The sequence below is a fragment of the Tachypleus tridentatus genome, chromosome 3, assembly GCF_004210375.1.
Source record: "Tachypleus tridentatus isolate NWPU-2018 chromosome 3, ASM421037v1, whole genome shotgun sequence".
NCBI lineage: Eukaryota > Metazoa > Arthropoda > Merostomata > Xiphosura > Limulidae > Tachypleus > Tachypleus tridentatus.
This window is the reverse complement of record NC_134827.1, coordinates 92,740,832-92,812,920: the sequence shown is the minus strand read 5'-3', so window position 1 is coordinate 92,812,920 and position 72,089 is coordinate 92,740,832. Positions and strand designations below refer to the sequence as shown.

The following is a 72,089-nucleotide window of genomic DNA, read 5'->3' as shown; positions in this document are numbered from 1 at the left end:
GTAGTATTTTTTACTGTGATCTAACTGATTTGGAAATACACTCGTATTTCTCTGTAGCGATGCGTGCTATATAATCCACTATTTGTACCATTTAGTTTGGAAATATACTCAGTGTCCTCTGTAGTGATGTCTATTTTATAATCTTCTATTTGTACTTATTAATATGGAAATATACTGAGGGTTCTCTGTAATGATGTCTACCTTATAGTTTAATTTGTAACTAAATCTAATTTACACTTTATGAAATGGAAGTACCTTCAAATTTCCAGCAGAAATGTTTACTGTATAATCTAATGTAATCTGAACATTAAAGACTGTACATGTACTATAATTTTCAGTAGTGGTGTTTAAGTGCTGCTAATTTTTAATCTAATTAATCTATGTTCTAAAGTTCATTAAACAGGATGCACAGGGATACTTTACATTCCAACACAATTAATTAAACATTAGACAGAATGTTCAAGGATACTTTACACTCCAAAGCATTTAATTAAACATGAAACAGGATGTGCAAAATAATTTACACTCCAACACAATTAATTACACATTAAACAGAATGTTCAGAGATACTTTACACTCCAACACAATTAATTAAACACTAGACAGAATGTTCAGAGATACTTTGCACTCCAACACAATTAATTAAACACTAGACAGAATGTTCAGAGATACTTTGCACTCCAACACAATTAATTAAACAATACAGTTTTCCGAAGCTTGTTCTCTTCTAAATCTTAATAGCTTTTATTTTAAAACCACAAGAATGGCTTCTTTTATTTTTATATTTACATACTTACTAGGTTGGAATACACGAAATCACTGAAAGGATTCTATCACGCTAGCGTATAATTCATGTCTTCATTTTCTTCGTTTTAAGTGTAACACCATACGTTACTAGACTGTAAACTTGGAAATCGTTTGTTCTGAGCTTTATATAGTTAGGTAGCGAGGAAAGACCTAATTTGCAGAAATGACCCTGTGATTTTATACTAATAGTTTACTAGTAAACAACTTCTAACTAGTAAATAAAGAAATATCACTGTTGTAATATAAGCTAAAATCATCAACCGAAGATATATTTGTGTTAAAATAGGTGGAACTTAATATTTCCAAACATGTTTGTGTTGTTAATCATGAACCACGCTGGTAGTTCATAATAGGGATGGCACGGTTGTCTTTTCATTATTGTAATTATTGTTCCGCTAATTAGAAGAAATAAATGGACAAATATTACAGTCAAACCTGGACAGTATTACTAAATGTATCATTTCAGATTGCATAGGGTACTTGGTAAGTTATTTCCATACTTTTTATTTGTTTATTTTTTGAATTTCGCGCAAAGCTGCACGAAGGCTATCTGCGCTAGTCTTCCCTAATTTAGCAGTGTAAGACTAGAGGGAAGGTAGCTAGCCATAACCACCCACCACCAGCTATTGGGCTACTCTTTTACCAACGAAGAGTGGGATTTACCGTCACATGGCTGAAAGGGCAAGCATGTTTGGTATGACAGAGATTCAAACCCACGACCCTCAGATTACGAGTCGAACTCCTTAAGTACCTGGTCATCCCGTGCCTTATATTTTTTATAAGAAAGGATAACCACAATTCAAATGTAAATAATGCTACCATTACCCCTTGAAATTAGCTTTCTCACAGAAATATAATGTTTTCTTGAAAATCTTGAGTACTGGGTAAATTACCAGCCAATAATAGACGAACATTAGATGACTGTAACATGTTGATACTCCATGCGTTGTACTCTTTACAATCATTGTCTTTGGGGAATCAACCAATTTATGAAGCGAGGAAATAGAAAACAACAACAACACAGAATATTAAAATTTATTACTCATGTTCATAGAACAATTACCTTAAAATACACGAAGATTTATTTAAAAGTATCTTTTAGATATATATGTTTTATTTGAAAAGGATGCTTTCCTAGTGGTAAAATGTGGACGGGTTTAGTAGGAGCCAGGCATGGCCAAGTGGGTTAAGGCGTGCGGCTCGTAATCCGAGGGTCGCGGGTTCGCATCCCCGTCGCGCCAAATATGCTCGTCCTTTTAGCGGGGAGAGCGATAATGTTACGATTAATCCCACTATTCGTTGTTAAAAGTCCAAGAGTTGACGGTGGGTGGTGATGACTAGCTGTCTTCCCTCTAGTCTTACACTGCTAAATTAGGGACGGCTAGCGCAGATAGCCCTCGAGTAGCTTTGTGCGAAATTCAAAAATAAACAAACAATCAATTTTGTGAACAAATATAATAAATTTAATACACATCGATATTCAATGAACTTCTGAATTAAAATTAAAATTTTCGGCTGTTTGAAATCGTAATACGTAACATAATAAATCGGAGACTCGACCCGGATAAATTATAATACGTAAGAACGTATAGGAATGCATTTATATAACTTAAAAAACTAATATAGCTATCTATATATATGGCTTTACTACATAAAATATATATATAAATTTTATACGTGTAAAACTCATACGGTTACAAACTCCAATCCCTGTACCATTCTAGTATAGTTCACAAGTTCCACCAATTCAGTGTTTACAGACTCCCATATAGCTACAGGATATAAATATACTAACTACATATATTTTACAAACATATACCTAACATGTGGTATGTTGATTATCATGCGTCATAGTGATACGTATAGTGTTATTATCAATGATACCAGAAGCAACAACCATCAGATCTGCATGAAGCTAATACAAGAGTTGTCATTGTTTCTCGACAGAGCATCATCTGTCAAATACGTATTTTATTAAACTAAACGGTTTAAAATAAGACAGTGTTTTTATTTTACACATTTATTTCCATGACAGACATAAAAATTTGAGAAACAAGATTATTAAAACCGTTATTTTAAACAGGGAATAGGGTTCATTGAGAATAAAGAAACAAGACAATTAGTTTATTCTAAAAATACAGTCATAAAAAATGTAAACAATCAAAATTGCGATTCGAGTAAAAAATTAATAGAAAAGTGGGAATTTGAAAACCTGCAAATAGGAATTGTAAACAAAGTCAACATATAAAGCTGGAGATACTATAGACATCATTTACTCAAACTATTTTGTTTGTTTGTTTTGGAATTTCGCACAAAGTTACTCGAGGGCTATCTGTGCTAGCCGTCCCTAATTTAGCAGTGTAAGACTAGAGGGAAGGCAGCTAGTTATCACCACCCACCGCCAACTCTTGGGCTACTCTTTTACCAACAAATAGTGGGATTGACCGTCACTTTATATCGCCCCATGACTGCTAGTCATCACCACCCACCGCCAACTTTTGGGCTACTCTTTTACCAACGAAAAGTGGGATTGACCTTCACATTATAACACCCCCACGGGTGGGAGGGCGAGCATGTTTGGCGCGACGCGGGCGCGAACCCGCGACCCTCGGATTACGAGTACTCAAACTACAAATCCTTATTTTGAATCCACTGTAAATAATTCTAGCTAACTGCCTGGAATCTAAATAAGGATTTGTCACAAATAACTAAAGAAACTGCTGCACCATTTCGAATAGCAATATTATATTAGAGGTAGCCATATGGTTAACATGGAAATTAAAACCTCTTTTCAGTAATGGAATGTTGAATTAGAAACGAGACAGATGTTGTTTTTTACTTACAGAACCTTTGTGGTTTTACAAAGTCATTAGCGTTATACGGTTTACATATATGTGGCAGAAAATACCAGTGCCCTTAGTCAGAGCGTGTGCGTCTGTTTGTGTACTATATTAACCAGGTATGACAAATGAGCTCGGGGTCAGAGATCAGTTTCCACTGCCTTCAGACACGGAGTTTTTCCCCAGCAGGTCTGTATGCGTTTATTAAAGGGATAAACCATTGAAAGGCAAGCAATTGATAGCCAGCCTAAGCGCGGGACATCCCATCCGCCCCACGTGCAGTTGTTACCTAAGTTCCTCGTATACTTTTTCTCGCGTCTAGAACATTTGTGCACGTGACCTACTCGCGAGCAGCTTCTCCGTTCTGCTGAAACTGATGTGGCGATGACTAAGAATATACTCAGCGTCTTCCTTTGTTCTCGAGCAGTAGGCCTCAGAGGAGGATGACTCAAACCCAGCGAAAACGAGAAAATAAAATCCGTTGTAGTCATCAGTCAGGCTAAACATTTTGGGAAATCCTATAAGTCATTGGTCAGGGAAGATGGTTAGGCCGATCATGTGAGCTGTCGTGCCAAAACCCATCTTTATTTTAGATATTTAAATGACACAAGAAATGCGTCTGTAACACGTCTCAGGACGCATAATGTTTATTTTTAATTATTGTTTATCATATTTCACTCACAGCAAAAACTGTTAACTCAACTGTCTCGAAATATCACTTGCTTCACGCTCTGTTCATTTACAGAAAACACAAAACAAGAACAGATTAATAAAAGATCTCTAATAAAATATTTTGATCCCCATGAACTGTCAACACTGTTTTTATAGTTCCCTAGCATACACCACACCATATTACCTTTCAATGAAAATATTACTTTGTACCGATGTAAATGTAAATCTTAATATATTCTAACTACACAGTTTTAACGTGAAATTTAACTGCATTCTTAACAAGAATATATGAAATACAAAACTGAAGAAAGTTTAAAATAAATTATACAGAATACAAAAATTAACCACTAGGAATATTGCAATACATATGTAATATGATACAGTAGAGACCACAAAATGCATTGATACAGGTATAAATTTTATAAACTGTAAACATGTTTACTGATTAAATACATTCACTAATATCAAAAACAACAGTTTTAATGTTGTAAACAACGTTCAAGTAAGACAGTTGGCGAGTTACAGTGTTACGATCTGATGTCAGAATCGTTCAGTTTTCAAGTTCGCTTTTCGCACAAGGTAGCTCTCCTATCTAGTTGTTAATATATTAAAACAACGCTTACCTTGAGAACCATTAATGACACACGTCCAAACTAAGTAGTGTTGTCTTTGCTGTTACGCTAAACCTAGGAGATAAGCTTTCCCACAGCAGGTGGACGCCAGTAAATGTACTGAGTCACGTGACTCCTTGATAATCAATGACTTGCACGGAGAGAAGAGCTTTATCTGTTTTCTAAAGAAAATTAAGCTTTACAATCCCACACTAAACTTTATCTCAACCTTTCCGAACTCGTCCCATTAATGGCTCCCGTTTAAGAAAAAGGTGTTGTTTCATAGGAATACACAATCTTACTAAGGTGACTTAGGAAACCAATTTTCTGATTGTTTAAATCTTTTATATCTAGGTTAGTTGTCAGGATTATTCCCAAAAGGCCCTGCATGGCCAGGTGGGTTAAGGCATGCGACTCCTAATCTGAGGGTCGCGAGTTTGCATCCCCGTCGCGCCAACCATGCTCGCCCTTTCAGCCGTGAAGACATTATAATGTACGCTCAATCCCACTATTTGTTGGTAAAAGAGTAGCCCAAGAGTTGGCGGTGGGTGGTGATGACTAGCTGCCTTTCCTCTAGTCTTACACTGCAAAATTAGGGAAGGCTATCGCGGATAGCCTACAAGTAGCTTTGCGCGAATTTAGAAAAAAAAGACAAAAAAAACCTAAAATTTGTTATTTAGGTAATTTAGGGTTGATAAATGACTTGGTCTATCCGCACAAAACTTAACGATTTCTACTTTACAAATGCGTTCGTGGTGCTACATTTTAGTAATAGCCCATAATTTTATGATGCCTTCAAATTAATAGTGGTTTATGAAATATAGTGAGCACAATGATTATGCTTGTTTGTTTGTTTTGGAATTTCGCACAAAGCTACTCGAGGACTATCTGTGCTAGCCGTCCCTAATTTAGCAGTGTAAGACTAGAGGGAAGGCATCTAGTCATCACCACTCACCGCCAACTTTTGGGCTACTCTTTTGCCAACAAATAATGGGATTGACCGTGACATTATAGCGCCTCCACAGATGAAAGGGCGAGCATGTTTGGTGTGACAGGGATTCGAAGCAGCGAACCTCGGATTAGAAGTCAAGTGCCTTAACACGCTTGGCCATGCCGGGCCCAATGATTATGCAACATACTAAAATATAAACTGCACGAAGGTTCTAACACATTTTATCACAGATAGTCATATACGTATTTTAAAATTTTGTTTTATTGTTTCACCTATTGAAAAATTAGGTAGTATAATAATGTCGGCCTTACACAAATCTTATAAATTCAATAAATAATATTTTTAAAGATATACCTTTGGCCAAGTCGTTTACCACCTCAAACGAACTATGCCAACATACGAGTATCTAAAAGTTTGAATGGTTAAGTAAAAAGGGTTTAAACAGAACATTTAAATTCGAACACCAGGTTAAAAGTGGATAAGGGTCATCTACCTTTACTGACAGTGTAATGGTGGTATTATAAACTTATAAACATATATCTATATACACAGATATATTTTTACAACTTAGTTTATCACTTGTAAAATAATAATGAAACACTTTTAATATTCATGCTGTTACAAAGCCGGCATTAAGTAATTATAAATATACTAAATGTGAAATATTTTACGCAGTCTAAAAATCGGAACTCCATTAATCAAAGTTTGTTTGAAATGGCTACGTTCTATAAAAATATATAAGATGTGAAATGTTTTTGTAGTTGTAACGGATACACTATTATATATTTATTTTAATATTGATGTTTGTTAAAGTTAAATACATATATCTAGGAGTGTATGTAACATATATATTGTTAAATATGGATTGCGAAAGTCCCGCCTGTCCTTTAAATTTGTGGAAGATTCTCGATCGTAAGAATCGTCAATCTATATACCTAAGTAAATACCAATATTGCGGGACCAACTGAACTTTTTAAACCGTCACCTTAAAGTTTAAAAAATTGCAACACGTGGAAAGACAATTTAACAATATCGTTTTTCTGTTATAGTCAGTATATTAAAAAGCTCGGAAACTATAATTGTGACAGTCGCTTATTAATCGGAAAACTACCAATATTTCATCAGGAACATTTGTAAATTTCAAACATTAGATATTATCGTCAGCGAAAAACTTACGTGTGCTTTGTGAAGGAACTGTATGTAAACATAGAATTAATTCGCTCTCCGTAAAAGATTCAATTCTAGATCACATATTTTTGTTTGTTTTGAATTTTCGCGCAAAGCTACCTGAGGGCCATTTGTGATAGCCATTCCTAATTTAGCAGTGTAAAACTAGAGGGAAGGCAGCTGCTCATCACCATCCACCCCCAAATCTTGGACTATTTTACTAACGAATAATGGGATTGACTGTCACATTGCAACTCCCACATGGCTGAAAGAGCGAACATGTTTGGAGTGACGATTATTCGGACCTGCGACCCTCATATTACAAGTCGAGCGTCCTTACCACCAGACCATGCCAGGTCTCCAGATCAGCAAGAATAAGCAGTAAGTTGTAAGTTTCTATAATTTTCCATTTACAAAATATATTTGTATTAAGAAATAAAATTGTATGTGTCAACCTTGTTGATAAATATCTTAAATTTGAAACACATTGACATTCAATTAACTTCTAAATGAAAATTTCTGGCAATTTGAAATCGTGACATGTAACGTTCGAGGTGAACTATAATCGCAACATGGTCTAAAAACCGAAAGTAAAAGACAAAACTTTTGGTCACTTGAACCCCATTAATTAAAATTTGCTTAAAATGGCTACTTTTATGTAAGTGAATATTGGCTAGGTCTGCATATTGAGACAATGGTACTCTAATATACCTTGAAACACGACTAATAACATTTCTCATTTTATTCAACAAGCATGGCTACATATGAAATATTCATTGACCTATTAACATATTATGAAATATGTTAACTCTGGTTGGGCTTGTGTGTAAAATATTTCAAGACGAACATATTTTATTTGACGATTTTAATCGCAAGGCGATATGGCTTTGATTAGGTAGAAACACATACATGTATATAAGTTTTTATTTAACATTTCTTTTAAAGAAAAAAATGAGAAAATCTGGTATCGATCGTTAATTTCTCGCATACCAAAAAACTGATATTCAAACAAATTTAATTAATACTTCTTAAAAAATTTGTCAAACCTATATACATGGAATGTAGCAAGATTACAAATTTCTATATAAATTACAATCTTGTCCAATAGATGGGCAGCAGAGAAAAGGCTTAGTATTTTATAGCTTGAAATGAGATTGTCCATTACATGCTTTAGATATATATCCAAATACGATAAAAAATATAACACTATGTAACCAAGTTTTTACTTTTTCTTATTCCTGGGCAGAAAGTGTTATTTCCCAATTGCTTATGCCTAAAGTAAATGGAAAAGACCTATTTTTTCTCTTCAAACTTTGCTTTTGTGACCTGGGTATTGAAATTTTCAAATTTACCCATTTTCCAGAGCATTCCATTGTAGATTCAGTGCTGAGTCGCTGATAGAGAATTTTCTCGAACTTACAAGAATTTTCAAGAACTTTTTAGGATGTTGTAGAACTTACGAGAATTTCCAAGAAATCTTTTAGAATTTTCTCGAACTTTCCATAGTAATATATATACAGGAACTCACCACTTCAGTTTAGTTCTAGTTGCCTAAGTGAACGCATAGACCTATCTGATTTTATCACAGATGGCATCAAGAATCTGCAAGCATTCTTCAGATGCATTCTACTATGTATGTGGCCAATTTATCAAGACAAGAGCAAAAAACGTACTCTGTGACAACATCTGATAAAATGTGTGAAGCCTACAAGGCATATTTCGGCATGCCTGTCGGGGATCAAGATAAACCCTGGGCACCTCAGATGACCTGCGATCACTGCAGAAAACCTCTAGAAGGTAAGACGGGCAATTTTCACTTGCTTGAATAGTAAGATTTTGTATTATACAAATTTTAGACCTTTTAAAATTTAAATATCTTTCGGTGCACCTCAAAGATGAATACAACAGCGTCAACACCTTGCTAGAAGCCTTGAAGTATGATAAGTATGGCTGGGAGGTTATCGGAGACTTCAAAATGGTGGCATTCCTGATGGGTCTCAAGGAGGCTTTACCAAGTTTTCCTGTTATCTTTGCTTTTGGGATTGCAGGGACACCACAGCACACTACAACAGGAAGCACTGACCACAACAGATCAAATTTTCTGTGTGAGACACTAGTGGACCTCCAGAAGGTGTTGTTCCCACTACTGCACATAAAATTGGTTCTTATGAAACAATTTGTCACAGCTCTTGATAAGGAGTCTGCAGCTTTCAAGTACCTTCGAGGCTTCTTCCCTAAGCTGTCTGAGGCAAAGGCCAAAGATGGTGTCTTCATTGGACCACTAATAAAGAAGATCCTGGAGTACAAATCTCGAAAAACTACTGTTAAGCTTCGAAAACAGAGACTATAATACAATAGTAGGTGTTTGCAATAATAAAAAAACAATTTATTTATACGACAACAACATAAGGTATAAAAGAATGAAGGAACACAGATATCAAGCAAAATTAAATGTTTCTCTCTCTATTGTGTCATCAGACAGTGATACTTGGGACATATCTCAAGTTGTTATTAGTAGATTACCAGATACTAATACTTAGTGCTTTTTACTGTATCACCATATACTAATATTTCGGACATATCTTTTATTGTTATTAGTGTATCATCAAACATTAACTTTCGCCCAATAGTGACACAGCGCTATGTCCGTAAACTCACAACGTTAGAAACCTGGTTTCGGTACCCGTAGTTTGCAGAGCACAAATAACGAATTATGTAGTTTTTGTGCTTCACTACAAACAAACAATCAACCATTAACACTTATGATAAATTATTTATTGTTTTTATTTTAACACCTGACACTAAAAGCTTTATTAGTATATCACAAGATACGAACACTTAGGACATATCGCTTATTGTTATTACAGATCACCAAATATTAGGAACTGGGATAAACTACTTATTTTTGTTAGTAAATTACAAACAGTTTGGATTACTTATTTTTATTCCAGTCGCGCCAAACATGCTCGCCCTTTCAGCCGTGGGGGCATTATAATGTGACGGTCAATCCCACTATTCGTTGGTAAAAGAGTAGCCCAAGAGTTGGCGGTGGGTGGTGATGACTAGCTGCCTTCCCTCTAGTCTTACACGGCTAAATTAGGAACGGCTAGCACAGATAGCCCTCGAGTAGCTTTGTGCGAAATTCCAAAACAAACAAACAAAAACAAAACTTATTTTTATTACCACATCATAAGATCTTAGCACTTAAGATGCATCACTTATTATTATTTATAATAATGATTATTACAAATAATATCGCAAATAGTGTGATCTACGTACAAATGTTTCACAAACTCACAAATAACATTGAGTCTTCTATCTAATCTAGGACGTTTTTGATAATTTAGAGCTATTGTAGAAACAATTCACTTAACCAGGAGGAAACTAGCTCTGTATTCTTTTTAGATTACACGTCGATTTTTTTCAAAGCTAAAGTTATATAATGTTTTCGAAAAAATACTAATGTCCGATGCCAATCCGCTGAAGTTAAATGGTTGTAACGTTCGAAATTTATAAACGTTCCTGGTCAGATATCTCAAGTTCCCGATTCATAAGTGTTAATAATAGTTATAGCTTTCGAGGTTAACAGTATAACAACTGTAACAAACCAACAATATACACTAACTCTTGGGGAGTGGCGTTAGTTATATATATAGGCATGGGGAGAGTTTCTAGAAATTTCAGCCTGCACAGCAACACTGACGATACACTTGTGTTTACGTACACACGTATATCGCTGATTCTTACTGGCGAGAATCTTTTTACAGTTTTAGTGAATAGGCAGGAATTTCTCAATACAGATTCAACAGTATAAGTTACGTGCATTTCTCAATATAAACTTAAACAAATACTGATATTAGAAAGATATATTGTAGTAATTTTGTCATATCTCCCTCCTTAAAAAATTGAACATTGTCTAAGATTTAACTGAGATATTACGTACATACATTGTGAACAGATATTAAATATAATACACTGTCAAAGAATTACAAAACTTTAATAACCACGAGAGTACATAAAATAATCAATACAAATAACCTTATGATCATAAAATTACATAGCACGTGAAAATGCATCAACACAGATCTTATTAACTCCTTTAATATGAATAATATTCAAATCATATTATTTCCAATTTAACAGCCTTCAGCTCTTGTTCTTCATTTGGTCCAAAAACGTCAACTGGTTTGTATAAGTGTAAATGATGACAGGTTGTTGTGGTGCAGATACATATACAATGAAATGTTCTAAAGCTAACACCAAAACCAATGTTTCATTTTCCACAACAGAATAGTTTTTTTTTTTTGGTGATGATTAAACATTTTAGAAAGCATAATAAATATGATGTTCGATACCTTTCTCGTCTGATTATACTAGAATAGCACCAGCACCAGAATCACTGGTGTCAAAGTCAGTTGCCATCAATACAGGGTAAGTGTATGATAAAGATTTGACCTTTCAAAAATCAGGTTGATATGTTTCAGGCTACTTGAAGTTTTGGTTTTTGTTCAATAGGTTTGTTAATGGTTCAGTGATGCCCAAAATATTTTTTTTTTTTTAACAAAATCTCTTGTAATAATTAGCCATTCCAAAAAATCTTATTAAACGTTTTTATTGGCAGAAATTGGATGATTCACAATACAATCAATTGTGGATTGAAAGTCAGAATTACTCAGTTTGTTATTTTCATAGCAACTGCCATCAATATCGGGAGAACACTCAATGACTAAAATATTTTCGGATGCATCTCAGATGTGGTAGGGCTTCAACATATTAATATGACACAGCTGGGTAGCCTTTCAGTGATCAGGTGTTTTTTAAAACATAGCCTGTATCATTAACGTTCCGCAGGACCTCATAGTGACCATGGTCTGAGTGGATGTCAAATAGTGGGTAACAACATGAAGACCATATCACCAGGACAGAACTTATATTGTTCAGTTTTACGGTCATAAACGTTTTTCATTCTAGCTCAGGATAACTTCAAATTTTCTCGAGCCAATCATGCTTTAGGTTTCTGTATTGAGCCCTAAAAGGGCTTATAATGACGTTTTTTAATTTACTACATTCAGAATATATATTAAAATGCTCTCAAAAGAAACCCCTCTAATAAATGTTTCATTGATACATGTATGCTATCAAAGATCCATACACGTTACATTACGAATGAATTATTTATTAATTTAAACTGGTGGTATTGTTTACGATAAGTTAAACATAGAGACGCTGCTGGGTGAAACTATTTTCAACCATTTTGTTTCGTAGACGATCCGTGTTAATTCAACTTGTATATTACTTGTCCTGTTTTCCTTCCCTTCCTATTTCCATTCTGTAATGTCCCACTGGACACACATGCTCGAAAATGGAATCTGTAAATTCCAACCCTGCACTTCATCATGATAAACAAGAGGTAGAAACAATCGTCATGAAAAATAGGAAGTTAATTAGTCCATCTTTATTGCACTTCAGACATGCTGTAATTACATCTGTGAAAGACCTTTCCACGAACGTACGTTAAAATAGCTGCTTTAAAGAGACCAGTTCGTAGCTGAAAGTGATTAATGGCAATACTGAGTTTAAGTATTGATATATATCAATGTATCAATAATGTTATCAATAACATTAACATTTAGTTATCGTGTTTGTACTATTTAGGAACTTTCATTTCTGGGGAAAACGTTGATTAATTATTAACTTTTCTGGCGTTAATTGCGGAAGACAAAAATACATTACTACTTGTAATGTTTAAATATTGATCTTTGTTTGAAGTAGCTGAAAGACTTAATAACGTGTTACACTTCGTTTTCTGAACAGTTTTGTTGTGAATAAATACACACTAGTCCAACAGTAACAGACAAGATCCACTATTTGATCAGACAAGACTAGTTCAGGAAGTGTCAGTTTATGCCGGGTAAGGAACTGATTAGGCATAATCACTTCTGACTGAGATAATTTGCATCGAAGGTGATATGAAGACATAAATCAATTTCGTGAATTAACTAGCCTATAAAGGATATATTTAGTTGAAGTATTACAGTTTTTCTTTGTTTGTTGAAGTTCGTGCAAAGCTATTCGAGGGCTTTCTGTGCTATCCGTCACTAATTTAGAAGAAATATACTAGAAAGAAGGCGTCTAATAAATACCGCCAATATTTGAGTTACTCTTTTATCAACAATGATTGGAATCTGCTGTCGCATTATGCATGTTGGGAGAAGGGATTCGAATTCACGACCCAAATAAATTGTCTCATTTGTGGGAAGTAATACAAAGCTTTTGAAACAACTTAAAAATTACGTTGGTGAAAACAAGGTGTACAGTTCTACTAGAAGTAACTGTAAACTAATAATGCATTGCACGACTTATCTTTTGTTATGTAGCATATTGTATTGTACTAATAATGAATTAACCCTTCCATTGTAATTACTCAATTGTTGTGATTCTTATATGTGTGTTAAGTATTATAATTTATTTCGTGTAAGTCTCCGATATATTATGTTAAGTATACTGACGTATTACTATTTCAAGTAACTGGAAATTTAAGATTTAATTTTAAGTTAATCAAATGCTAATATCTCACAATTTTCTTTCTTAACACAACCCACCCCCCAGTGGATCAGCGGTATGTCTGCGGACTTACAACACTAGTATCCGGATTTCGATACTCGTGGTGGGCAGAACACGGATAGCCCATTATGTAACTTTGTGCTTAATTCAAAAACAACTTCTTAACACAAATATATTTTAATATACAAAATCAAAAATACAGTTTATAATAACGGTGATTACTAACAGTTATTACAAATGATTATTTACATATAAGAGTTTTACAAACTCAATCAATACTGAGTCTGTAGATAAATATTTTTAGAAATGTTCATGGTGAGCGAATTAATCCTTTGTTTATACACCTGTACACTTCTCTTGACGGCTGGCTAAGCTTGAAGCACCCGTAAGTTTCATTGGCGACAATATATCTAATGTCTTCGTGGAAACAATAGCTTCCGAAGTAATTCACTGAATAGTTTGTAATGTTCCAAACATATAAACGTTCTTGGTCAAATTCTATAGTTTTCCGATTAATAGTCGTTAATCACAATTATAACTTCCGACTGATAATAATTATATTTGTTTATATAGTTCAATGTGAATTTCCAGAACGTTCAACACTGTTTGAAAACAAGCTAGCGATGTCATGAAACGAGTATTGTTGATTTGTACTCTCAATAATTTTTAAAGAGGATACGACAGAGAGAGTGAAAGGCACATATTCAAGTGGAAAATAGTTTCAGAGTAGGAAAACGTGTCACCTGCAGTTTAATAGATTTCATATCCTCTAAGAAAGGTATGTATAATTCCGCCTTTTCAACTACCAACCTCAATAAAGGTTGAACTTTTCACTGATGCATTTAAATTTTCTGAACCAGAGGTCCAAAAATTATTATTCAAAATAAATAAAACATTTTGTGACGTATTATAATTAATCACAGACGTGTCTACAAATAACCGGAAAACCGAATTTAGAAGTTAAGTAAATATCGATATGTATTAAATTTATGATACTTGCCAACAAAATTGATACACACAATTTTCTTTCCTAACACAAACATATTTTAATGTGCAAACAACAATACAATTATAATAACAGTTATTACAAATATTGGTTAATAAAGAAGGGTTTTACAAACTTACAAACTATTCTGAGCCTTCTATTTGGTCTAAAGCTGAATATTTTATCGACAATCAAGGTCCACGACTAGCAAATTAATTTCCAATTGACATTGTCACACATCGCTTAAGCTAGTTACAGGGCCTGGCACGGCCAGGTGGGTTAAGGCGTTCGACTCGTAATCTGAGGTTCGTATCCCCATCGCACCAAACATGCTCGCCCTTTCAGCCGTGGGGGCGTTATTATGTTATGATCAATCCCACTATTTGTTGGTAAAAGAGTAGCTCAAAAGTTGGCGGTGGGTGGTGATAACTAGTGGCCTTCCCACTACTCCTACACTACTAACTTAGGGACGGCTAGCGTAGATAGCCCTCGTGCAGCTTTGTACGAAATAAAAAAGAAAACAAAACAATAAGCTAGTTACCTGTCTTTTCTTGGCTGGCCTCACATCGCTTACAAGCTGGTTTTTTTACAGATGAAGATATTTAATGTCCTCACAGAAATAATTTCTTCCAAAGTTAATTCACTGAAGTTGAACAGTTTAAAATGTTTGATATCTATAAACGTTCCTGGTAAAATATCTGTAGTTTTCGATTAATAAGCGTTAATTACAATTATAGTATACTGACTATAAAGATCTTATATATATTGCGAACCATGGTGTCTGTCCGTTTGAAAATCTACGTCCGCAGGAAAAGCGCAACATTCACTTTTGAATTTCACATTTTTCAAGCAGGATAGTTTACATTAAACTGTTAGTAATTAACCACACTATCATTCACGTTTCAAAGTATGACGTAACGTAACGAATAACAACGTAGATCTACCTTATGTTATTATTGAGGGGTTGTTAGCATGACCGAAATGTTCAACAATTACTTTTCGCGGTTGTTATTATAAGTTGATCAGAGCTTTGTTTCTGAGTGAAACCAAGAACGCATCACAATTAATCTTTTTAAAGTCCATGAAATAATTTAAATAAGTTGATTAACTTAAACATTTTCCGTCACTGAGGACGGTTTTCTTGTTTTTAATCATTTAAAACCGTAATTACTTTTAAGAGACATGTCTCTGATGCTCTCAGATGCTTAAGAGTGCTCGTAAATCATAAATAGTATTGTTGACAATAAATATTGTAAAATTATTGGTGCCAGAAAACAAACGCCTCAATTGTAATCAGTTTGTGAGGAGAAGTCAGCTGCCGTAGCTTCTTGTATGGATGTTTATATTTATGGCAAAAGTACTAAGAACCACCGCTCTCTGTATTTTGAGTCACTGAACAAAGAGAAGATAACCAATCAACAATATCCCACCACAGACTATACACGTTAAAGGGCTGACTGCCTTCTCTATAACGCCCTGGACTGTTTATGTTACTAATATGAACAATATGGAAACTAAAGAGATATCCATTAAGACTGCCGCTAACGTTAAAAGTAACTTTAATATATTTTTTATGGAAACTACTACATTTGGAGGAAAAAAAACAGAAGTAAAAAGTAAAAAGATACGTTTGTGTTTTATATAATTGCATAAAGTTGTTTTATTTGCATCTCACGCGCAGAACGTTCTACCAAACAAAAACTATAATCCACAATAGAGAAAGAATGAAAAACGACCTTCTTGTGAAAGCTATTGGAATGGCAAAAACTAGGATTTTATGATTAAAATCAGGTGACTGATATCATTCACAAAATACTTGGTTAGAAGTTTAATGTTTGTTTGTTTGTAAACACATAGCTACTGAAAACACTATGTGCCTTCCGTTTGGTGATTCCAACTCAAGAGTTTAGCGTTGTCAGTCTGTCAGTTCATCGTTGACCTGTTTCAATCATAAGGTAAAGGGTAATTCGTTATGTTTATAAATGTCTTAGGTAATTTAAAGTGTGAGTTTGACCAGGTGGTTAAAGCACTCGACTCGTATTTCGAGGGTTGTGGGTTCGAATCCCCGTCCCACCAGAGAGGCTCGCCCTTTCAGTCATGGGGGTGTTATGATGTTACGGTCAATTCCACTATTCGTTGGTAAAAGAGTAGCCCAAGAGTTGGCGGTGACTGGTGATGACTAGCTGCCTTCCTTCTAGTTTTACACTGCTAAATTCGGAACGGTTAGCCCAGATAGCCCTCGTGTAGCTTTGGGCGAAATTCAAAACAAACCAAACAAACTTACACTTTGAATCTCATTAAAAAACTTTACTTAGATAAAAAGTGTTGTATATTTGACATAATTCTAACAGTATGCAAAATATAGAATCATGAACACTTAAGAAAGAACACAACGAAAATATTTAATTATAATAGTATATGTAATGTAACAAACAAAAAACTGAAACCATGCTTTTTTCTTTACACATACTATCTTGATTTCTATAATTATAATAAATATTTATATTACATTTAGCCTTCCCCTAGTGGCTCAGCGCTAAAGTCTAACAACTTAAATCGCTAAAATTTCGTGTTTTGATTCCCTGATTAATAGAGCACGGAGAGTTCATTGTGTAATTTACGTTTAACATCAATAAACAAGCAAATTATGTTTACAATTACCACAATAACAAGTTTTTTTCCAAATGTCATTTATTTTTTAAACTATTTTTAATTTTATCTGTATTTGTAATAATATTATATATTATATTTTGGTCTAATACAATCTATTGAGTGTGACATATTTTTATATTTACTATTACAAGTAAGTGGAAAAAGCTATAGAGATTGCGTGTGTAATTTATATAAAGCAATAAAATATATCTTATAGAATACCCTAACTTCTGTAATGCAAACAGATGTGTCTGTATTAATTATTTGCTATCCATTAAAGATATCTATATATCATATTTTCTGAAGTATATTTTCTACAAAGATTTAAACTTTAAAGGGTCCTATTATTCTAAAAATAGAAAAACATTGCATTTATAAATTGCTATTTGTTAAACGAGAACATATTTGGCTTGTTGATAAGTTATTTCTCAAATGATAACTTCTGTTACTCAACTATATTGTAGTTTGTTCACTGAAAATAGGTGAAATGCATCTGTAAACTAGTTTATAAAATAAGTGTGCCCTCGGTACATCTGTAAGTTGACAAGTTGTAAACAAGAACGTCTGTGGCACATCTTTAAATTGTCGTTTTTTTAAAAAACGTGAATGTCGGTGGTATGTGTGTAAGTTGTGTTGTTTTTTTTATAATACACCTGTAAATTATGTTTCTTGTAACGAGGACGTTTATGGAGCATCTGGAAATTGTAGTTGTTTAAACGAGAACGTCCGTGGTACGCAGGTAATGTTATTTTTCGTTTAAATAGCATGTTCTTGGCACGCCTATAAATTGTTTTTTTTTTTTTCCCTTTAACTAGAACGTCTGTGGTAGGTATGTAAATTGTTCTTTTTGTTTTTCTCTTTTAACTAGAACGTCTATGATAGGTATGTAAATTGTTGTTTTTGTTTTTCTTTTTTAACTAGAACGTCTATGATAGGTATGTAAATTGTTGTTTTTGTTTTTCTTTTTTAACTAGAACGTCTATGAGAGGTATGTAAATTGTTGTTTTTGTTTTTCTTTTTTAACTAGAACAACTGTGGTAGGTCTGTAAATTGTTGTTGTTTTTTCCTTCTAACTGGAACGTCTGTGGTAGATCTGTAAATTGTTGTGTTTTTCCTTCTAACTTGAACGTCTGTGGTAGGTCTGTAAATTGTTGATTTTTTTCTTTTAACTAGAACGTCTGTGGTAGGCCTGAAAATTGTTGGTTTTTTTCCCTTCTAACTTGAACGTCTGTGGTAGTTCTGTAAATTGTTGATTTTTTTCCTTCTAACTGGAACGTCTGTGGTAGGTCTGTAAATTGTTGGTTTTTTTTTCCTTCTAACTTGAACGTCTGTGGTAGGTCTGTAAATTGTTGATTTTTTCTTTTAACTAGAACGTCTGTGGTAGGCCTGTAAATTGTTGGTTTTTTTTTCCTTCTAACTAGAACATCTGTGGTAGATCTGTAAATTGTTGTGTTTTCCCTTCTAACTTGAACGTCTGTGGTAGGTCTGTAAATTGTTGGGTTTTTTTTTTCTTTTAACTAGAACGTCTGTGGTAGGCCTGTAAATTGTTGTTGTTTGTTTTAACTAGTATGTCCTTGGTACGTCTGTAAATTGTTTTTATTCTTTTAACTAGAACGTCTGTGATAAGCCTGTAATTTTTTCTGTCAACTAGAACGTCCTTGGTACACCTGTAAATGTTTCTTTATAACTAGAACGTCTGTGTTAGGACTGTAAATCGTTTTTGTTTTAAACAGAACGTCTGTGATAGGCCTGTAAATTATCTTTTAACTAGAACGTCCGTGGTACACCTGTAAATTGTTTTTTTTTTAAACTAGAACGACTGTGGTAGGCCTGTAAATTTTTTAACTAGTATGTCTGTGGTAGGCCTTTAAATTGTCGTTAACTAAGATTATCTATTGATTAGATATTTATATTTCTTTGTTTATTGTGTAAACCATAGCTTGCAAAGTAATAACAATCGAACTACATCGTTAGACTTTTCGTTGTATTACAAGAACAGTCCGTCTGCGTATAGTCCTTTGTGTTATATGATATGCATTTTATATATAACGATTACGTATATATAAAATTAATGAAATCGTATTATTAAAGTTGTTTATTATAGATTCATTAGGTTGTTCTATGTGAGATCACTTAACAGAGCACTGGGTCCGAGGATATCCTAAAATATATGAAGATGAATGACTCATATGCTTGCGATTCCCACTTCTGAAAACGACAAAGACTTCCATTTCATAAAGTCTCTAAGCTACGAATCAGCTCGCTCTGAGAATCTCTGACTCACACGCCAGAAACACGCAGTAAAGACAGACCGTATAAGACGCAAGTGCTGTAGGTACAAAAACCGCACAATGATGGGGAGGGTATTCGATCACGTCCATAATCCTACTTGTTAGAGCAGGAACGATTACGACCCCGTTCTAATTGAGACTTACTTACTATACTGCAGTATTAGAAACCAATCCTTATAACTCCTTACGTATCCAGACTTCAACTTATTATACACTAGCTTGGTTGTTTTTGTAGGCTAGTTAGAATAAGCTTATGCATGCCAAAATAACTACAGTGGAGATCTGTATAGAGTTATAGAATAACTAACTTAACGTCATCAGAGGAAATATTAAACATTATAGGTGTATTATTATTATTATTATATGACCAACAGACATCATCAGATGTAATAAAATACGTGACCAACAATCGTTCTCAGTTGTAATATGACCAACCATAGGCGTCACTGGGCACTATCCTATTTGACAGTACCTCGGATCCCCAATTAGGGTCTTGAAAAATCAGACTAGAAAAAAACACAAACAACATGATTGTTATTATTCCGAAACATTGGAAATTATCTATTCCCGAATATTTTAGGTAATTAATGTCGTCTCTCGGAACAACAGTCTTCTATAACAGAACCAACAATTGTCATCAGGTCGAGTGAATTACTTAATCCAAATATACATTTATATTTACAAGTTATTCAAAACATTAAAGTTAATGATATATTTTGAATATTCTATACGTCGATAATAAAAATGTAAGCTAAAATAGAATACAGTATTGAGCTGATGAATATAAGTGTGGTCTACAAATTCATATACCTGCATTTAAAGTGAACTAACCCTTGTAACCATGGATGTAGTACAAAAACCGTTATTAGATGTAATATAAAGGAAAGTTGTGGCAATATTCATTACCAAATGTTGTACAAAACAAAATATGACCAACAGTGGTCATTAGATATAGTACAGAACATAATTGGCATGCTACTGAAATAGACAGGGCCAATAATCGTCATTTGTTACAGTATATAATACATAATACAAACAACAATCATTATCTCGGCCCGTAATATAAGGGTCGCGGATTCGAATCCCTGTCAGACCACACATGCTCGCCCTTTCAGCAGTAGGGGCGTTAAATGTGACGATTAATCCCATTTTTCGTTGGTAAAAGAGAAACCTTAGAATTGGCGGTGGGTGGTGATGACTAGCTGCCTTCCGTCTAGTCTGACATTGCTAAATTAGGGACAGGTAGCGCAGATAGCCCTCAAGTAACTCGGCGCGAAATTCAAAACAAACCAAACCCACGAGTTGGCGGTGGGTAGTGATGACTAGCTGCCTTCCCTCTAGTCTTACACTGCTAAATTAGGGACGGCTAGCGCAGATATCCTTCGTGTAGCTTTGCGCGAAATTCAAAACAAATAAACAAACCAAAACGCTGTGGTAATGTCATGACAACTGCGTGTATCCAACTTACATTGTGCATTTTTTCATGCACAGAGAAAACCTTCTGTAATATCTGTTTGTTAATAAAAGTTAAGGTAAGCTAAAGAGCTGATAACCACAAAAGTCCTTTGTTTACAAGTTGATAAAATGGATATTTCTCAGATTTATTTGTTTAGTAAAATAGTTATTATTTCAATATTTATAATGATGATCTGTATTACAAACAACTCGTTTGTTTGTTTGTAATTATGTACAAAGCTACACAATAAGCCATCTTGTGCTCTGCCCACCACAGGTATCAAAACCCAGTTTCTAGGGTTGTAAGTCCGCCAACATACCGTTGTGCCACTGGATGCAAACACGATGAATATTTTTTCTTGAAGTGATTCAGCTGTTCTATATAGTTTTTGTTGTATTTTTTACAGATATACAGGTAAGTGTCACAGTTATTAACAGTTAATGCAAAGCGAAATGATCCTTCCAAAATGAAGAGTACTGATTTGCGCCAATTTTGATTAGAACAAACACTAAAAAAAATAGTTTCAAACATTAATGAAAAATTTCATTTCTGGAGAGCAAATTTCAATAAAAAAGTTTGATTTTATTCATCACAGTAACGTTTCTAGTGTTTTCTACCTGTAAAAGTCCTTCTTCACGGGCTTAGAGGATAGCAAACACTTCCACTACAGAGTAAATCAATATATTTAATAAAGCATTAAACATATTAAACATTAAATGTTTATTGATAATTAGCTTTATTGCGAAGGAAAGAAAAATTAAAAACATAAAAAAACAGCTTCATCTCTTTTCACTAATAACTTTAATTTCACTTAAAACGCTTTTTATAAGAGTTTGAGTGTTGAAGAATTTCAGAAATTTGTTTATGTTTTTAGAGTGAGAAATTTCGAATAATACAATCACGTTTTCTAAGCCAAACCAAGAATCGCTTAAGAAAACAATCCATGACGAAAAAACAACAACCAAAAAACGTTTTATCGTCGGGTTTTGAAATCAGATTCTTAGCAGTAAATATTTCAGTCGAGTATTTTGTTAGGAAATGTTAGGAAACTTTATAACACAGATCACAAAATTATTTTCAGAATATTGAAACTAAGGTATATAAGTTTATATACAACATAGAGCATTTTAACGTAATGGATAGCACTGCGTACTGTAATCACGTGAGTTTATATGTGAAATGTATATTTGTTTATAAACGACTGGTAAAGTAAGTCTACACATTTATTCTTTAATTGAAACATTCAGCAAATAGCCTTTAATATAAATCAAAATATTACAATTAATGCATAATTTTTCGTAATGTTTCTTTTTTGAAATGTGTGTATCCAATACATTTAACATCACCTTAAAGAAAAACCTTTCCAACGAATAACTGAAAATTATTATTATTTCAAGTACTACTTAGAATACTCAGACTGACTAAGTATTGGGTCTTTATAATATTAATTAATCTACTTTGTAAATTTTCTCTTTTTGCGACTGTCATACAAAATTTTAAAACATTATCATAGGAGAAAAATAACTCAAGAGGGTACATGTGACAGTTACGTATCGATAAGATATAAAAATCATGTTGTTCCCATTCTATTCTTAACCATTTGTTGTTTTGTGTAGCAACTCGTGTTTTTTGTTTGTAACACTTACTCGTGATTCATTTCTCACCAAATGAGAGTAGATAGGAAACTGGACTAAAAAGTCGAGAATATAACACCTGATTCTGAGCCTGGAGAGTCCAGCCTTGGACTCAGTTGGACATCTGAATGCGATGCAGTAAGAGGACTGGAATACAATGGTGGCTGAGATTTACAGTTGATTTGAACTCACAGAGAACTGAGTGACTATTGGGCTTTGTTCAAGTAACCTGATTCTAAGTGTGAGCAAAATGAAAGTAGTTTTCTGGAACCTCGGATCTACTGCAGAAATTATTCACGTGTTTCACCAGTGCAAAAAGTGAACTGATGTTTCTCTAGAGAGTCATTCATTGTTGCTCAGATAAAGCCAAGCAATGGTACCCTGAGTGACTGTTTGGCATTTATAGAGTAACAGTGTGTTCTGTCGATTACTATGGTAAATGTCTAGCATGTTAGTGCCATGTAACATTATTATAGAAGTTATTGATAAAAAAACAAAACAAACTAGTTTATACATAGAAAGAGTTATTTTTACTATTACAAATACGAAAATAAGAAAACAAATTGGACTCGTTGCATTACAATCATGAGTAAAAATATTATTTAAAATTAAAATATATTCATTGATTTTAATTTTTGCACAATGATATCAACTATCTAATGTTCAATCCATTAAAATAACAATTGGGATAAAACATTTGAGCCTTAATATTTTGAAATTTCTAAGATTGGGAAAGACCCTTCAACTGTTTCTTCACTGGGCAACAAATTAGTCAGCTGTATGATCTAATTATCCTGCTGGCTGAGTCCTTGCGCTTGCTGAGTTGGTAACTACGACAAAGTATTTCCAATATCAACAAAAGCTAGTTTTTAATCTCCTCAGGATTTTATTTCTTGTTAAGTTTTAAAACTATTTTATTTCAATTTCGTTATTTCAAGCAATTTGCATCATAAAGCTATCAGTGATCATTATATAGAAACTCCCATTGGTCAGCAGAAATCCTGAATGCTTATAACACTAAAAACTGAGTTTTGATAGCCGTTGTGGACACAGCATTGTTTGCTTATTCTGTAGCTTTGTACTTTTTAACAACAAAGGTCCTATGATTTGATGAGATTTGCATAAGTTATCATTTTCAAGAATCACTGGAGCTGGTGAATTACATATTTAATCACCGATAGCTTTCAATCTTTCTCATGATTTGCCATGTTATTATGTGTATCCCTAATATTTTTTTCAAACCTAGAATAAACATAAAGGCATATCGGTTACAGGTTTTGAACCACGCGATTTTATTTATTTTTGTATACTAGTCTCGCTCTAACTCCTTACGTGCCACAATTAGGATTATTTTTATTGTAGTTTCTTGCTCGAATTCATCACGAAGGCTTCGCCCATCATTGGTAACTTTATGGTTCGTTATACTAAATCACACTTCTGTCAGAAATCGTCTTTACACTATCGCTGGCATCATTTATTTTTTATGTTAGTGTTTTGAGAATCAAGTAGATTTTTGTATAAATAATATTCCTATCAAAATAGGTGTAGTTTTTTATATCTTGTTATAAAGTATAGTTGTTTATTTAACAGAATAATCCTGTAAAATAGCGTTCTGTTCCTGTTGAAGTTGACCAACAGCACCAACATTCAGAGAATTACTTTATTTTGAATATGCATAATCACAAAGAGCGGGACAACCACATCAGTTATAAAGTCACTTTGGAGTGTAATATATCAGAACCGCATTTTAACACTTGCGTTTTTCAAATGGTATGATAATGCCAATTATTGATCGTTTTTGGAAAGTGTGCATGAAAGTTAACTTTGACACAAAATATTTTTACAGGTGTGTTCAGTGCGGGGATATCTTTTGTACTTATTGTCACGACAAAGAACCGTGAATCGGCATGGAGCACCAGTGTCATTTAAAAAGACAGTTTCATCAACTCATACCTCAGCCGTAGTAAGCAAAATGCATTTTTTTTTTGTAAAATAAGAGTCAGTACCAAAAGCTGTCCTGGTGCCCCAAGCAACAGTAAGCAGTGAAATGAAGGATCTTTGTTTTAGAAAAGCGGCAGAAGTCATGTGCACACAAGTTGTTGTTTTTTCAGGATATATCCCTTCAACTATCACATACCTCAAACATGTTGACAATGAAGTGTATATCCATGCTATTCCATAGAACAAATGAACAGATCAATGAATTTCTTTGCGACTGAACTGTTGAAACAGGCGCTTTGCATACTATCCTTATTAGGGCGAGTAAGAAAGGAAGCGTCGCGTGTTATCTATAATACAGCCTTGCGTCAGATGTTTTGAAACAAATGTTACTCAGCTAAGTCTTGGTCAGGCACACAAACATCAAAAAAGGTATGACCGCATGTGGTGACATGGACAGCAACGACCCGATGAGGCTCCAAAATTCACTTAGTAAAACGTAGTGAACTTTTGTAAGACGATTTTGTATATGTAATGTGCATTCTCTTTGTGACGTCTTCCTACTTTTAATTGTAAAATACGATAGCTACCTTTCTTGGTAAGTTTTCTCTCATCTTTGTATCATGCGGTCTTTGCTTTGATCCTTAAATGCTTTCTCAGACTAATAATTCTGTATTTCATCTACGTTTTCTTGACATGTGCTTCACACTTTTGCCCATAAATTTTTCATTATCTAATAAGTGTACATTTCATGTAACTTGTCTTGTAATATACCTTCCACACTTCTGTCCTTAAATATGTTCTTGTCTAGTGGATTTGTACTTCATCTAAATTTTCTTATAACATTCACTCCTCAAATTAGGTTTGTATAACAAGCTGGTGTTTATCCAGTTTCTCTTACAAAATTCGCCCGGCATGGCCGGGTGGGTTAAGGCGTTCGAGTCGTTATCTGAGGGTCGCGGGTTCGAATACCCGTCGTACCAAACATGCTCGCCCTTTCAGCCGTGGGAGCGTTATAATGTTCAGACAATCCCACTATTTGTTGATAAAAGAGTAGCCCAAGCGTTAGCGGTGGGTGGTGATGACTAGCCGCCTTCCGTCTAGTCTTACACTGCTAAATTAGGGACGGCTAGCGCAGATAGCCCTCGTGTAGCTTTTCGCGAAATTCAGAAACATACACATCCTTATAAAATACACTTCTCACTTGTGTTCCTAAACGTTTCATTATCTGGTAAATTTGTGTTTCTTCCAACATTTCTTACAGTTAACAGTCTTCACTTCTGTCCTTTAATGTTATCCTGTCTGGTAAGTGTATACTTAACTGTTTATTTTATAACGTATACTACTTGTTTCCTTAAATACTTTCTTGTCTTTTTATACCGTATTCACGAAACACTTTTTGTTTGTATCCCCTGGAATTACCGCTTTCCTGAAAACTTAACTATCCTAAAACTCTTGTCGCGTTTTTCTACTGCACTCTGGGAACACGTCACCATATTCACTCCATCACACCGTTACGTTTTTGTATACTTTAGTTTATGAAACTAGTTTCCCTCGTATATTTATGCCATTAATACCTAATTATCTTAACTAATTAAGCATTTGGATTCTAGTATATTGGTTTATGACTGTGTTATTTTATTAACAATCTTTTAAATATCTGTTCCAAATAACTGAATGAAAATTTTCTACTGCTTTTATTTAAGACTGGCAAAATATTTGACTAATATTTTCTTAACATAATAACCGACTAGATTTTCAAGATTTCTGAACTAACAGGTTGTCTTAGTAGAATAACTAATTAGTTTTCTCTTATTTGTTTGTATATTTTAAACTAAGCACAAAGCTATACAATGGTCTATCTGTGCTCTGCCCACCAATAGTATCGAAACCTGGTTTCTGGCGGTGTAAGTCTTCAGACATATCGCCGTGCCACCGGGCACTTCTTTTTAGTATGGGGTGGCATGACCTGGTAATTAGTATGCTTGTCTTGCAACCTGCGGATCGTCAGGTCTAACCTTCTCTCGACCAAATGTTACCAGTGAATAGCGTTGACTAGGAAGCTGCCTTCTCTCTTATTTATCACTTCTAATTTAGAGACGACCGGCGCAGATATCCCTCACCTAGTTTTACGCAGATTTCTACAAATCGAAGAAACTGTCTCTTACAAGAAGATATTAATTTTTCTAAGGAAAATAGTCGATATGCACGTGAGCATACTTGTAACAACTTAAATCACCTATATTGTGACTTCTAAGAACTGGCGTTATCTTTGACAAGTAACAAACAACACGTGCGTGAACTGACTATCTTCTAGACTGTCGATTTATTGAGATTGTAAACACGAAGAGCCTATTTAATTTTCTGTATAAACCTCCTTCTCTCTACCGTCTGTTTATATTTTATACTGAGTTCTTTATAAAAAATGGAATTATGTGTTTAAAATCTCGTGTTAATAAGGCACAAGTCACGCGAAGAAGATAAGACAGGTTCGCCTGATCAATGATGATGTTAATCATAAGACGAATCAAGCTAGACTAGCATCCACAACGAGCTTATAAAACTCATCTACAGCTAATGCAGCTGTGCCCAAGGCCTGACAGCATCATATATCACCCGCCACCTCGCGTGCTGCCGGAACAATGAGGTTTTCTAAGGTGGCTTGGCTGTGTACCCCATTGTTGGGCACGTGCTCCTTCCCTCCCCAGATCTTCTCTCCTCACTTCGCAAACTAGTTGTTATAGGTCGAGGATGAATCATAAGAGGGGCTTCCATCTTGGGCTGACTGGAACACTTAGGACAAAGAAATGACTTACGAGTTGGTGGAGGGCCAGCCTCAATGTATTCCTACTCGGTGAAGCGGAAAGGAAGGACTTTAGCAGTACAGCTACTTCCCCGTGGGACACTAAGTATGAGTCGCTAGGGTCACGTGCCTTCTGTCATTTTCTCCTTCTCCGTTAATTTAGCCCCTGTTCCTTTTTCCAACCTTAGCCTTTTTTTTTTTTCGTTCACTTTTAAAAAAAATTACAAGTGTTTAATTCTCTGCTGCCGGCATTGCTGGTATGTGCTATTTACATTGTTTCCACAGTTACTTGAGAACTGCATAAAATAAATGATATTCAGGCCTAAAAATCTCCTGTTGTTCCAATAAACCTGTCGAAACAGAAGAACTACCAACATTGTTAAAGTTGCTAAGAATTTCAATGGAGTTTTCTTCAAGAAATTTATTGAAGTTTATTTAAACAAAATGTTGGCTAGATTTTATAATGTGCTTAAACATTAACAATTAACACTCATTTCATGACGAAGGAGCTGCACATACTTGTTAATTAAGTACAGAAAGTACTGTCACGGTACTCTAGCTAGTATCATGGTGATGATACACTATCTCTTACATTGGCTAGTATCATAATGTTAATATACAATCAACTGTCACAGTACTGTAGCTAGTATCATGGTGATGACACACTATCTCTTATAAGATGTTCCTGGTTTGATAACTCAGTGGTATTGTGACTCCTTCATTTATGTCTCAGTTTTAATTTAATTGGAGTGAGGCAATAAACATTGCTTAAGATACGAGGGATGAACGGAGATGCGTTTTACAAGGTATAGGTAGAGCAGTATAACAATCAACGAAATCATTTGTGACACATAAGCAGACGAATCAACAAGTAATGACTAGCTGCCTTCCCTCTAGTCTTACACTGCTAAATTAGGGACGGCTAGCGCAGATAGCTCTCGTGTAGCTTTGCGCGAAATTCAAAGACAAACAAACAAAACAAGCTTTACTTTTGGCCCTCACAACCACTTTAGAAATAAACCCTTAACAACTTACTTCGCTAAAAGGTACCAGGAAGAAAAGAATTATGTTGAACGGTGACACATGCAGTAACAACATTTACACGATAGTGAATGGAATACGTAAAATTTCGGAACTTTATGATTTGTTTAAACATTTAACCCTCAAATTACCGACTTCTTTTATGCCTTTCAATATTAGTAGGGTCAAATATTGCGTCATATTGGGTAGATTTATGTTTTGCATGTTACAACAATCGTAATAAGTAATTGACCAAACATTTTGATGAAATCACTCATTTTACATGTGACTGGTATACAGAACCTCAGCACTAATTAACGGAGGTAATTGTACTGTTAACGGCATTTTTGTTGATTTAGTTGAGCCATTCGTATGTTGTTGGGAACATTATAATCAACTGACCATGGACGAGAAACAAGCAAAATTGTTATTAAAGGGTTTAGAAGAAATGTTTTTGAAAATCTGGCAATGAACATATGAATCCAGTTAGATAATTCGAGGATTAAGATTGGATTCAAAATGTTTATTTTTCACTCTAGTAATGACAGTGTAGTCCCCGAGTGATACGAAGCTCAGGTTTGATAATATATAATCACCCACTTTTAACATCCAAAAATATTGTATTTTCTATAAATAATCAAGCCAGTCCACTGAAAAGAAGGCTTTGGAACATGAATTCATGTTTTTATAGTAGCAGAAATAAGATGATTTTATTTTCTATAAATAATCTAGCCAGTCCACTGAAAAGAAGGCTTTGGAACAAAAAAGAATAAACAAGAAAACAGTGAAGTTCAAAGAAGAATAAGAAAGAAAACAGTGAAGTTTAAAAAAATAAGAAAGAAAACAGTGAAGTTTAAAACAATAAGAAAGAAAACTGTGGAGTTCAAAGAAGAATAAGAAAGAAAACAGTGAAGTTCAAAGAAGAATAAGAAAGAAAACAGTGAAGTTTAAAACAATAAGAAAGAAAACTGTGAAGTTCAAAGAAGAATAAGAAAGAAAACAGTGAAGTTTAAAACAATAAGAAAGAAAACTGTGAAGCTCAAAGAAGAATAAGAAAGAAAACAGTGAAGTTCAAAGAAGAATAAGAAAGAAAACAGTGAAGTTCAAAGAAGAATAAGAAAGAGAACAGTGAAGTTCAAAAAAGAATAAGAAAGAAAACAGTGAAGTTCAAAGAAGAATAAGAAAGAAAACAGTGAAGTTCAAAGAAATAAAGTATTCAAGTAACCACGAAACTTACCGCAATAGATAAGATATTTCATTTCAGATTACTGTATTTAATACAATATGCTGGGAGACAAGAAATAATATGTAATTGTCTCATTATGATTTCTTAATATTCAAATACACGTTTCAAAGAGAATTGTGTTAGAAAACATTTAAACATAGTAAGATAAAAATTGTTTGAATCAAATATTTACGTTAACAGAAACAGCTTACTTTGTGCATTTATAAAATCAAGGAAAGCTATTCTATATAAGTTATCTCCTAAACTTCACTATTCCTATATTTATTTATTTATATATAAAATAAAGTAAAATATTCTGTAGGAATGTTCTCCCAAACTTCACTATACTCATATGTATTTGTCTATATATAAAATCAAAGAAAGCTATTGCATATAAACGATCTTTCAAGCCTCAATATTTCTATATGTATTTATAAGACCAAGCAAATCTATTCTGTATGAATAATCTTCCAGGCTTCACTATTCTTATATGTATATATATAGATTATTATATATGAGTGTCTCCCAATCTTCATTATTTATATATGTATTTACCAATATTAAGGAAGAATGTATTTTCTGACTAACCCAACAAGCTTCACTATTATTATGTGTTTATATGCTAAAAAATACTATCGAGTTATTATGGATTAGAAGAAGAATGTTATTGAACTTTAAGTCTATACTTCCACTTGTGAAATAGTCAAATGATTTCATGATAAGTTTGTAGAAATAACCAGTACAGTCAGTTAAACCGTTGTATGACCAAAGATTTATTCCTAAACCACTATATAAACATATAAGATCCAGTAGAAAGCATCGCATCTAACTACTATATAGACTCTCTAAACTACATCAGAAAACATTTCTTTAAGGCTCATTATGTATTTTATTGACTCATCTACCTATGAACTGTCACATCAATTAGTTCACATTATCACCCTCACAGTAAGAAACAATGATATTTGTAGATGGAATATCATAATTTACTGGTGTTCCCACAGAACTTGTTATTTAAATCATTGATTAATTTAATTTTATCTGACAGAAGTAATAGAATGGTTAAGAAAATTCTACAATTATTAACATTATATTTAGAAGCAATTTGTTTAGTTATGACTATCAATGTTATAGACAAGTTCACGACAAAGATATCGGCTCTCTAGTGTAGCTTGTATCTAATTCGAAAGAAGTTTCCATAAATCATCTGTGGTATGTATCTAGCTCAGAAGAAGTTTCTCATAAATCATGTGTAGTTGGTACCTGGTTCTGAACAAGTTTCTATAAATCATGTGTAGTTGCCACCTGGTTCTGAACCAGTTTCTATAAATCATGTGTAGTTGCCACCTGGTTCTGAACAAGTTTCTATAAATCAGCTGTAGTATGTACCTAGTTCAGAAGAGGTTTCTCATAAATCATGTGTAGTTGCTACCTGGTTCTGAACCAGTTTCTATAAATCAGCGCTACTTTATGCGTAGCTCATATCAAAATTTTTAAAATCAGCTGTAACTTTTATCTCTTTCATAACAAGTTTCTGTAAAAAAGCTATTGCTTCTATCTCGTTCACAAAAAGTTTGTATAAATCGGCTCTAGTTTGTAAATAGTTCAAAACACGTTTTTATAAATCAGCCAAAGCTGACACCTAGTTGAATCATTACTATACTCTTATATTTTATCAAATATATCCAAGAGTACTGATGCTTATTAAATCAATCATATAAAATAGCTGTCTTTTATTTGAACAGCAATTCCTAATCGGTATTTACTTTCCCACACTGGTGCCATCTAATATTTAGTATAATATATATATACAAGAATATTGAAACTTAATCTCTTAGTTATACAGAATAGCCTACGTTGATTTATATTACAGTTGGCCAGGTGGGTTAAGGCGTTCGACTCGTGATCTGAGGGTCGCGGATTCGAATACCCGTCGCATCAAACATGCTCGCCCTGTCAGCCGTAGGTGTGTTATAATGTGACCGTCAATCCCACTATTCGTTGGTAAAAGAGTAGGCCAAGAGTTAGCCGTGGTTGGTGATGACTAGTTGCCTTCCATCTAGTCTTATACTGCTAAATTAGGGACGGCTAGCGAAGATAGCCCTTGAGTAGTTTTGCGCGAAATTGAAACGCAAACAAAGATTACAATTAATAACCAATATTTAGCTTCCTCTAGTGTCATCTAATGTTTTTTTACTATCTTCATCGGAACAATGAAGTTCAGTAGATGCATTCTATAGAGTAATTTACTTGCTTTTTATTACAGTTAACAGTACCTGCTAGTCTCATCAGAGGTGATTTTGAGGGTTTGTAACGCTAAAGTTGGGGCTCTATCCCCTCCAAGAACACAAATATTGCCCCTTATTAGTGTGTATATGGGTTATTTTTTTGCTCCGCTTAAAGGTAAACGAATTCCAAAAATGCAACTTTTAAAAACATCAAAAAACCCAAGAAACAAAATCGTCAAAAACATTTAGTAATAGCAAAACATCGTTAAAACTAGTTCAAAATATATATACCTCTCAACATTGCCTTCCCACATGGGATTACTTCGATTACTGCCTCACTTAAAGACAAACGAATTTCAGAAAATGTCAAATTTAAAAACAAAACACCAAGAATGAGCCAAAACTCATAAAAAAAATTTCTCACGGTCCATAAACAGTATTGAAAATGAAAATCTTAAAAAAAAATCGCTTTCCTTGCCTTACCTTTCCACCAGAGACACATTAGTTTCACCCCTTTAAAATGCAACCCAAAAATTGTTACACGATCTCAATTTCATGGAATACATATTTCAGATATTTATATCCAGGGCCTTCAGTTGTCATCAATTAACACAGCTGCAATTCTATCACCGTGTTATTTATTTGTAATTTGGAGGTAGAGGTGCAACACATACGTATTTTTTTTATAAATTATTGTATTTCAAAATATACAGGAAATTGTTCGTATAAACTGGTACTTGTGGGAACTTAATCAATTCTTCATACTTCTTCATAATTCTTCAACTCGTAATCTGAGGGTCCCGGGTTCGAATACCCGTTGCACTAAACATGCTCGTACTTTCAGGCGTGGGGCCTTATAATGTAACGGTCAATTCCACTATTTATTGGTAAAAGAGTAGCCCAAGAGTTGGCGGTGGGTGGTGATGACTAGCTGCCTTCCGTCTAGTCTTACACTACAAAATTAGGAACGGCTAGCGCAGATAGCCCTCGTGTAACTTTGCGCGAAATTAAAAAAAATACAACTTCAAATGGACCCATTTTTTTATTTTTACCAATTTTTAATTAAAACTTAAATTTCGTGTTCCATTTCCTACAATAATTTTTAAACAGTTCTTTTATTTGGTTATCGTATCAACATCTATGAAATTATAATTAGTTGTTATACTGATAAAAAATATTCTTCCCTTTAACTATAATGACATAGAATGAAAATTATTTAATTATATTATCCACGTAAGATTTATTAACAGCATTGTTATGTGGAGAAGAATTACCGACACTTATAACTTTTTTTTTCATGAATTTCCTACAAATGAATTACTTTGTAAATATTCTAGCAGCACCCCATAATTTTAATTTCAAAGTGATTTTGTTTGTTTGTTTTGAATACGAGGGTTCTCTGTGCTAATCGTCTCTAATTTAGCAGTGTAAGACTAGAGGGAAGGCAGCTAGTCGCCACCACCCATCGCCAATTCTTGGGTTATTCTTTTAGAAACGAATAGTGGGGTTGACTGTAACATTATAACGCCCCCACGGCTAAGAGGGCGAGGATGTTTGGTGTGATGAAGATTCGGACTCGCAATCCTTAGATTACGAGTCAAGCGCCCTTACCACCCGGTCATGCCGAGCACAAGTTAAAGTTATTAATGTTTAATTTGTTGTAATAAATTGTCTCTCCGAACTCTTCCTAATAAATCAGTTACAATTTGTAACGTTTTATTAATATCTTCAATTTGGTCAATAATTTTTATCTACATTTTTTATTTAATCCATCGTCATTTACATTCGACTCTGTTAAATTTGCTATAGTATGTTTAATTGCATCATATTTTCTTATCGTTCTTATTATGGATTATTTTCCAAATTTGTGATAATAAACGATAGCCCAGTCTCATAGCAGTCGATCAGACGTGAGCGCCCTCATACGTTGGGTAGCAGAATTCATAAATAACAAGCAACTGCTGAAAAAACTGGTAACAATATTTAAGTCAGAAAAATGTCTGAATTGTAAAAAAAGGTCTAAACATACATTTAAGGTCAACTTATGGGTATATCCCATTGGTTATGGAGTTTAGTTTCCTTTTACAAAGAGGGTCATTACTTTAGCTTTGGGACATCATAATTCAGCGATCCGGATAGATGCAATTGTTGAAAGGCTAGAAAGGGTTTGTAAAAAAAGGTCCATGATATATCGAAACACCTTCCTCCTAGTGGCACAGCGATATATCTACGGACTTACACTGCTAAAACCGAGTTTCGATACCCGTGGTGGGAAGAGCAAACATATCCCATCGTGTTTGCATCATGCTTAATTCCAAAGGTAAACAATCGAAATACGTGAAAAGATACATGATAAAAGGATGTAGTAACTATTGGAAATTAAGAATGTTTTACGTATTTCATGTCAACATATTTGCTACCAGGACTAATTAATAATTATAATAAGCCTTAACAACTGAAGGATATTGAAAAAGGCCTTAAAGGAATTAATTTCCCTATTGTTATAAATTATATTAAAAATTCGAATAGATGATGAATGTAATAGTATGCAGTTATAGTTGAGAATCTATTATTTGGTCTCTGAGTATAACAAAAAAACACAACAAGAACGGCATGTTAATGGTTTATATATAAAACATAAAACTAATGCACATTAGTTTTTCTTATCAAAGATTTATCTTTAGATGTCTGGTAATAAAGCATAAACCAAAATATATCCATGTGCCAGATGTCTGCAGTATTTTTATTCAGAAGTCATACTAAAAAGCATGAAGATGACTGTAAGACATAGGAAGCTGGGAAGAATGATTTGGTTTGGTTTCGAATTTCGCGCGAAATTGCACGAGGGCTATCTGCGCTATCCTTCCCTAAGTTAGCAGTGAAAGAGTTGAGGAAGGGAACTGGTCATCACCATCCATTGGCAACACTTAGGCTACCCTTTTACCAACGAATAGTGGGATTGATCGTAACTTTATAATGCCCCTATGACTGAGGGGAGATGGATGTTTTGTAGGACGGGTATTCAAACTCGCGACCCTCAGAGGCAGGGCGAAGAAAAAAATTTTTAAATGTTTTTAATTTTCGATACTTTTTGGCGATTTTAAGCTATTTTGAATCGCTTTGATCATTTTTGGTGTTTTTTAAAACCTACGTGTTTGTAATTCGTTCACCTTTGTCCTAAAACAAACAATAATATATAGGAGAATAAGCGATACATTAATATCAGTGAAAGCTAAATAGTTGTAGTAGAATGTTTACAACCAAAATTATTTATCTTAAACAGAATGATAGAGGTGTTATAATCCCATTATTCGTTGGTAAAAGAGTTACTTAAAAGTTGACAGAGAGTGACGTTCACTAGCTGCCTTTACTGTGGTTTATCACTTTAAAATATATTAGGAATGGCTCGAAGATTTAATACATGTTTGTTTTTGAATTTCGCGCAAAGCTGCACGAGGGCTATCTGTGCTAGCCGTCCCTGATTTAGCAGTGTAAGACTAGACGGAAGACAGCTAGTCATCACCACCCACTGCCAACTCTTGGGCTACTCTTTTACCAACGAATAGTGGGATTGACCATAACATTATAACAGTCCCATGGCTGAAAGGGTGAGCATGTTTGGTGTGACGAGGATTCGAACCCGCGACCCTCGGATTACGGGTCCAGTGCCTTAACCACCTGGATATGTCGGGCCTCAAAGGTCTACCAAAAAGTCCACCAGTGTCAGGGTGGTATGTCTGCGGGCTTACACTGCTAAAAACCGGAGTTCGATACCCGTGATAAGCAGAGCACAGATAGACCTTTTGTGTAGCTTTGTTCTTAAGAACAAAGAGCAACAACTACCTACGAAAAATACTATGCCATCCAAAGTGTTTTACACTTTTGCTACATATGAAATTTCTTACTTAGATTGTCCAAATTAACACACGTCTAGATATTAAACTTTTCGAATACACAAAAAGGAGACTAGAGACACGGTAATATTTTAACATCAACGATTGTGAAACATTTTTTAACACAAAATGTGCTACAAATTAGGAACAAAGTGAGGCAGTTGATGATTACCACATGTTAAATCTATACTTTAGTTTATTAAAAATCTAAAACTAATTAAATAATAGTTACAAATTATTGTTGTGAGCTATGTTCTAATATTTAAACTTAGACTTTTCATATACTTTTTACAAGAAAACGTTTTAGCAGGAAAAACTTACGACGCCTGTAGATTTCCTGAGTGCCCGTGTGACGTGCCAAATTTTCTAAAGATTTCATGGGAAATTATTTCAGTAAGTTAGTAAAACCAACGCATTTAAATAATTAGTGTTTTACATTGTTATCAATCGATTACCGAGCTAGAGGCCCGGTATGGCTAGGAGGACTAAGGTGTTCGACTCGTAATCTGAAGATCGCGGGTTTGAATCCCTGTCACACCAAACATGTTCGCCCTTTCAGCCGTGGGGGTGTTATAATGTGACGGTCAATCCCACTATTCCTTGGTAAAAGAGTAACCCAAGAGTTGGCGGTGGGTGGTAATGACTACCTGCCATCCGTCTCGTCTTACACTGCTAAATTAGGGATGGCTAGCGAAGATAGCCCTCGTGTAGCTTTTACTCAATAACAAACTAACTATTGCTCTGTAAGCCTACTATAAAATATTTAGTATAAGAAATAAAATACTTTCTTTTCCTTCAAGTGAGGTGAACTTTTGGTAGCGTGATTATATGATGCATATTTATATAACGGCTCTGTCTCGTTATGATAGTAAACTTTATTAAATGACCAGTGAATCTGCGCGTACACGACGTGAGGTCATGCAGGCAAAAGTCAAATTAATCATTGTATGACAAAAACAGTAGTAAACTACACAAATATATTCATCTAGACATTATTAAATTAACATATATCAATACCCAAACAAATACAGATGTATATCCTTCACTGTTCACGAGGGTAGCATGACGTACAAATGAGGGTGCGGAGGGTAATAGTTTTCTTCAACTACACCTGTCCTTTAACATTCACATATAATGTTTCACTCTGAACAAGAGCTGTATTTTATATGTAACAAGCAAAGTTACCCGGCCCCAGTGACTGGAAAAGTTTAAGTTAATCTATTAATTTAAATTATTTTAAAAACCTAATTGTGTTGCACTCCGAACTGCTTATACCACCCACTGCGAAAAGTAATTGTTGAGCATTTTAGTCATGCTCAAGCCACTCAACAATGACAAACGGTGAATCTGCATTGTTATTATTTAAATTAAATATTTCTCGATTTTGCTCAATTGCTTTGGCATAATTTTAACTCAATACACTATACTATGTTATGGTCTTTTTGTTTTATCCAAATACTTTATAGTATTTAACCTAATTGTTCTGTAAAACTATTTTATTTGTAGTGATATAATTGTATCCAGTTTTATTTGTATCGAATATTGAGTAACGTATTCTCGAAATTAATAGCAATTGGATTAACTGTACTCGTTTTCTGTATATCCAGTAGCATAGCGGTATTTCTGTATGTCAGTTCTTCTTAAACTGGATATCGATTGATCATACGGCGACAAGTTTTTCGGCGTGTTTCCTTGACCTGTCGTTGTTCTATAAACATCATTGCTTCTTTAAAATATCTTCTTATAATTCATTATTTCCTGCTTATTAAAATAATTACAGAAGACACCTAAATGTCTAGCGATGCCTCACTTCAATCATATGTTGTTACACTGTCATATACTATAAAATCAGACCTCTCTCAGTATCTTTCGATACCCGTGGTGGGCAAAGCACAGATAGCCAATTGTGAAGCTTTGTGCTTAATTTCAAACAATAAACCTGTATATCCAAGAACGGTTGTTTCCAATCTAATTCTCAAACCTTTCAGCTTTGTTTAAGAAACAAATCCGATTTAATTTTGGTAAAACTTTGCAGAGGATTAACCAAATTTCATCAATCCATAAATTTGTTTTATTTTGTATATGTGAAAATTATTTTGTTTTAAACCCAGCAATTAACATTTTAGTTAAATATTCTTTTTTAAATGTAATTTGTTTTTGTTCTGACAAAATTGACTAAGAATGGCTAGAGAAATTATTTTTTTTTCAAATCTGTATATTTTGTAATAAAACCTTGAAAACATGTGTGCAAAAATTAAATTGTAACTTTGTAACCCAATGTAACTAAATTATCTTCATTAAATTTACACATGTTATTTATGTATTTATGAAGTTTATTATAACCTGGGTTTTAAAACGAGGGGCCATACACTTGCTCAGCGGTAAATCTTGGGGTTTATAAATCTAAAATTCTTCTTTAGATACCCGTAGTGAGTAGATCACAATTAGCCCATTTTTTAACTTTTTGCTCGACAACAAACAAACAGAAAGGCTGAAGAAAGAAAGATTCTAAAACTAGTGGTGCCATGTAGCGTTACAGTCCATATTTGTTATCATGCGGAAACAAGATACAGTCCCCGCATTGTTTTGTACTCTCGTCTTGTTTGATGTGAAGTTTATCAGCCCGCCAATGATTAATGACTGCTTATTACCTGAACATGCTGTTATTAAACTAGGTATTCATCTTACACATGCTTCCTCACTCTAAGCCACTGAAGCTAAAGAAAATTTGTAGGTCTTACCGTTATTAAAAGAGAGCCCGTATCAGGCTTTTCTTTGTATGTCTTAAAAACTATGTCGCTTTTACCACGGCTACTTCTGCCAGCATGAAAACATATTTCTTTAGTTATTGAAACTGTTTATTATGCTGCTTTATGAGCTTAATTTTTTTAACCCACTCACCCGCAGTAATTCTTAGTTTACGTTTTTGTTTATACAGTTTATTGTGAGTAATAAAATCTAATAACACGGTCGTTACAGGAGTTCTCTGCGATACAAATCCGTAAAAAGGAAGCGCTTTAGCGTAAAAGAAATCATAGTTGTTCAAGAAAGAAAATCAAACTGAAATGTTTATATAGTTTTTATTTTTATCAGATCTGATTCAGTGACAATAAGCTGAAATATAACAGTCGAATAGACAACATATGTGGTCAGAAAAAACAAGGTATTTAATTTTAAACACAGAGTATCCGATATGAGGATCCAAAAATCTAATTTAATTCGGAATAGAATCTTAGGATCAAAAACCAAGGATCAAGTATTATTGAGCTTTAGGGATCTCTGGATCGTTTCACTTTGAATTTGAATTAAACAATATCAAGTTTACTTAAAGTTTCAAAATCCATTTATTTCTAATGCATAACAAAATGACGAACTCGTGCCTCAACTGTGTCTTAAAGTATGTTATTTTACTTATTACATATGAACAAATTAGCATTGCTGTCTCATCTATACATACAGATACACACAGAGAGAAGAAAGGTACTGCAAGTTATTTTTAGTTATATTTTGGAAGTAGAACGTACAAAAACTTTCAAAATCAAAAACTCAAAGTCACATATCAAAAGCTAAGGTTAAGATGAGTCACCAACCTCGAACGTCTTAAGACAGATTATTAAAAGTTTAATACACAATACGAATACAGTGTTGAAATAAAGTCTACTACATTATTATATATCTAAACATCACAGTATTAGCGGAACTGAGAATGTTGACTTCGGACCTCAGTTTGTAAATGAACAAATTCCCCTTTATTCGAAGGTTCCGTTCGTCATTGACCCAAGCCAAATTATTAAAGAAATTAGAATGGACAGGACGTGCATTTTTGAGTATATTGGCCTTAATTCGTGAGCTCAGTTTTTTTTTGTTGTTGTTTTTTTAATTTCGCGCAAAGCTACACGAGGGCTATCTGCGCTAGCCATCCCTAATTTAGTAGTGTAAGACAAGAGGGAAGGCAGCTAGTCATCATCACCCACTGCCAACTCTTGGGCTACTCTTTAACCAACGAACAGTGGGATTGACCGTCATATTATAACGCTTCCACGGCTAAAAGAGTGAGCATGTTTGGTGCGACAGGGATTCGAACCCGCAACCCTCATATTACGAATCGAACGCCTTAACCCATCTGGCCATGCCGGGCCGTAGTGTTAATAATTTTTTTTGGTAAAACCAATATAACCATCGGGACAAGTGAATTTGTAAAAAAACAAGAAGAATAAAAAGAGCTGGACAAATAAAAAATATGTGTTTGTTTGTTTGTGTTTTTACAGCAAACCGACATTGGGGTATCGAACGCTAGACTTTAGTGTTATATGTTCACAAAGCTACAGCTTTCTCACCGTGGGACGGAGTTAAAACATCACTAATTAAAAATTAATTACCTTAAACTTTAACACCGCAGATAATGAGCAGGAAATATTACCATAAAGACTTAAACTGTATCATTACTGAATGCGAGAAAGTAAAAATAAATTACTACTCATACCTTAAACATTATTACCTTTCCGATGAATAATTAAAACCACAATCTTAAGATGATTTAGTATAGACTAAATTTTAGTAAATAACATTACCATATGTACGAGCGATTTAAAGTAAATTAGTACAGAGAACGAATATGTAAAATTAATATAATTACAATAAAAACTATCACATAGACCTGTGATATAACAGGCTGAGGGCAAGGAAAAGTGTTAGAAGAGATAAAATTTGAAGCTGTTTTATGCAATGTATGAGCAGATATAATTACATTAACAGAACCACCTAAAACGATGTTAGTACAGTCTAGATTTTGACCGTAATATTATAACGCCCCCACAGCTGAAAGGGCGAGCATGTTTGGTGTGACATGGATCCAAACCCGCAACCCTCCGATTATGAGTCGAGTGCCTTAACCACCTGGCCATGCTGGGCGCAGAAAGGTAAAAATAATAATTATATAGTAATAATTATTAAACACAGTTATTTACATGGATACTTTGAACTTTAGTGAAACAAATACTCGCATTAAGGTATAAAGCTAAATATGAGATTTAAATAAGCATTGTTTTCAAGGTGAATAGATGTTGTAAAAGATATTAATCATAGAAATGAAAACTTGAAAACAAGTTATTTAGCGATATAGAACTTAAGAAAGTATTAAAGAAAATATGTCATGCTAGTTAAATACACAAATGAAAACTATAGAACTAAAGAATTAGTGAAGTGTTTAACACATAATATGACAGATAATTGTAAAGTGTGTAAGACGAATTATTGGCTTTTTTTTCTGCCTTATTGAAATAATGGATAAATTAAGTTAGCATGAAAAGTACGTACTGACATAAGCAACATTGTTATGATAGTTGTCTCGTAAAAATAATGTTTTATCTTGTAAGAGCAAAACACCAAATGTGTTAAACTCCAACGAAATTATAGAAATACTGCTCTTAGTTACACCATCTGCATAAAGTAACACTATCCTTAGTAAGACATCCCAATAATAACACTGTCTAACCAAAGAAGCACGTCCGCCATGGCCAGGGGCTTAAGGCACTCGACTAGTAAGGTGAGGGGTGTGGGTTCGACTCCCCGTCACACCAAACATGTTCGCCCTTTCAACCGTGATGGCGTTATAATGTAACAGTTAATCCCACTGTTTGTTGGTAAAAGAGTAGCCCAAGAGTGGGCGATGGGTGGTGATGACTAGCTGCCTTCCCTCTAGTCTTACGCTGCTAAATTAGGGACGACTAGCGCAGATAGGCCTTGAGTAGCTTTGCGCGAAGTTCAAAAAACAAACAAAAAATCGCCTATAGAAACACCGTCCGTCTTTGTAAAACATGTGCAATATATAAGCGAAAACTATAAATTTGATAATATTCAAATTGTATATTTAATGTTTTCTTCATGAAGTGCAACTGTAATTATGATAATTACAAACATAACGTTATGGTAATTAGATAAAATTATTAATTTTAATACTACTATAAAGTTGATGCAATGTTGACCTACAACACCATCTGGGGGTTTGATCGCGAACTAGCTACAACTTCTGGTACCACTTTGTAAAACTATGACTCTAAAGGAGTAGCGTTTTCTGGTGCCTGTTACGTAACAGTTATATATTCTCCCAGATATCGGCATATGCACTAGTTTTGTAGCCCTCAGGTTTGGCACAATTTGCGTATTAGTTTAGTTTATCTCCTCTTACCTGCTGACCTCCTTATTATCAGGCTAACTGCCCATTGTGCTGTAATTGAAACACAGTATCATCTGTTACATAAAAAGAACGTAATTGTTTATAAGAAGTTAACAAATCGTTTTCTATGTTGTCTGCTTTGTGTGGTAGCCACTTTTGTTATAAAAACATTTCTTTTTCGAACTTGCAATGAGGTAACTTATTCGTCTTTTGTGGCAACAAGCTTCTTTTCATGTTTTTCAGTTTGTTTGTTTTGTTGAATTTCGTATAAAGCTGCTAGTGTGTTATCTTCACTTTCCGTCCTTAATTTTGATGTAATAAATTAGCGGGAAGGCAACACTTTAATACCATCTGCCGCCAATCCATGGGCTACTCTTTTCTAACAAGTAGTGAAATTGACCATCGCATTAGAACACCCCCACGAATGAAAGAACGAGCATGTTTGGTGACGGCATTCGAACTCGCGACCTGCATCTTACGAATCAAACACCCTAATTACCATACCATGCTAAGCCATTTTGCTGAATATCTTATATTCCAAACAGCCATCTTTCTTTATTATAAATCATTTTCATAGCGAGCATAGACGAACAGCAGTTTTTTTTTCACTTGGATATATGTTTGTGTGTGTTTTTTTCTTATAGCAAAGCCACATCGGGTTATCTGCTATGCCCACCGAGGGAAATCGAACCTCTGATTTCAGCGTTGTAAATCAGTTGGCTTATCGCTGTCCTGGGTAATAGGTACAAGTAGTTTTTAACAACTTAATGGCTTTTGTGTGACAATATTAGTTTGTTTTTTGTCCTTATTCACTTTATTTATCTGAGCTTACGCACTTTTCTTTTAAAGACACAATGTCTCGAACCCCTGTCGCACCAAACATGCTCGCTCTTTCAGCCATGAAGGCGTTATAAGGTTACGGTCAATCCCACTATTCGTTGGCAAAAGAGTAGCCCAAGAGTTGGCGGTGGGTGGTGATGAGCAGCCTCCTTCTCTCTAGTTTTGTTTGTTTTTGTTTTTTGAATTTCGCACAAAGCTACTCGAGGGCTATCTGTGCTAGCCGTCCCTAATTTAGCAGTGTAAGACTAGAGGAAAGGCAGCTAGTCATCACCACCCACCGCCAACTCTTGGGTTACTCTTTTACCAACAAATATTGGGATTGACCGTAACATTATAACGCCACCAGAGCTGAAAGGGCGAGCATGTTTGGCGCGACGGGGATGCGAACCCGCGACCCTCAGATTACGAGTCGCACGCCTTAATGCGCTTGGCCATACCGGGCCCTTCTCTTACACTGCTAAATTAGGGATGGCTAGCGCAGATAGCCCTCGAGTAGCTTTGCGCAAAATTCAAAAACAAAGAAACTGCCCGCTGTAAGGAATCGAACTTCGAATTTGAGCATTGTATATCCATAGACATACCGCTGACCTACCGGAAAATATAATGATATATAGGAAGAAGTAAATTATCGTGGATTTGTTTTTCAGTCATGAATAACTCCGTCTTCAGTTTTCTGTTTGTATGGAATTTATAGTAATGCATTTTGCTTTTCTTTTGTATTATGATCAAGGAATTTTTTTTCTGTTGTCTTGATTATTAAAAACTAACCTCATTAATATACTAAACATGTAAAATTAAATATATATGTTGAAATTTGTAAAATAATGTGAAAGCGAATAAATAGAGCAAAATTAACTTTTGTGTTTCTTAAGTGGTGTATACAATACAATACAGTAAAAGTTTTGTTTGTTTGTTTTGAATTTCGCACAAAGCTACTCGAGGGCTATCTGCGCTAGCCGTCCCTAATTTAGCAGTGTAAGACTAGAGGGAAGGCAGCTAGTCATCACAACCCAGTGCCAACTCTTGGACTACTCTTTTACCAACGAATAGTGGGATTGACCGTAACATTATAACGCAACCAGAGCTGAAAGGTGAGCATATTTGGTGTGACGGGAATTCAAACCTGCGACCCTCAGATTACGAGATACTAAAATGCTTACCAAAATTTGTACTGATCCTTGAGTGCCGATGTTGTTCATGGTATTGTTCGATCCGTCATGGAACAATTCTAACTTTGATTCATGTGTAAATAATACACATTTCCAACGTTTCTTCAATCCACTCTATAATACAATGCTTATTTTAACCTTTTGCACTTTTCGAGCACATTCCTTACTACTTTCTTCCAATTCACCCCTACTTTCACACGATGTGGTTGTCAGAGTTCATGACTGACGTAGTCAATCACGTTGTAAATGATTTGACCATAAAAAAAGGTTATCCCACCCACCTGTTAAATTATTATAACTTAAGTGAATCAATTATAATTTATACTGTTAAATTGTTCATTTAAAGCTGTTTATTTATTTGACTTTTGCGTTTCAATCTCGATCTTGCTGTGGTTAAATAGCAACTAAGGTCAATAAAACTGTTATACAATCACTAGAAATTTAACTCTAACAGAACTTACGTGCACAGTCATATACAAGAATAAGACGAAATCAGTGTCGTGTCTTTGGAATGCTGACAAGAACAAAACATTTTTTTAAAGATTTTGCTCCTTCTGAGTGTGAAAACCTGTTTCCTTTCAATCAGACACGATACACATATCATTTGTCAGGAGACACGTGATAATGATAAAATTACAAATAAGTTATTTTCACGGTAGCCAATATGATCCGCCATGAGACTCGGGCTATTGTTTGTTTGTTATTAAGCACAAAACTGCACAAAGAGCTATCTGTGTTCTGCCCACCGCAGGTATCGAAACCCGGTTTCTAGTAGCCGAACTCTGCAGATGTAGCGCTTTGGCACAGGGGGACAGACCCGTATTACTGAGAGAATCGGGCATTTTATGAGTTAACAGTGTACGTATATAGCTATTCTTAAGGTATCATTTATCTCTGTATTTACAGCATGTTCGTCGGCAAGATCTGTACTTGACCATCGTCAAGTATATACCCAACATCACTTTTGAATACTTACACTTTTCTCTTATTTTCGAGTAATCTTTTCATGTTCTTGGATGTAGCTCCTTCTGAAATTTGGAATTTAACCAAAATTTTTGCTTGGAATGCTCTAGGCATAGACAGAGTAGGCAGCTGTGTACGGCAGCAAATTTAAAAAACATCGAACGAAACCAGCAAAATAACTGATGAAGTATATTTTTATTTAATACCAGATCAAGATTGCAGTCACGAGCACTGAGCGACGATGTGACTAATCACGTGATTTTGACGCAGCCGTGGTTCGACAAATAAGTCAATGAAATCTTTGAAGCAGTGCTCTGCTGCCAGAAATCCTAGTTAGTATAATTTTAGGATGTATTTACAAACATATTGGTTATATATTAAAATAAGTAATAATTTCTATGTGCCATTCTCTAGTTAGGCCTTATTTGGAACACCGTGCACCTTTTTTTTTGTCTTCTTATTAAGTAGTCGTATTGATTTAGTGAGATGGTTATAGGGACGGAAGAGTCATCTTACAAGGATATTTTAAAATCTGTCATTTTATTTTCTCTTGAAGGGATATGTGGAAGAAATGGTCTTAATGAAGCAAAATTAACAGGGTTGATCATTTGGGCTCTGTGGTATATTTCAAAGATAATACGATGGGGAGAGACAAGTTTACAATTTGAAAAAGACAGGCTAAGCTCCAATTAAAACTTTTCTACAGGTCAATTAAATGATGAATTAACTAACTGTCTGCATTAACGCAAGCAAGCATTAAACAACGGTTTAAGAATAAAATCAATAATTTCTGAAACGTAAAGGTGAGTTAAACCTTTAACATTTTTATAATTTGGTGTTAAGGGATAGAAGTAAAAGACAAAATGCCCCTTGTTGTCCAATCTTATGTCACGTTAAAAGAAAAGAGGAAGCTTTCTAAATTTAATATAATACATAGAGAAGACCCATATCATCATATATTTCTGGATTAATGGAAAACGAGCAAAAGAATACTATGATTATGAGAATTGTAATATCCAAATAAAAGATAAATTATTCTCCAAAATTATAGCTGTTGCAGAGACAACCTCCAATTATTTTAGTCATTTTCAATTATTTAAAAGCCTTCCTGAACTTTGTTTAAACAACTTTAATATTAATAATTAGCATTTGTAGCCTTTCTTAAGGTTCGAAACTATAAATATATAATGTAGTACATTATTTTCATGCAAGAAGAATGTTAACATCTGCTAAAGCACAGGTTCTCTCCACTTGTGGAATCCAGTCACAATACATTCATCGTTGAGCAGTGCAGGTGGCATTATGCCATCTATAATTCTAAGCCACTGGCTTCCATCCTTCCAATAATTTCCTCAAGCTTCTTTTAATGTACAAGTTATTCTGCAATCACTCCACTTTCGTACTTCCAATCTTCCTTAAGTATTGCAACTTATCAGTGTAATCTCTGTTCCATTTCTTTTCCTGCTCTCTTAGTCTACATGCTATTCCATTGACAACATTATTCAGACATCTGTTACATATTGTAATTTATTTTGGAAGTATCTATGATTTATTGGTTATGTGCATTACCTCTTACTATTTCAAATTATTACTTATTACAAATGCTGGTTTACATGCAAGAGTTTATAAACTTACAAACAATACTGAGTTTTATATCTGATCTAGAACAGAGTATTTTATCTACGATTCAGGTCCACGACAAGTAAATTAATTCTGAGTTGATATTGTCATACACCTCGCTTAAGCTAGCTAGATGTCGTTTCTTGATTAGCCTCACATGCTAACAAGTTATTTCCTTACCGATAAAGATATTTAATCTCCTCGTAGAAACAATAAGGTCCAAAGTAATTCATTGAAGCTGAAAGGTTTCTAGTGTTAGAAATTTATAATGTTTCTGGTAAAATTCTGCACTTTTCCGATTAATAGACGCTAATCACAATTATAACTTCTTAGACCTATAGCGTACTGACCGTAGCTGTTCAATAATAATAACAATACTCTCTTCTTCTCTTGGCTAGCCGCTTTTTATAGAAATTATGTGAGACTCTAGAACATTCACCAAAGCTCACGACAACACTGTCAATCACTAGTATTACATACATATCTAGCACATTGTTGATTCTTACGCACACGAACGTTCTACAAAGTTCGAGAATAAATGGGACTTGCGCAATACATGTTCAATATTAAACGTCACTTGCAAAAAGAATATTATAATAAAACAAGTGTAGGTACTAAAATAAACGTATAATGATAAATCCGTTACACATTTTACCAGACTGTTCAAATGTTGTGCCTTACCAGCTAAGTGGTCCACTTTCTCATTAAACAATATATGATACTGTGGCCTTGAACGTTAGTCGTCATTAGATGAACCTTCAAATCTCTCAAATATTTTACCCATGTCAGGAGTATGATTTTACCATCACTTTTACTGGTTAACCATACAGGTACATTCTCATAAGATTCACATTCTGCTCCATATGAACTGGACAATTAAATATATGAATCCATCTCTCCACACGGTTTCTGCCCATGCAGTCGTGTCTTTCGGAATGGCTGAGACATCCATTTCTATCACCAGTGTCGATTTCTACTCATATATTCGTTGCATGACTTCAGTTATGTCGTTTTCACGCTACTCTTCACATTTTGCTACTAATCTTCATTGTTTTTAACTCAATTGTACCCATTCAATACTCTTAAGACTTACCAATGGATATGTCTCTTCTACGCATTTCTTGTCTTTTCTGGCCCATGCCTTGACCGATTTGGTTGAATTGTGAATAAAATGGACATTTTATTCACTTGTAATAAATTGTCATTTTATTCCCAAAATTTCAAAACTGGTAGTTATGTTCTCTTATGGCTTAGTAATTATTACTCTTCTTCACTTACGTTAGAACCAGTCGCAGTGTCAACAAAAGGCACGTGTCGCCGTAGTTATAATATCCGGATCACTAACGAAACATAGACAAAAGTATATATTTATATAGTTGCAAGCCCGAAGACAGAATGTTTGACAGAGGGATCCTAATTTGTAAGTCGACGCACATTGTGCGAAGTACAATCAGCATGCAAAGCATGCTAATGATACGAGTGTCTAGGGGCATGCAACTATGTCAAGTCAAAAGATGCTAATGCGTTATCAGAAGAATGTATACCATGTAAAAAATGTTAAATACCATAAGCAGCTACGTTATAACTATATAAGCAAATTTAGTGTTGGTGTGTTTTCTTATAGCAAAACTACATCGGGCTATCTGCTGAGTTCATCGAGAGGAATCGAACCCCTGATTTTAGTGTTGTAAATCCGTAAATTTACCGCTGCACCAGGGGGTACAACAAAATTTGGAAGTTCAACTGAACTCCCTCTAACTGTCCACACATACATGCGTGAATTGTAATATTGTTTCTTTTCTTTTGGGTTATTTTACATTATTTGATGAAAACAAGATTTAGTCCAACACACTTAATGACAGCTGCCTTCACTTTACAATGTTTTAGCTTGTGGCGTTAAGTTTACAACTGATGTTCAATAATACACCGTACTACACAGCACAGTTTTGCGCTTTAAAAGTTTGTTTGTTTGGAAATTTCGCACAAAGCTACTCGAGGGCTATCTGTGCTAGCCGTCCCTAATTTAGCAGTGTAAGACTAGAGGGAAGGCAGCTAGTCATCACCACCCACCGCCAACTCTTGGGCTACTCTTTACCAACGAATAGTGGGATTGACCGAAACATTATACACCCCCACGGCTGGGAGGGCGAGCATGTTTAGCGCGACGCGGGCGCGAACCCGCGACCCTCGGATTACGAGTCGCACGCCTTACGCGCTAGGCCATGCCGGGTCGAGCGCTTTAAAAGAACAAAATCGTATTTGTGTCAGTTTTTTTTCAGGATCACTAATATTCATGAATCCCAGGTATTCAAGGGCAATTTAATAAATAGCCTTTGAGATTGAATTAGTTGAAAATTATGGCAAACAGGCTTGTTTTAAGAATTACTAAGTAGTTTTTTTTTTCAGGATTAAATTTAAAACATCAAGAAAACAGACATATGTAAATAAAGAGCGAAAGGGAAATCTGGCTGTGGTGTTATAATTATCATTAATTCCTATCCTAGAGAAAAAAACAACGTTTTTCCTGTGGAACAAAGTCTTTATTAAATGATAATGAATTATGGATAATCGTGGTTCATGGATCTCCCCACATTTTTTAGAGGTGAGAAAGATGGATGACTGTGTTTCTGTTGTGATAAAAACTAATGCTATATCCAACCAGTTTCAACAACAAAATGTTCGAGTGAATTAGCGCTATTCACAAACTTTGTGGGAACAGGAATTTCAGTTAAGTTTGAAGTGAATATATGATGGCAGAAGAAACTTCTCAAAAATCTTTACTCGGTCTGTTAAACGGGCTGGCTAGACGCGAATATTATGGTGATGCATCTGTCACTAACGAATTTTTGCACCATGAACTATATCCTGATTTATCAGTTGAAAATTTTAATCAAATTGTTGATAAATCCTTACAAAATATTAGGGTAAGTAAATAATAATAAGTAATATAATAATATATGTGTATGCAAAATTTACTAATATTGTCAGTGTTAATATTACTAATACTAAACATTAGTTCAGCTCGGATAAGAAAGTTGCGAGCTAATAAATAATGTAACTTTTAGAAATACTAACCCCGTGCTAAGCAGTGGCAAGCATCAGTGACTAACAGTTATAGCACGCCTAAGACAGCAGTTTCGTCCTTTGTAACAATACCAATATTATTAATTAGATTTATGTCAGAGTGTTTTAATATTGATATTATTATGCAGAATGAAACTACTGACATAGGTGTGGCTCTTAGTGTGTTAGTCATCAGAGCAAAGAGGTTGAAATAATTAACTTCCACCTCTGTGGTGTAGAACGATGATAATCGCAATTTATTAATCTTAGTTGTTTGAAACTATACAGAGTGAAAGGACTACTTAATTTTACAACCCTGCTGCAGTATAACCTATATATGACAAAAACTCTTTGGCCTTTCAATGGTGTCTTTGCACACTTATCCTTGAAAAAAAGTAGAAATTTAAGCACACCCTTTATGTTCAGGATATTATCAATTCCTCCTCATAAACTCCTGTAAAGTTCTGGTCTGCACTACTTTCAGCAGCAACTCATTCCATAAACGAATCAATCTTTTAAAAATAAAAGAGTTTTTAACTAGTAACAATTGTATCCTTATTGTTAGTTTGTTCTTTAAAACTTACAAATGTTCCTCTAGACAGAGAAGTCTCATGAGAGTTAAGGTTGTAGAAAGATGATAAGACAATGGTTTTATTCTAGATTTGTTAATGTTATGAACATTAAGAGCACTGGTTCTTTTGAAGTTCAGGTGTGATTTTAATATTTTGTAAATAAATAAGTTATCACCCTTGTTTCTAACCTCATTCACTAACCCGAAATTAATTGATTTTTATCATTAGTGATGCTTAACTTACTGAATTCTACAGAAATGCTCTAGCTAAAGGCCTAAACTTCTGTTTGCTACCATTTAAAATTTATTCAAAAATGCATATTTGAAATCTACATGAATTGTGTTTCGGAGATCCATGAATGTGAGAAAACATTAGGCTTAATTAAGACTGGCTCACAAGAGCAAAAGTGTTTTGATTTTTAGTAGGTACTAAATGTTTTTATGTATATTTTTTATTTATTATTATATATTTTTAATAAGCATAATTAAAATGTGAAAGTTATTAAATTTATTGTTTAGCTGACCAAAATCTTCAGTAAAATAAAACTTAAAATTCCATGAAGATGATCATGTGATTGTCAGTGTGTGAAATATGATACTAGATCATGTGCTGCTTAAGTAAAGCTCTTTGAGAAACAGCCAATTAACTCTTTCCATGACCTATTGGTTTTGATGAGGATGGTGGTCTAAAGTGCAGGAAATAAAGCCAAAATATTTTAAGAAAACATGAAGAGATTAACAGTTGAGGGTATAAAGATATTTAATTTGAAAATCTCAAGACAAACTGAGCACTCAAAGAAAATAAAAAGAGGTATTATTCTTTTTATTTTATATGTTTCAGCTTTTCATTTCATTATACATTCATTATTTTCAACACACACTGTTAGGGTAGGGAAAATAAGAGATGTAAAGTTTTACTGAAAAAAGTTGATTATGCAAATGTAAGATGAAAATTAGTATCTTTATTCTTAATATGAAAATCACCTTTCACACTGATTGTTTTAGTAAAGGCTTAAAAATTGACAAACAACTTTTTAGTAAAAAAAACACTTTGTTAAATAATTTTATTTATTGTATACAGTGAACTTGTAATGTTTTTTAAATGATTGCCAAATATTATGAATATACACTTAAGTATGTTGAAAGTTACATTGAACATTATTACATATAGCATCGCAGGTGCAGGGTCAACCAAACTGACACCATGCTGGAAACTGTTAAGTCAGTTAATGTCATGAAGATACTAAATTATTTCAATTATCTAATTAATGAAGATATTGGTACTATGATTTTTTAATTAATACAAGCTTGTTCATCATGATTGATTTTTTCATGAAAACAACCATGTAATCGAAATTAGTGATTCTTGTGTATATTACTTTTTATTGTTTCAGCTATCCAAGTCTTTTATTGAAACATTTAGTTGAATGTAATTAATACGTAAGCCCAGAATGTGACAGGCAAGTAGGAAGAGATTTGGAAAATGAAAAATATAAGCATAGAGCTGAAGTTTAGTGAAGAAAGGTTTAGGAATTCTACTAATCTCTCCACAGAGTGGATAGCCGTTAATTCCCAGATTGCAGGAAACCCTTCTCGAATGAAACTCCCATCCTTCACATATTAATCTGTACTACGCTTATCTGTAATGCAATCAGTGTTAAAACTATAGCCTTCTAACAGTAGAAGGGCAGTCCGTTCACCACATGTAGTAAACTTCCATAAGCACCTCACATCTTAACAAAGGAGCATTATTTCCTTGTCTTTGTCTTTAGATTTTTTGTAAAGAGCTGTGACATTTCTGATATGCTAACTCACCACTGTACAAAGATAACTATTTTTCTCTTGAAGACATACTACCATGCCATCAGCTGCTTTCTGAAAATTCACATATAAAATTCTTAGGAAAATGTGAATTTTTTTCTACTGCAAGTTGACCTATTATGCAGCTAAACCTTCCACTTATCGGAGTGCAACACACCTAGCAAATTTCTTACCTAAATATTTATGTGTAAAAGTCTATTCTCTACATTTGCCAAGCCATCTTTTTTTTCATTCCATTGCCTAATTGGGACTCAAATGTCATTCCACATTCCCACACACTTGATCTTTTTAAATTTCTTACCAGTTTCTCCATCTCAAAACTTATTTTCTCCTTTTTTTGCATTTGATTGTCATCATTCTGTCATACATGCTATTAGTTCATTTTAGACTCTTTTTCTACTGCTTGTACATTCCATTCTCATCTACCCTGACTATCCCTTCATATCTAAATCTTTGGCTGTTAGTGAATGTGGTCCTACATTTTCCTCTTTTCCTTTTTTTCTGTTTCCTATCTCAATAAACATTCTGACCTGAATGAACTCCTGTGTCTGGTCCATGTTGTTTGTTGTTATATCTTGTTAATCTGCATCAAGTGAGAAGAATGGAAAGCACTCATACTATCTGTCCTGGCTCAGTCAGTACCCCTTGTAAGGAGAGATGTTTCACAAAACCACTCTTGTTTTATTCATGGTAATTTTATATAACATTCAAGTCTAATCCAGACTGTACCCATTCCATGGACTATCAGGAAAGGAAGTAGCACTAGAGTTTGCATTTGCCCATTTCTCTGGCTAGTGCTTGTTGAATTTTAAATAAATGCTTTTTCAGTCACTCATTTACACTTTCTTTTATAAAATATATTTCCAGATAAAGAAGCTGATTGGCAATATGGGTACATTCTTCAAGTTTTCCCTTTGCAAATTCCCTTTCTTTTCAAATAGAGTACAGAAGACCCTTTCTACTTACCATCTCCTAGCTGCTAGGGTGGTGGACCATGAAAACTCTTCTCTAGTTGTAACTGAGCTGTTGAGGCCAGAATAAAAGGTCTTTCTATAGTGAAAAGTAATGCAAAGGTGTTCCCAGGATAGAGTGAGGATCACCCCACTTAATATTCATTGCAATCTCCAAGTGAAATTTGGACATATGTCATTGTACCATGCTTCTCTGTATGCATGTCTCATATTTTATACTGCCACAAGGGTGTGAACCATTAGTTTTAAATGGCAGTATAGATGATATTAAACAATTTACAACTGTGGTGTATCACAGGGAACCCATAGGGGGCTGACCTATGGTTATATAAATATTCATACTGAATGTGTCCACTATAGTACTCTTATCTTGCATTTGACATGTGACCTTTAGTTACTGACAGTAGAAGAGCTGTGCATGAATATTTATCACACCACAAATACCCTTTTTACATAGCTGATTTTAACCTATAAAGATTGATGGTTGAAGAAGTGTATGTATGCAGTACCTATGGATGAGCCAACTTCACAACACTCATTGACTATCTAGTGGCTTGTGTACCCATTTTACCCTTAGTTATGATACATTCCAGTATTTTTGCCTTTTCTATTCCTATATAAGGGTAAAGAGTATAGTTTAGATAAGACGAGATGCAGTCTTCCAAGTGTGTACCATTATAAATCCCTGCCATTAGATGTCACACCCCATGGATCTTAGTGAGTTACTTTCAAAATAAAATTCATCTAGATAATTGCTGCATCAGTCCCTCTACCATCACAGTATGAGTTTCCAACTATCAGTGTAAATGTGAGTAATCATATCCAAAGGTACATTTTTTTTTTTATGAGAAAGGTATTTCTGATAAATAGTCAACCTCTTACATGTTCCCACCCTTTCCTCCCACTTCTTGGTGCACCTTTCTTTACCCTGTCATCAAGAAATGAGGATTTTGCTATGCAAGTGTAGAGGGAGGAAAGTGCATTCTTGTTGATGGAAGACTTAAATGCATGATACATTCCCATGCAGTAGCACAAATTCACATATTTTCATATGAAGTTTAGGTGGATGTTTTCACAAGGCTGGTGGTCTCTCAGACAGACAGTGTGACTTCAACAGGAAAACAGCTGTACCTGTTTGGAGGTATTTATCAGAAATACATTTTTAAATGAGAAAAGTGTTAACTTTTGTGTTTGAAAATATGATACTTTATAACCGAAGAACTTTCAAAAGGTGGACCTCTTCTTCAAGGGCAAACTTTTTTGCTTATTATATTAAATGTAGTTTCCATTTAAAATGCAATTTTTCATTATTCTCTTGATTTTGAAAAAGAAGGCTATAACATTTTAAACATTTCAGCTGGATCTTTTGATTCAGTTTATTATTTATTCATGCATTAATTTGATTTTTTCTCTTAACAAATAACAAGATTTTTTGTCATGTGTTCCAGAGTCTGTGATATAGGTTTTTCGACAACACTGATTTTCATTGTTAGTTATCCATTGTTTGGGTAACAATAATTAAACTCATTTCTCAAACCTCTCATCTCTTGACACACAACAACAAGAGTAATCATTTTTTTACTGCCATTCTAACATTGGATTCAGAATTCCTGACATCCTACTTGTGTTACTCAGAGGAACCTGCCACATCTTTTGACAGTTTGGACGTATTTATCCCTACTACGTACTTTTGCTTTTAGTATTTTCTTTCTTGAGAAGTAGATGTCCCTGTCTTCTATCTCTGATGCTTTGTTTACATGTGAAAAGTTTGAAAAGTACTGTCTTCAGTACATCTTTAAATACAATCCAAAATCTAATTTGTCCTACCAATAGCATCAGCAAATGGCTTGCATGTTTTAGAGACTGATCAATCAAAAACCAAGATCTTTTTATTTCATAGTATAGGTAAGAAGGTTATCTGAATTAAACACGTAGTGTAAATTATAGTAACACACATTCTTAAATATGCACTTTGTTATTATTAAAAGCCATTTAGTGGTTACTTGCTCAGCTCTTCAATATTTGTTGTTAGTATTAGTTTACTGCCTTCCAGTTGTTAATTGGTCAAACAGTTTGAACTAAAAAGGAGACAATTTATATTCATACACCTCTCAAAATTTAATTAAGAGGATGTCTTGCAGAATAGCAGTAGTTATTCAAGCCATTTTCTATGCTACACTAAATTAAAAACCACAGTCACTATAACTATGAATCAGAACAGAATTGGCAAACCAATGTGTGTGTGTGTGTGTGTATAGATATTTATACATATAATTTACATGTTATTGATTTTTTTATATTGTATAGAGAATAGCAGAATCAGACATGGACACTAATCAGTTGGAAGCATTCTTAACTTCACAGACTAAACGAAAGGAAGGTGGATTAACTGATGATGAGGTCAAAGTGTTTACTCGATTTTGGAAGAATCACAGGTCTCGAATTCATGACATACTGATTCAGAGATGCCAGTGGACTCCTTCTTTGAAGGCTCTCACTTGGAGAGTTGATTTAAAAAGCCAAACAAAGAATAACTCGGAAGTAAATTCACCAGTAGCTATTTTTGATATTCAATTAAAAAATCAACTGAATGATACGAGAGTAAGTTTATATTTATGTGTCAGCTACAACATTTGAATACTTCAGATTGTTGGAGAGGGGAGATAATCACTCTAAAAACATTTGTGTTGAAATTTAACAAATAAACAAATATAACATCTAGGTGGCATCTAGGTAAGAGGACGATAGGATTTTACAAAACTTTGATGATTTAATAAGAGACTGTACAAATATAAAGGTAGTAACATCTTTATTTATACACCTAATAGTTGAATTTCAACTTTCTGAAATTTGGGTACTCTCAGTTACCTATTTTATAAGGAAGTGCATTATCTGTTATAATATAAAAAGAACATGAATTTGTCATGATAAATGTTTATTGTTTATCAGAATGAAAATCAATCCATTGCTACAGGAAGTCACAATTAAAAATTTAAACATTCAGTATACATATGTGTAATGATTACTTGTTTTTATAAACCTTGAAAATGCTTCTAAAACATGAACAGAAACAAAAAAAACTAAATATAAAAATAATCTAGAATGGTGAAACTGAAAGGTATAAAAAAGTAAGAAAATTTTTTTCAGTTTTCAGACTTTTAAAACTTTGGTTTTGGTTTGTATTGCTATTGAAACATACTGATTCTGCACATCCTACTCTAAATATCGTCATGTAATTGTACCAAAAATACAATCTGTATATTAACGTAGCATTCATGTGCTGTTTTGAATGTTAATATTCCCTTTAATAAATATATGACAATATATTTACTCAAATTCACATTTCAAGAAGCTAACTAATTTAAACAGATATATTAAACATGACTAGAGTTAAGTACTCCTTCTCACCAGTGTTTACATATTCATGCTTAATAGAGAAGTAGCAAACTGCCATCGTAAAAAAAAATGACAATTAAATCTTGAGAGAGCCAGATGTGTATATGCATGTGATGTATTATGAGACATAATCTTAATTCATTTTTGGATATTTAAATCATGTATGATTGTATTTCAGACACAACATATTATTTCTGTTCTTAAATAATGATGAGAATAGAGGTTACAAGGTTAATAATGGTGTTGATGTGCTCTCATCTTAGTTCCATTTTATCCTGTATCCTTTGATTTGTACAGTGGTTATACATCATTCCTGAATAGGTAAAAAATTATTTTAAGTGCATTTAATTAGCAATTTGTTTTTTAACCTAAGCAGCTAAGATGCCTACAATATAAAGTGTACCTATCTTTATTCATTTCAATAACTTTTAGATTAAAATGTAATAGAACAATCAGTTATATGAAGAAAATTCTTCTGTCTGGCCAATGGGAAATTTATTATTTAAATTAAAATAGTTTCAATATTTTCACATTCTGAAACATACCCATTATCTGCTCACACTATAGCTATTTCTTATTCTCCAGGGTTTCTCCTTTGCCGATCTAAGCATTGAACACACTCACTCCAGTTCTTTTATAATCCACTCAAGTGTCCTTGTCAAAATCCAACTTTCAAAATTCTCCACCTACTTTAATGCACCCTGTATCTGGATGGTGTATATAAGAACCGTGTTCAGATAACATAATCACTTCTTCTAGACAAAGCATTGCATTTGGCAAGGGTTTTTATAAAGGAGTGTTGTGATTATTAAGTTTGCAATTTATAATTATATTTTTGTTTATAATAATTAATTGACTTTGAAAAAAACAAATTCTACCAGGTATGAATTCCCAAATTAATGTTTCTATTGCAGAGGCCAACCATACCTCACATATTCCATCTCTGTTATCTGGCATTTATCAACAACCAGGTGATAAATTAGGAGAGCAAGATGTGGGTGCTGAAGTCCAAAATGTCTTGCATCAATAACATCCTTCACTATTTCAATTTCTATTTCTATTGCTGTTCTTTATTTCTTATGTGAAACTGGTGAATGTAGGTTAAGACTAATAGACAGTGTGTCCCCACTGCTATGTGGGTCCTATTTTTGCAGTCACCTCTTAAACCTAGGGAACATTTTATAATTCTACATTGTAGCTTGTACCCTGGGATCTGTTCAGTTGATGCAGCATTTTTTTGTTTCATTTGTTTTTGTTTCTGCTTGTTTTTGAACTAAAATAACAAATCATATATTTAGTCACAGGTTTGGATTTGCTCTTTTTAATGCAATTCTTCCTTATGATTTTACTTATTTTAACTTCATTGAAATGTAATTATTTTCACTAATATATATATATATTTCTTTTTAACATCAAAGTTGTAAGAGCAAATCTACATATTTTATTATTGCAAAAGCAGCTAACTAAATGTTCTTGTTGGTTTAAGGTCTTGAATATTGTTTATTTTGTACATTTGTAAATTTTAGATACATATACCCTGATCGTATATTTTATAATCAATTCTTATGATGGATATTTTTATTTTAGGAAGATGATAAAATAAGGTTTGAAGTATCAGAAGAGCAGTTGACCAATATTATAGAGAAACTTGAAGAAGTGGAAACATTGTTGTGCAGCTACACTTAAACTTAGTAAATGTGAAGTATAGTATTGTGCATACAGCTGTAAGAATAAACCTACTGATAATGTGCAGTTATAAAGACAAAGTATTTTTTTTACCCATGCACATTGATGTACATGGAAAGTATGTAGTTTACTTTAAAGATAATAGTCTATAAAAAGTAGTGTGTGTAGTAAACTATGCTTACATGTACAGAATTGAGTACATTACACTATGTAACACAAATTTTGTTCTTGGATAGTGTGTGTTATTTCTTAATTGCTTATGTTGTAAAAGTACAGAAAATGGCCATTATTCCCTTCAAATTTTGATTTTGTGACCTGGATAATTAAATTTAGAAATTAACCTACTTTGTATGTAAAAATGGGCAAATTTGCACATTTTCATTTACATAAGGTCTGAATAAAACAACATATGAATCAAGATTTACATGTATTTATACTAAAGTTTTACACAAAAATAAACAAAAACGCTTAAAAGTGAGTAGTTTTTCGAGATTTGCGACTGTAATGTAAATCACTTTCATGTATCAGCCCCCTATATAGTCTCCCATCATGTTTTCGTTATACACTCCTAGGTCACAAAAGCAAAGTTTGAAGAAACAAATAGGTCTTTTCCATTTACTTTAGGCATAAGCAATTGGGAAATAACATTTTTTCCCAGGAACAAGAAAAGGTAAAAATTTTGTTACATAGTGTTATAGTAGCATATGATAGGTTTCATTTAAATAATATATTGTTTAAGATTTATGAGTCATGTCATTTTTGCCATGAAAATAAGTATAAGGAAATTAGATACAACTGTTAGAAAAGTACTATAGGAATAATAATGTTTTAGGTATATATTTGTTGGTCCTTAAAACTATAAATTTGATTTAAGGTAATGGTGACTTACAGAAAAACAAACCATCCATTAATTATAGTTTTCCTTTGAGTTATGGTAATTAAAGTAGTCAAACAAGGCTAGAAACAGATTAACCCAAACAAATGGGTCAGATGGAAACTTGTTTAAGTGTGTGTATTGTTCTTAATGTATCTGGTGAAAATAAATCAGTGTTCATTCCATGTAAATGACAACAAATTAGTTCATTTCTTTGATGTTTTTACAAACTTGAACATTTACTGTTTACAAACAACATCAACTACATACATTTACAGTATAACATAGACTTACTTGTACAAAGTAAATTAATGTGGATGATCCAAAAACTACACTGAAAACAAAAACATGATGACAAATTGTATTTTCTACTGGCTAAAATATTTCTATGTCTCCTTTAATATCTCCTTGATTATCTAGTATTTATAATATAAACTAAAATTTAATAGAAATTTATCTGATGTCAATCTGGATAACGTATTCTAGGCCTATCTGATTTTGACATTATTATTTTGAGCCACAGGTCTTTCTAGCTAACAGATAAATTAGATATTTAAAATTATAGCCTATACCAAAGTTATATGTACTGATATTTTGCAGAAATTGTCACTGAAAAGATAGTGGTATACATTCCATGATTCAAAGAACTTGTAAGTATGAAACTGAAAACAGTGATCTAAGCTTCAGTCTATTTGTATTCTTCAGACAGCTGACATAGGTATTAAAACTTTAACTAAAATAAAGTACAGAACAATGTTTTGTCCTTCTTAGGTCATCTTCAGGTTAACAAGGAGAGTTTGCAGTGTCTTGAGAATATCTTTTTATTTCAAGTGGGTTTCTCCTCATCACAAATTACTTCAGTTCATTTGTTGGAACAAATGGCTAGTCAGGTATAAAACAGTTTTCTCGATAGGAGACAGTATTTACAGAAAATTGTGTATATTATTAAGAACATTAGTACTTTATAGTAATGATCAACAGGGATTTCAAATAATTCATGTGCCAAAAAAAAAAAACACTCTAGTGAATTCCTTAAGTGAAAAACCAACCTTTCAAACTACTGGTTACAATATATTTTGTGTGTGTGTATTTCTTGTATAACAATTTAGAAATTTTTAAAACTAACTTTAGGTCTACTACCTACTTGATCCCTTTAGCAGGGCTAGCCCCTAGATGGCTTAGACTATCATTACCAGACTTCTCCAGGTTACTGGACTAGTCTGTAAGTATCTATTTTTCACATTCTGATAAATATGTTCATTCTTTTTTAAAATGGTAAACATAACAGGCACCTAATGAAATATCTTTTCCACCAAACATATGGTCAGTGGATAGAAACACAACAGTTTCTAAAGGGAAAACATAATAAGTAAACAAAATAGAGTATTAAAAATTAATAATTTTAAAATGAAGTAGGGATCCTGTTACAACAAGGAATAAAACAAAAATTGAAACCACAATCATAAATAAATAGCATTTAATCTCTACTTTGGCAACTTTATACTTTTATCTTTAGGCTAAAGTAAGAATTACTTTTTATAAATTTGTGATTGTGGTTTTAATTCTTGTAAACGTTATATCTATAAGGGATATGGCTATACAGAAAGTTTATAGATGTTGTATCCATTCCATGGGCATATAAAAACTGAATAAATAAATAGAAAAAAAATTAAAATTTGAATAGAAGTATGGATCATTGGTTATTCATAGAACTCCAACATGAAGTTTTTAAAAATAAATACTGCAGTAAAAAGTAAACAAGTAAAGTAATCCTGGTTGAATAGATGTTAAAATGATTTTCAATCCCTAGTTTGGTTGACGTGATTCACATAATTAAATGAAAGAGTGTAAATTTACCAGCCAAAGCAGGGATTGAAAATTGTTTGAAAGTCTATCGAACTATTATCACTTCACTTGTTTGTAAATGTTTTATTGCATTATTTATTTTGTTTTACATATTTCTTGTAGCAATTCTACAAATAATCAATAATCCCCACTTACCCTTAAAATTTTAATTTTTTTTTTTCCTATTTATATATAAAATATAAGTGCTATTTCCTTCATAAATATATGGAATTGTAATCTTGTTTTGTGGAATGTCATCTTGTGCAGGGCAGAATTAAATTGTAGATAAATATTAAAATCCACAAATGAACAACAGTTGATTATACACAATTAAAATCTCTATTAAAACTAATCAGCAGTGCTAAAAGTCACTCTACATGCTTCAATGTAGATTTATGTTACCTTCAGGAGTGTGGGAAAAAAAGCACCATGTATTTAGTTTTTCAAAGAAAGATATACTTTTCTAAACTGAAGTGTTCGGGAATATTAATATTCTCCTTTGCCGTACTTGTCGAAATGAAAACTATGCCAGGAGGATCATAGGTTTAAAAGTAGTTTCAGAGATAATTCGTATTTTCTTGTTGGCTGATGTAGAGATTTGGGAGATGTTTAAGAGTCTGTGAGGCAGAGAGAAGACCAAGGCTGTTAATGATGTTGATGGGAAGCAGCAAAACTACAGCATTTGACAAAACATGTCTCATTAAACAACCTATCAACAGTTGCCTAGTGGATGGGATATATAGATCCAAAATCATGGCAGAGAGCTGGGAAATTTGTCATGAGAGGAAATAGGAGATCCTCAAGAAAACCCACTTTCACAGAACAGGTACCAAACAGTCTACTTGTCCTGTTCCCAAAGCTGAAAATAGAACAACATGAAAGGGTTATAAAGAACTTTGGGGTGTATTTAAGTTTATATTATAGCTAAATATTCATTGTATGGGGACATGTTTTGTGTGAGATGCTTATCATTATGTGAAGGGTTGCAGTTGAGGGGTTTCTTTTTTCTGCTTTACTGTAATATTTGAATGCTAGGAATGTCAGTCTTTGTTTTGTTTATTGTTTGTACATTGCACAGCTTGTGTGAATAATATGTAGGTGTAAATTTGAGGAGTCTTAAGGCTAGTTTAAGAACTCTGTTGTGTTGAAGTGGTAGCTTGCTTTTAATTCTTCTGGACATGTTTAAGGTGACTTGGACCCATATTCTATTAGGAGATATGCATAAACAGAATATATTTTTATTACTGTTTGTGACTTGAAACCTTTGTTTTTGCCTGCAATTGTCCTTAACTGAACAATATGCTTGCTAATGGATTTATGAATGTTTTCAAAAAGGCCAGTTCATGTAAGGCAGCTATCAAAAGTTATGCCTAGAAACTAGGCTGTGGGGCATAATTTTGTTTCTGTATTGTTTAATCTGAGTTTTACTTTTTCAACATTTCTGAAATGTTCATTAAGGATGTGTCAAAATATAATTCCTATTGTTTTGATTGGGTTAATATACTTATCTTCCAGTTGTTACCCCAATTTACTATAGCATCAAGAGATGTTTGTATTCTTCTTGCTCAGCATATTGTGAGAAGTGTGTACATGTTAGATTCAGAGCAAGGATGTTATTAACAAAAATCATATAAAGGAATAGTGAGAGGATTGAGCCTTGAGGAACTCCGGTAGTAATGTTAAATGATTTGGAGGTGTTGTTGTTAACTTTAACTGAGGCTGTCTGATCATGAAGGAAATTAGATATTCACCTAAAGATTGTTTGTGAGTAACATCTAATGACATTGTGTCAGACAAGAGTCAGAGACTTTATTCACATCTAGGAATGCAGCTAGAGTAGTTTGATTGTTGTTAAATGCTTTGTGAATAGATTTGATTTATATGGTTTGTCTACCTTTATGGGAGGAGTCTTGGATGTTTGGTATTAGGTTTTTGTTTTCAAAGTATAGAAGCAGTCTATTTGATATTATACACTCAGTAATTTGAGTAGACACCTTAAAAGATTGATTGGTTTGAAGTTGTCAAGATTAGAATTATTTGTATTAGATTTGAGAATAACTGTGATGATAGCTTTTTCTGTGATTCTGGGTGATAACCTGATAGAAATGATAGATTCATAAAGTTAAGTAAATGTAGTAAAAAGTTGTTTTATGCATTTGTATTTTGTCACAGATGCCATCATGGTTCAGAGCTTTGTTTTTTAGTGATCTAATGTTTGTTTTACATTTGCCCACAGATATTTTTTTGTTACAAAAGACAGAAATGTTTTGTGATATTTGTTGTTCAATAGCCTTGGGGAATATCAGAGTGAATAGTTTAGGTCAGGAAGTTATATGGTTGTAAACTTTTTACTTGAGTTGTTGATTGAATTACGGTTTGAAAAAGAATTTTGGTAATAGCCATATAACAAGTTAGCCTTATCAATGTCTGTGTTGGCAGGAGTATTATTGTATTTAATGTGGTGAAATAATTTGTTGTTTCTCTCATATGTTGGAGATTTAAATTTTGCCAGAATTCTTTTGGTTTATTTTGAGAGCTGTCTAGTGCATTACAAAATTGAAGCTAATTGTCATTTCTCAAGAGTACTATTTTTCTTTTGATCAGATCCTTTATTCTTTTTCTTTGTGGTTTCAGTGATGTATCTTGTATTGCCATGAAACTTCATCTTAGGCACCTTCTTGGAAGAATTAGGTTATTTATTTCTTGGTTAAGTTTCCATGGTTGTCGTGTATTACTTCTTTCTACTTTGGGGGTTGAGGTTCATTCTAAAAGGGGATTCAGTTAATTCCTGATGACTTGATAGTTAGGGCAGGCTCTGTAACTTGCTGCATGGGGACCTTGTTAGTTAGAACACTTGCTCACGTTCACTGGGACAGTTATCAACCTAACACATCTTGGGTCAGCAGTGAAGTTTGGTTTTGAGTGCCCAAATCTCTGACATTTGAAGCACCATAAAACCAACTTGGGTGGAGGTTTAGCAGCATCAGTTGAATATTTTATGTAAAAGGGTGTGCACCTGTTGCAGAATAGAAAGTTGTAGTGTTTCTTGTCTTCATCATTTACTTGTGTGAGGGGTGTTTTTTATTTGACTTTAAACAAAGAGAGCCATGCTTAGTGCTACCAACTCATTGTAGGTTTCAGTGTTATGCTGTACTCTGCTAATTACAAGTATGTATAGTTGGTAAGTGTTTGTGGTTGTGTGGATAGTAATATTGCCATTTTCAATGATAAGCCAATGCACTAATACATGAGCAAAATCTTTGGGTTCAGTGCATTTAAGTACTATGTCACCTGTGGGTAGCCTTCTAATTTCCTTAAGATACATACAATAAGCTGTGAAGCAACCTCCAGTCATGTGACCTTTTTTTTTTCCATACTGTATATACTGTATTCGTGTATCCCTATAAATTACATTATTCTTATGAAAAGAGTCACTATAGAAAGGTAATTGTCTGATCATTTGCCAAAAAATCATGGTAATATGTTCCATCTTTCAGGAAGTCATTAGTAGCAGGTCAAAGTCAATGTAAAATTGTTCTGTGCACAGAAAAAAGTCATATTTAAAGGAAGTTATTATTGGGATGGGGGTACCCATCAGGGACTACTGTACAACATCAAAAGATGCAAACATATAATTATTGTTTAGATTCACCTTACATACATGTTCAACAGATTCTATGAAATTTTTAATGGTATAAATGTTTTTATCACTTAAAGAATACTTGCATTCGAAAAATGTAGATAACTTGTAGAAGAAAGAACATATATATGAATATGTGGGTCTATAGGAGTCTCCTAGTTTGTGACATTTTGGTAAAGCATAGAAACTTGGTATTACAAAACTACTCGGAATCAACCTTTTGGGGGGGGATTAGACTTAGAGGTTTGATTTTAACTTTTTTGTATATACCATTGTTTAGTAACTAATCAACATTCTTAGTATAGGTCTTTAAGATGTATACATATTAATTTTCTCCTAGTTGACTTTAAAATTGCTTATTAATTCTTTGTGCTCAGCTTTAATGATATCTGCTTTATCAATCATATTAGTATCTTTAATTTTATTCAAACCTGCCTCCACTTCTGTAATGTAATATTCTTTCTGAAATTTTTTGCCATGTGAGCAAATTCCATCATCTTCTGAAGTGCATTAGTCTGTTTATCATTTAATACAATATTGAGTTTTGTTAACTATTTTTCTGTATATCTCAGAAGAGCTGGTAAGGCTTTACTAATAAAGCATTGTGGAAGAACATTTTGGCCTTCTTAAGTCATCTTCAGGTTTGTTAATGCTGTCTTTAGGATGGTGAAAAACAGTTACTGTGGGTTATGTGCAAGTACAAAAGCCATGGTTGTGTGACTACTAGTGTAGAATTCAAAAAAGATCACACCATCTATGTACTTTCTAGTTTTCTAACCATTCATTCTTATTTAAGATCAAGTTGTTTTTGTTGCCAAAGAAATAGCAAATGCAGATATTTTTTAAAACAAAAATAACTAGTAGAACAAGCACTTAGACTTGAAGCTACAACAATTGACTTGTGATTTGTCACTTTTGTGACTGGGAAATACAAGTCAGTAAACAAGATACATACATACATTTTGCCATACAGTTTTACAAGGTTATTACATTAATATCCATGAAATGCTTGGAGATACATCATCCTTAAACTTCTAAAACAGTATAAAACAGTAACTGTGTTCATGAGTAATTTATGAGATGCAGTTTATTCAAAATGCACAGTCTTTGAAGGTCAATCAAAGTAAGAAGTCATGATGTCCTGTCACGAAAGAGTCTTGTGCTTTAATAACACCATCTGTTGCCCATTGCTGTTACATATCCACTTCCTTTCAAGTCAGTGTAAATCCAGGAGCTGAAAGTCTGTAGAGTAAACAACTTTATATTAAAATTTTCTTATTTGCCTCTTTTTATCTTTAACTGTTTTCTATATTGGACCTTGTGTACAAATTAGTTTGAGGTATCCAGTGATTTATTCAGAAATTAATTTCAAAATTCCTTTGAGGAATAACAAGTAAAAAATAACAAATCCATTTGAAAATAGATGACAAAAGAAATAAAACTACATGGATCATTGCAATTAGCTATACACCGATAAGCCAAACAGAAAATAAACATCAAGTATGAAAATAAATGTCAAATTCCAAATATGGATCAGACTAAGAAAAAATTGTCATAATGTGAGTAAGAGTTTGTTAGTTGCTCATGATGATTCCTCCTCAGTTCATGTAAGGCAGCTATCAAAAGTTATGCCTAGAAACTAGGCTGTGGGGCATAATTTTGTTTCTGTATTGTTTAATCTGAGTTTTACTTTTTCAACATTTCTGAAATGTTCATTAAGGATGTGTCAAAATATAATTCCTATTGTTTTGATTGGGTTAATATACTTATCTTCCAGTTGTTACCCCAATTTACTATAGCATCAAGAGATGTTTGTATTCTTCTTGCTCAGCATATTGTGAGAAGTGTGTACATGTTAGATTCAGAGCAAGGATGTTATTAACAAAAATCATATAAAGGAATAGTGAGAGGATTGAGCCTTGAGGAACTCCGGTAGTAATGTTAAATGATTTGGAGGTGTTGTTGTTAACTTTAACTGAGGCTGTCTGATCATGAAGGAAATTAGATATTCACCTAAAGATTGTTTGTGAGTAACGTCTAATGACATTGTGTCAGACAAGAGTCAGAGACTTTATTCACATCTAGGAATGCAGCTAGAGTAGTTTGATTGTTGTTAAATGCTTTGTGAATAGATTTGATTTATATGGTTTGTCTACCTTTATGGGAGGAGTCTTGGATGTTTGGTATTAGGTTTTTGTTTTCAAAGTATAGAAGCAGTCTATTTGATATTATACACTCAGTAATTTGAGTAGACACCTTAAAAGATTGATTGGTTTGAAGTTGTCAAGATTAGAATTATTTGTATTAGATTTGAGAATAAATGTGATGATAGCTTTTTCTGTGTTCCACACACAAAATTGAGATCTTACAAGGTAGACTAGCTTTTTCTACTCTTCATCTTTGAGTTTCCTAGTAGTATGAACCACTCTGGGTTTTGACACTCAATGCATGTTAATGTGCCTGTGATTTTAACATTGTAAATCTGAAGACTCAATGCTGTCCCACTGGGGGACATACTTAACAGAAAGTTGTGTTGAAAACACGTTTTCAATTTAATCATAAGATCTATAAGCAGAGTGAAGCATAGCTATGGATTTTTCACCATCTTCTTTGTTGTGTGATATTTTAAAATTGATGCTTTGCAGAATGCTAAACTTAAACTGGAAATATGGATTAGATATGTTGATGACATGTTTGTTGTGTGGCAGTATGGTAAAGAGAACTTGTTATAATTTGCTAATTGCATAAATAACATCAAACCCTCTGTTCAATTTACACACAAAGTTGAAGAAACTTGCTATGATATGTAGTTTTGAAACCACTGATATAATAGATTTAATTTTACAAGTTACATCTCGTACCATACTGAACAAATACATTATCTCAAGAATTAACAGTCCCACACTCTAAACTTAACTTCTCATACATTTAACAACATTCTAAACATTTAGGAAATTTCCAGGCATCAGTCATTATCACTATATTATACCAAAACTTGTTTTATAAAACAATGCAGCCTTTAAATCAAAATATTAAAAACTAACAACAATATTAAGGTATGCAGCAGAAGAACAGCCAACTATTTGAAAGCACTTCAGTTTTGGGTCTCATTTAAAATTGTCAAAACTTTGGTAGATGATCCTGTGTGTTAACTTCTTAACAAAAATTTGTGAACATCTGTATGATATTCTGAATTGATGCCCAAATTTTTTAAATGGAGTAATTAATGTGCATGATTAATAGCCTTTTTTCTATGTGCAGCTTGACACTAGCATATTTAGTATTTTTGAAATGCAAGATAACTGTTGTACATTGAGGTACTTACAGGAATAAGTTTGAAGCTTTTGAATTACTTTTCAAATAAACATTAAATAACTTAAGATTAAATAGTAGATACTAGATCACACTCCTTTATTTAGCATCTTAAATAAAGTGATATCTCTTATGTTAATGCAAGAGGAAACATTATTCTTTTAAAGAAAAAATGTTTTTTTTTTCAGCCATACACTACAAGTAGTGAAGAAAGTTAGTCTTTGTTACTGGAGTTACATTACAATTAAAAGAAGGTAACAACTTGTAACACTGTAAATGAGCTAATTCACACAGATTCAGATCTTCAGAAAAAAAAAAACCACAAGAGATATGTTCCAAATCTTGTTTCAGAACACGCAGCTATCTGGAAGACCAACAAAGAAAGACTGTACATACTGTATTTGGCATCTCATAAATAGAAATAGGCATATAGGTAGTTTATTATTATTATGTTTGTGACACATAATTTCAAAGATTTTGCAAAATTGTTTCTGAGGGATTTTAGATTAAAACTGTTATGGTAAGTTAAACATCTAGGCAGTGTAGAAACATAAGAAGATGATGACTGTATATTCTTAAGCAAATCTGCTGAATCCACTATACTTTGAAGAAGTGTCTTTTGTATTTGTATAGATTTGATGCCAGTAAGATATGGCTCCATCAAGACAAAGCATCCAGTCATATGCCCAAATCAGTGTTGAAGTTTCTCCACATAACACAAGTATAAATTACAATTCACATTATGTGCAAAATTCAAATTAATGAAATGTAGTGTAGGTAATAATTTTAACTGTGAGAAAATAGGAAGGAAAAATACATAGAAGCAAAGAAAGCATTTTTTAATTTTTATTCATAGTTATTGTGTGTCATTTATACTAGCTGTTAGAGTTGAGGGCAATTTTTCTTCTACTCATGTCTGAGTAGGATTAAGACAGAATTTTGTTTTACTGCACAAAAAGCATTGAAGTGTGATCTACGAGAGTTTAGTGTTCTATACATCATTGACTGTTTTAAACAGCATATGAAAGAAAATATCTTAACCCGTTCCAAATTGTAGAAATATATAAGACATCCCCTTGAGATGGAGCTTATTCCTCTTCTGAAGAAGTTAGATACAAGGTCACGATGATATGAGTTTCTAGTTACTGACAAAGGTAATTTTACTTCGATAAAATGATAAGCATGTTCACAATCTTTAAACACCCAGCTAACAAGAATGTCATGTTCCATGGTGAACGTCTGCACAAAAGCTTGGAAAAATTTACTTGTGAAATTTTTTTTTTTCACATATATTATACATGTCTGCTTTATAACAAAGGAATTGATTAGGAAATTTTTAAATATCTGAGTTTAACAAAATGATTGAATTGGAGCTACAAAAATAAACAGAATGGACACGTAACTTTAAATCAAACTATTTATGTTGTAAAGTTAAAATATAGTGTACATAGGCATGTGGATAATGGCTAAATAAATCAGTCATCAGGTTTCATCTCTTACAACATGTTTCTGTCAGTAAACTCCCATTAAAAGCATGGTAGAATTAATGTAAATTTGGCACTCCCTACTAATAGGAAGAAGTTGTATTTACTCAGAGTAATGCATATTACACATAACTGGTTGTTTTCTAGGTATCTACTAGCCTAGTGAAGAGCATTGCTGTCATTAACCTATTTTTTACATTGTGTGAGTTTGCAGCAATCCAATACTCTGTTGGAGTTTACCATGTCTTGGAGAGTTCTTTCTCTGAATGGTTCACACCATATAAAAAATTAAGGAGACTTTGACTAATCTCTCACTACAACTGTCTTAATCATATCATAAAGACACCATTTCTCTCCATAAAATGATCAAGAAACTCCACTTATAAGTGCTTGAGTGAGCAATTTCTTGGCTTTGGTTTTAAGTCTGTCTTATTAATTTTTTGGAACACCATTTTCAGGTTTTTAGCCTTAGGCTTACATGTGCAATCAAACACAAATACGTTATCACCATAGACCAGGTATCTCTGCCACTGCAGTTCCTTCAATTGAACTCTATTAGCATTTTGGAAGTGGCAGGTATATTATATAAGCCAATGGACATGCTGCAGAATCCATACAAGCTGTATTTCATGCTAAAACTACCCTTAGGCCTGTTATTGTTGTTCAGTTTCACTTGCTAGTATTCAAATGCAAAATACAAAGTGTTGAAGGAATAGGAACATTCTTATGCATCCATATATATTCATCCATTCTCAGTAAAAGAATGCTAATAATGCAAGCACTGCATTCATCCATCTAAAACAAATGCAGAACCTTATCATATCTTCCTTTTTCCTAACAATCACTACTGGAAATAACTAAGCATGCTCCAAAGTTGTATATTTTCATTTGTCATCATCTGGTACAATTAAGAACTGGTAATGTCCCTAGTTCTCCATAGAACATGACTTATGGAGTTACTTTATCTCAGATATGTGTCACTGGTATTTTTGTTGCAGTGAGTCACTGATGTTCAACCCAACTGACCATCTGCCATCACAAATACATTAGAATATTTAACCATTGGGTAACATTCATTATGTTGCTTTTAAATATTTTGAATACAATAGAACCTTGATTAAGAGACATCTCAAAACAAGGGGCACTATACCTTTAAGAGCAGGTCTTTTCAATTTCTTTTGTTTTACAATTTGTAACCAAAATAAATTTTGTAATAATGGACATCTCTATTAAAGGCAGTTTTCTAATATCGTTCTCTATATGACTGCTTGATAAAGAGCTCAGTTAAATTGTACACATTCAGATCCTTTAAAGAACTATTTTCAGACTTTTAATAAATAACTATACTATTAATCATAACACTGTAAATACTCAAAACCTTTGCTTTTCAAAATATTTTTATTTATTCTTTTATCTTTAAATAAAAAATAAAGTTTAAGCACTGTGCATAAAGAGTATTTATTTGTTGATTGATAAGTTTGCTGAAAGAGAAAGAGGATTATATAACTATACAAACAAATATCTTTGTATGCCTGTATGGTATAATACTAAATTCCAAATATCCCAGAAGGGTGACCAATATTCAAATACTTGTGATTTTTATTGAATTGGCTCAGAATTATATGATAAACATTTTCACAGATTCAAAATGCAATCTTGTTACTCTCGGGAATCCTTATTGTAAACACTGTAGGATACATAAACTGATAAGTCCATATCTTAAAAACTATCATGACTCTTGAGGATCAATTACAACAAAATCAGTGCAAATTTTACAAACAAGCATATATTAAAAGCATGCTTATAAAATAAACAACAAATGGCATAAAGAATAAGAATGTGTTTGGTATACATGTATCTGTGCAAATGATCTAATGTAAGTACAAATATATGGTGGAGTTTTACATATACATGTCTTTATATGCCTATGGCTTAGCAATAAGTTTAAAAGAACACAGATATATTTCTTTGTTCTATTTATTTTTTTTTTTTTTGCAGTATAAACAAAAATATTACTTACACACATCTAACAAAAATTGCTTTAAATGTATAAATAAATCAAAATGAAGGCCTTAAAATGCAGAAATTGAGTATGGTCAATATGAAATACAGCTTCACATGGCTTATTTTTTATATTAAGGGCACATTACTGTAGAGGGCATTTAGAAGTAGTCAGAAGGGTGCACTTAATGTCAAGGTTCTACTGTAGTTTTTAACCTACAATATCACCCATTTTAATAACCACGTACTTACTTGCTTTAAGCTCCGATGTGATGGTCTTAGTGCAGTCACTTCAGTTAGCATTGGTTTTTTCCACATAGTTTAAAATGTATATAACCATTCTAACATACAGCTGGATAGCTCATAACACATAATTTCAAAGCAACAAGGGAACTCAGTAGCAAGTTAGATGTATAACTGCTCAAACTAATGCTGCTTGCTCTCTTGACAGAAAATGTGTGGCTTATATAACCATGTGCATGTTACTGATGCACTGCATTGACTTCATAGAAAACCATGGAACACCACTTGTGCATTCAGAGATATTGTTTTTCCTTCTGTTACATACACTTGTGCAGTTTATTGTTCCTGTGCTGACATTTGGCTGACAAATTTCTGTCCTGTGAAACAATAGTTCACCCATTGTACAAGCAAAACTGATAGCTTTAAATACATTCAAAGGATGTTAATACCAGATCTGATGTTGATTACATCTTCTTTAGATTTATGTACGATATTTTCTAAGCATCTAGAGAACTGCTTTTTCTCTGGCGTCTGTGTTCTATGATAGTTAGCCAGAACAAAAACAGTATTCACTGTCCAGAGTGGTCTTGCTTAGATGGCTGAATACATTGTGAGGATTACCAGAATTATTTGTGAACCAGAAACTCAACCTTTTGTACTTTCACCTTCACAGGTAT

At 33.5% G+C, this 72,089-nt stretch overlaps 1 protein-coding gene across 3 annotated transcripts; it reads left to right on the top strand.

Moving 5' to 3' along the window:
• The first annotated feature begins 48,956 nt into the window (after window positions 1-48,956).
• LOC143247481 (COMM domain-containing protein 1-like) lies at window positions 48,957-59,088 on the top strand. Of its 3 annotated transcripts, none has more exons than XM_076495693.1 (3): window positions 48,957-49,429; window positions 55,239-55,532; window positions 57,915-59,088. In XM_076495693.1, the coding sequence occupies exons 1-3, from the start codon at window positions 49,253-49,255 to the stop codon at window positions 58,011-58,013; spliced, it is 570 nt and encodes a 189-aa protein (XP_076351808.1). In that variant the 5' UTR covers window positions 48,957-49,252; the 3' UTR covers window positions 58,014-59,088. The 3 variants fall into 3 exon arrangements, with proteins under 3 accessions (XP_076351808.1, XP_076351811.1, XP_076351809.1); XM_076495696.1 differs by having other exon boundaries at window positions 48,976-49,107; XM_076495694.1 differs by having other exon boundaries at window positions 49,000-49,429; window positions 55,239-55,472.
• Window positions 59,089-72,089: the final 13,001 nt, after the last annotated feature.

What these genes read in the sequence shown, in the direction of transcription:
- LOC143247481 (XM_076495693.1), top strand. Translation starts at nt 49,253, where the DNA reads ATGATGGCAGAAGAAACTTCTCAAAAATCTTTACTCGGTCTGTTAAAC. An exon ending in AATCCTTACAAAATATTAGG is followed by an intron (nt 49,430 to 55,238) that starts GTAAGTAAATAA and finishes TATATTGTATAG; the next exon opens with AGAATAGCAGAATCAGACAT. An exon ending in ATCAACTGAATGATACGAGA is followed by an intron (nt 55,533 to 57,914) that starts GTAAGTTTATAT and finishes TTTTTATTTTAG; the next exon opens with GAAGATGATAAAATAAGGTT.